The sequence below is a fragment of the Gavia stellata genome, chromosome 26, assembly GCF_030936135.1.
Source record: "Gavia stellata isolate bGavSte3 chromosome 26, bGavSte3.hap2, whole genome shotgun sequence".
Classification (NCBI taxonomy): Eukaryota; Metazoa; Chordata; class Aves; order Gaviiformes; family Gaviidae; genus Gavia; species Gavia stellata.
In genome coordinates, this window is record NC_082619.1 from 6,210,449 (window position 1) to 6,271,020 (window position 60,572).

Below are 60,572 nucleotides of genomic sequence, written 5' to 3' on the forward strand. Positions count from 1 at the left end.
AGTTGCTCAGGAGCGCCCCAATTTGTGATTGCATGTCCCCATTAATATTTATTTCCCTCCTGCTTCTCTCCCACACTCTCACTTTCACCTTTATGGGGGAATAGTGTCATCTATGAGGATCTGTGGACTTTGCTTTCCAAAGGGAAAGGGGTGCTGAGCCCTTTTCGAACCCAGCCCCAAGAGCTAAGCCCTCGAGCATCGTTTCGCCTCTTGTCTGCTTTCCCAACCCTGAGATGGGAGAGGTCTCATCACCAATGGGTATAAATGGTGCTGACATCAACTGGGAATGACGTGCATCTCCCCTCTTCACAATAAAATACATACATCATCTGCCTGCTCCATTCATTTTCCTTTCGCCACTCCCTGTTTTATTTACCCCCTGATTTAAGCGCTGCCAAAAGCCCTCCTTGCGCAGCAGCGGGCTGCAGATCAGGTTTGCTGTCGCCGAAACGAGGCGATGTCGGGCTTGGGGGGAGATGTCAGATTGCCCTGAGTCATAACAAAACCGCATGCATTCATTTTCCTGTCAAATCGGCTTTAAACAAGCCCAATGTGAGTAAACATGGAAGTGCAGATTGCAAAGGCTGTACAAACACTCCCGGCTAACCGCTTTATACTCAGCAGATGTTAATGTTTAGCAGGCGGGGATGTGCCAAGAGGGTAAAGCAAAAGGTTTCCTTCCACGGTGGGCGAGGAGGGAAAGGTGATGTGACTGCCAGAGCTGGCCCTTTTCGGTGGGCCAGACCCACGTGGCAGCGGGCGGTGGGATGCAGGAGGCAGTGGTGCAGCCTGGAGCATCCCCAAAACTCCTCGCACGGGCCTGGTACCTCTTGTTTGGCCACGATTCAGCCCGACACGCAACTCAAATCATCTATGGGATGTGCCAGGATGGCTATCACCTTTCCAGGGCACAGTCCCGGAGTTTAGGAGGGTTTGTTGGTTGGGGCCCTTTAGTATCCATAGGAGCTGAGCTGCAGCACGTGTAGGAAAGCAGCCGTGATCCTGAAATAATGTTATCTTAGCAAATGGTTTTGTTATGGTTGTCGGCTTCCTTGAGGAGCATTTCTTAACCTAGAAAAGCAGCGGTCCCAACGCAGCGGGAAGTTTTTAATTATCGGCTCCGAGGGGTTCGGAGATGAGAGATTAGGGGGAAAGGCACACAAATCCACTGTTGCGGGACAGAAAAATATGGGATCTCGCTTTGGTAAGATGTGAAAATGCCTTGGAAGTACTGGCTGCATCCAAACGTGAACTCAGGTAGCCCAAACCCATGACGGGGGTGACCAAATGTGGGCTATGAGCAGCTGCCGGCGTTGCTTTAGCGAAGAAAATCTAACAGAAAGCAGAGAAAGGAGGAGCCCCGCACCTGTGACAACGCCACTCCTCCCATTTCCTCATTTCGCCACATTCTCTGCATTGTTTTCCACAATATTTTGAGCAAACCCCAAATATTTCTACTTGGAGAAGCACAATATTGGCTCTTTGTATACATAACGTAGGACAAGTGTTTCCAGCGTGCAAACACAGGCACAACCAGGACCTGCAGCCCGGCCGGAGGATGGGGAGAAGATACATTAGGACTGCAGGAGTTTCACAGCATCTTGGGGTGCACCCCCTCAACGTGATATTTTTTTCCACGTGGGAAAAATAGTGTGGGGTTTTTTTTGTATAGCGGGATCGATTTTTTTTTAGGAGGCACCCACAGAAATTGAAGGTGATCCCGGGAAAAGAGGCAAAGCAGCAGACTGAAGGAGTGAAAGGGTAAAGAGAGGAGTCTTATGTATCCCCTGCAGCCAGCTAGACTCTCATCCAGCAAAGCAACGTGGTATCTTGCAAATACCCACTTGCCTAGTGCAAAATGCCTTACATATCTCTTCCTTGCCCTTGGCTCGCGGTCCAAACCTGAGCCCTACCCCGGCTCCGCCGGGTTTGGAGTCCATCCCGCAGGAGCAGCCACGGCTGGAGCACCGATTGAGCCTCTGCAGCCCAGATTTGAGCAAGAGCTCACGATTGCTTCTAGCTTCAGCTGTTGTTTGGCACACCACCCCAGAGCCACAGGAGGAGAGAAGGTATAGAAGTAGGCAAGCCAATTTGGGGGATGAAAAAGCCGTCCGGAGAAGACTAAAAGGTGCATGAAAGCACGGAGGAATGGAAATAGCAGCACGTGGGAAGAAGAACCAGAAGGTCCCATCCCAAGGGACTTTCACCTTAATACGAGCAAACTTCGGCACTGAAATATCTCACTGCTGCTCCGTAAAGGATTTATCCCCGAAGGTTTGCACTCGCTACCCACAATAAGGAGGATTTAGGGCCTTTTCCCAGACGTCTGCGCTTGCGTCTCTCCCACCCAGCAGCATCCGTCAGCAGAGCCCCGCAGCCCCTGTCTGTCTGTCCCACCGTGTTGTTTGGTTTATCGACATTTTCAGCCCGTACGCTCCACGCCACGAGGGATATGTTGTCGGGTTTTTTTGTCTCCTTCCCGCTCCAGTTTTATCAGTTATTTATTTATTTGGGTTTATTGCTTTCCTTGTTCGTTTTGTCGTTTCATTTACTCAATCCCCCAGGCTGCTGAAATGAGGCACCAAAAAAGAAAACACAGGACAAATAATGATTATTTGCATGTACTCTGGAACAAGCCAAGAAAGATTCTCCGGGGAGAGGGTGGGTTTCGCCTCTGTTTGTTTCTTCAGAGGCAATATTAAAAAGGAAAAATGTGAAAAGGCGGGTGGAAGAGTTAACCCTCTGCACCACGGAGGGGGCTGAGAGCTCCCAGCAGCGGGGAGGAGAAAGAAGATGAATCAGAAACAGGTTCCCTGGTGCTTTTGGCTTCCCACCAGCAGAAACAATGCAAAAATAAAATGCAAGAAGAATCCTTGGCAACAGGGAGGGGAAAGCCGTGCGGTCTGGTACCCAGGGCAAAGCGAAGGGCAGGGTTATATTTTTCCCATGTAAACCCCTCCCTGAAAAAAAATATCCCCCTCCCCGGTGGCATTTTTAGGAGTGAATCCCAGCCGGATTTGGTGAATAATTTCCAGGCCTGGGCGTGGAGGCGAGGGGCTCTGATGCGGCACGTGCTGGGGCCGAGCGCCCAGCTGTGTGGGATGCTCAGCATCGCCCCGGGGGCCGAGGAGCCCCTGTGCATCACCCTGGAGCGGCTCAGAAGAAAACATTTGGATGCCCATCGCTTTGTACCAACTCGTTGGCTTCGCAGCAGAGCTAATTTTGTGCCTTTTTGGTTTTTTCTCTGTACTAAAAGGAAACAAAAACATTGACTCCCCCGCACGCGATGCGCTAATTGCAGCAGACTTTTATTTTTCAGGTCCAAATAGGAAATGTCGGCCACGGATGGAAAACCACCTCGGCTGCGCGCTTCCAGCAACCCTTCGGCTGCATCAGAAAATAAAATCCCTAAAGCCTTTCTAATTACATCTGCACTGGGGATGGGAGGAAGGAAGGAAGGAAGGATGGATGCAAGGAATTATGCAGAATCATTTATACTGGCGATGGGCTTTTTTAAATAAAGGGCAGCTTAAATGCTTTAAGATTATGTGCTTCACATTTTCTTTGAGCTCTCAGATCCTTGCTCTTGAGGAGATGGTCCTAAGGACTGGAAGGAGGATACGTGTTGTCTCTTTTCGCTTCCCTTTCTCCTCCTCAAAAGCAGAAAAAAATAAGTTTAAAAGGGAATGAGCCAAAGGTTTCCTTTTCAAAAAGACACACATTTCGAATGGTTTTATACAGCTAAATAAAGCACGCTGTGAACAACATAAAAGTGATTTTCCTTTCGTCCCCATCACCTTTTGGCAGCCCTGTTTTACCTCTCCCCCCGGGGACGGTGTAGCACAGCAGGCACAGACTCACGGCGGGTCTCCGGCTCCTCTGCGATGCTCCGGGGCTGCGGAGAAGCCAAAAAAACCCCGGGATTCAGGTGGGATAACAGCTGCTTTGCATTAGCATCTCCCTCTTGAGGTTTCCCTTGTTTTTCTTCTTTCTCCTTGTTTCCTTTTCTCTCCGCTCACTCCTTTGCCTCCTGCCTTTGGGATAAATAAAAATGCAGCCCAGGTTTTCCCCATCTTTCAGTGCCCGTTTTCCTCCGTGTTTGTTTTTTCCGCCTAATATATCCTCACGTCGAAAGTAAGTGCTGAAGCCGGAGGGGTTAATGGGCAACTTGGGAAAACTATGATCAAGGCCATACCTTGCTGCGGTGATCCTGCACGACCCCAAGTATGACCCCTAAACCCAGATCTCGCCTCCCCCTAAATACTGGAGGTATCTAAAGATGGATGAAGACGTGGCCTTTAGTCTCCCTAATGTCACTTAACATCTAGCATGGGGATATTGGGTTTTTCCCCAAACTCCCTGGGATGTTTTGAGATGCCCAGATAGACCAGGCTTAAGTAGACTCGGTCTACTCCTTACTCGTCATCTTGCTGCACCTTCCCCTCCATCCCTCGTCCAGATGTCCTTCCCCTACCTCTCCCGCCTGTGTTCCTATAGCATATGGGGCTGCTTCTGGACAACATATGTCATCGAGAACACAGAGCGCCTTAATTATCTCTGTCATGATGATATGGTCCCTACAGTGATCATAATTTCAGGAACATGTGTTTCTGCTATCCAGAGCCTGGGCGCTGCACTTTAAAAATATTCCGACCGATAGAGTCGCAGAAAAGGCCGAAGCAGTATATTAGCAAGGAAAAAAAAAAAATACCTCTTCTGTGACGTGGGGAGGGATATATTTAGAATATTTTCTCAGCTCTGTACACCCCAAAGGCTTTGATTCAGCCTCAGCGTAAACTTCCAGCACGTGTGTGAAGTTGCTTTGCTTACAGGCTGGACGGAGCAGGGAGGTGCTGAAGTGCCTGCTTAAAATTAAGAATATGCTTAAGGGCTGCGCAAAATGTGCGGTATTTAAGCATGAATAGTAATTAAGCACTGAAACGTGGCCCTGAGCACCTCGGTGGCTCAGGGACAGAGTGTATTGCTTAACCAGCTCTGGCCGTGCCCGATGCTTCAGCCACCTGAAAGTGTCTCGGATGCTCTGCTGAATCCCTGCGGTCTTTATTTTTTAATTTAGAGCAAAAAGCAGCTGTTGCTGCAAATAATTACCCTTACGCCTGGATTACGTACAGTGTTGTTCCTTCCACGACTCCAAAACATTTTTCCTTGAGGGCTTGTATTTCCAGAGCTGTCAATCCAACACCTCTCACCAGCGCTAAATTCATTTACAAGGGGGGGGGGGGGGGGGAAGAAATGCTTTAAAAAATAAATAATCAAGCCACATTAAATAACCATTTGGGAGACCATCCGCCTCCCAGCCTTGCTTGGTTGAACTTGATATTAATTAGGCTAAATCCAAACGCAACACCTTCCCCAGGAGTTGGCTGGAAAGCTCTCACCGCTCACCCCATGGCTGCAATTTCCAAGGGCTTTACCTAGTTAAGGGTTATAATCTTTAACAGCTGCCTGATTTACTCAGCTCATTCCCTCGGAGATGCTGACGCGGTCCTCGGCCGAGGAACGCCGTCTCTCTGCTTCTGCCATCGTGTCTTCAAGGATTATGCATTTATAGGAGCAAAAGTATGTGTTGGAGACCTCCAAAAAGATAAAATCCTGCTCTTGCCACCGGTCAATAGAGAGGTGGGAGTTTGCTTGCCATAAATCCACCAGCTCTGCTTGCCAGATTGGAGTTGGCCGGGCAAATTTGGCACTAACCACATTGTATAATTAGAAAAAAATATTAAAAAAAAAAAAAGCAGAAATGCTTGTGGGAACGTGTCAGTTTGCTGGCTGGGGAGGACGACGGGGGGAAGTTTAGTCTGCTGCAAGTAGCCAGCAAGGGTCGGCATCGCCGGGGGGTTGGCATCCCTCCCCAGCCAGTCCTGCAGCGGTGCCGGAGCTCATCTCCATCGCCCGGCTGCGGAAAAGCTGCCCGGGCTTTCTGCGAGCGCCTGACCCGGGGTTAGGATCAATGACACATCCTCAGAGCCGCCGGAGTGGGAAAAAGGCCTTTTCTGCTTGGAGAGCTGGTTTTATCCTGCCAGATTCGGAGAGGGCCGGCCGCAGCCAGCACAATCTGTCCTCTGCGATCGGCCCCGCGGCAGCTATCGCAGCCCTCGGCGCCGGGAGAGGCGATGGAGAGAAGCGGGGAGAGGGGCCGGGGTCTCCCTTCCCTGCTCCGCATCAGCATTCCATTTTACATCCCCGACCTCAGGGGAACATCCCCGTTTCCCCCGTGCGGCGCGGGGCACGGCAGAGCGCTGCGCTCCCCTTCGCCGTTTATTCCCTCCCCGCCCCGGGAGAGGTTTTCTGCGGGACATGTGTTATTAATTAGGTCCATTTGTTCAACCTACGTCTGGTTTTGGTTTTGTGTCCTGGCAAACCCCAATAATAATAATAATAATAATAATAACAATAATAGCAATAATAATAGCAAGGCAGCATCCCAACCTCGGAAAGTGGATCCGCAGCCATGTCGAAGCGCCCTGGACCAGAAAGACAGACGAGGCACGAGCACTGCGCTCACCCTCGACGGTTTCTCTCCCTGACATTACACTTCAGGTAACCCCTTTTTTTTTTGCATTTTTTTTCAAGCTGCTCCGGTTTCAGCTTAGGACAAATGAAAACAAGCAGATTTGCAGGCGGTCCCAGGTGCAGGATCGGGTTTTAGTTTCATAAAAGCATTTGGCATGCGCTGCCTGAGCCATCTTCAATCCTCGGGCTCAGCCAGCGGTGGGTTTGGAGCGAAGAACTCGGTGGTTTGGCTGGAGCACGGCAGGACCTTCCTTCTCAGCAAATCCCCTCGCGTATTAAATTATTTAGAGAGTTTAGCACTTGTTATACGCGTTGCCGCAAGAGCTTAAGAGGCTGGAGATCTCAATGTCCCATCGTGAACACCAGCCATGCCTCGTGCTACTATGCCACGGGGGTAGGTTCAGTTTTCATGCTATTTTTACTGCTTAAGAAGTAAGAAAAGGTGTATTGGGTCGGAGCAGAGGTCCGTCTAATCCAGCATCTTTCTCCAAAGGTGGCCAAAAGCAGGTGCCTGGGGAAGTGCAAAGAAAAGGGCAAAGAAAGTGGATGGGAGGCTAAAATAACCCGGAGAACTGAATGCGCTTGTTCTAGGAGAGAACTTGGGTAGGTCCTTCATTTTTTGGTAGGGTTTTTTTTTTGGGTTTTTTTTTTGGTAGGTTTTTTTTTTCCTTTTACACAAAACCCCACAGTGCTCTCCATGTGCCAAAACCAGGGAACAGAATAAAATGCTACCAGAGGGGCATTTCAGAAATACTCCCTGTGCCTCTCCCAGGGTGTAAACCACTCCTGGGAGCCTGTGGCTTTGCCCTTTGCCAGTCGAGACATTTGCTGGGAGCAGGGGAACTCCTGGGCAGGACTCCTTGGCCTAAGGGGATGACTCTCATGCCCATCAGCCTGTCAGACTGTCTGCCACCTTCAATTCCCTGGCTGTTTTTAACCCCATTTTAACCACAGCAAAGCTGAGGTTTCGAAGAGACGGGTTTCCTTCACAATTAGCGGAGCTGGAGGATGCAGGTGAAGATGCATCAGCGTCCCCTGAAGGAAAAAGCAGCCAGCTCAGCCTTTTATCAGACATCAGAGAATCCAAAGAAGACAAATTCACGGTGAAGGGAAGCAAACCACAAAATCTTCCCGTGTCAGAAAACTAGGAAGCCCGAGAGCCATTGGTGACAGCATCTCGTATCGCTGGGAAAAGCTACCCCTTCCCCTTGGACACAGCGTATGATGCTCGGCACCATTTCTCTTTCACCGGGAGCCTATTCCTGCGGCTTCAGGCTTGATGCGGATGCGGGGACATCACCTGTGTCACCTGCCTGGTGCCAGGTGTTGGTATTTGGCTCAGCCCTGTTAAGTCAGCACCAGCTTTCCTGCAGCAAAGTGCCCAGAGCAAACAGATCACGACTTGCCTAAACACCAGCCTTCCCTTTGAGCCGCTGTTTCTGGCATTGGCACTCGGTTTCTTCCTTCCTTACCAGGTAAATATCTGGGGCTTGTGTGGGGCTGTTTTTTTTGTCTCTCTGGGTGATTTTTAAGGGCGGCTGCTTAAAAGTGTGGCTGTCACCTGGTGCTGGAGGAGCAAGGCATTGGTTTTAACTGAGGTTTCAGCTACTCAAGGGGAAAGCTGTGGCATGGGGTATGGCACCGGCTGGAAATCTCCCTCTCTGTTCCTAATAAAGCTGTTTGTAGCTGGAGCCTTTGCAGCGTGGGATATATTTGGGCTGAAATTGAACTTTGTTGTAAGGAGAGGTGCAGGCGATCAATGCTTTATTTCCCTGTAGGACCTGGCAAGGGGGAAGGTGCTCGGTCACGTCTGTCATGTTTCTTTATGGTAATGAACGGCAAAGCAAGCTTGCCCCCGAGTAAAACACATTAAATTCACCAAATCATTACAACATAGCAGGGCAAAAAAAATTGCATTTACTGGGGAGAAATAAAATACCAGGCAATCTGTGAGATCTGGAGGGGGTGACATCAGGCATCCCTGAGCAGACGTGTCCCGTTAAAAAGCAGGGCTTTATCTCACCGTTGGCCCCGATGTAACTGGGAAAGAGGGCTCTGACTCAGGGAGGGTGTGCTGGGAATCGGCAGGAGGAACGTGAGCTGTTTTCCGGGCACCCAACAGCCCCGCAGCTGCGCCGTGTCGGCTCTGCTGTAATGCTAACCTCGCCTTTCCCGGACCATCCGAAGGTGATGTGAAAAGGGGCTGAGACTGAGGGTTTGTCCACATACGGAGCGAATGGCTCCAGAATAGCACGTCGGGAAGGGATGGTCCCGGGCAATGGCATGTGCAGACACGGTTGTTCCAGGATATGAGAGAGCGGTTCCAGTTTACATTAATCCGTTTAACCCTATGTTGCTGTTATCCTGATGAAAGAGCATCCTGATTTCTGGCTAAAGCAAACCAGCCTCGTGTATTTAACCTCCCAGGGCAGGCGAGCCCTGGGGCTAATCCACCACCGGGCTCCTTCAAGCTGGGTTTTTTTACCAATAACAAATCCTTTAGCAGAAGCAAGTCAAAATAAACCTTGTTAGGCTTTCAAAGGCTTTTTTTTTTTTTTACTTCAATTAATGAGTTGAGGCTTCAAAGAGGCCAGGATCGCCATAAAACAAGAAATGCTCTGCAGCCACCAACTAAACAACATGGGCACAAACATTTTCCCCAGGGAACCCGGTGTAACTTTAAATACAGTTTTATTTCAGGTTTGCTATTGACGCACAAACAGCAGAGATCGATGTTTAGTATACATGGTATACACAAAGCAGCCAGTACGATCGGCATCTCCGTCCTTTTGCTGCACATTCGGCAAAAGAACCGCAACACAAGAAATCCCTCCTGCCCCATCCTTCCCCTCCCCACGAACTAGGGTGACGATTTCTCGGTGGCTTGGAAACCATCTCTTGGATGGCAAGACACAAAAGGGCAGCTCCTCAGAGCCGTGCCCCCAAACGAAAGCACGGTGGGCTCGGCTACGCAGGAAAACCCTCCGAAAATGGATGATACCTTCATGGGAATGGAGACCTGGAAGGGATTTCCCAAAACATTAAATCCTGTCCCCTGCTATGCAGAGCAACCACAACATCTGCTCCTGGCTCTATCGAGCAGCGTGGAGACACAAAATATTCTTGTGTTGAAAAAGGCATTACATAAATCCAGGGAGGATGGGTCCAGAAACATTGTCACGAGGAGTTTGCTAAGCTGGTGGAAAGGTCTAGCAAGGAAACCCTTGTGCTGCTGCTGTCCTGTTTCTTGTGATCTTTCTCACCTTGCCCACAGCTGAAGACCTTTCGGAGCAGACCAAAGGGCACGAGGAGTTTCCATGCTATACCTGCATGGGACCGAGCAAGCAAGGTAGGCTCCAAGCCTCTAGCTGCCGAGACAGCATCTTCTGCCTACACGTAATCTGTGTATCATCCCTATAGACCCTTTCTGCTGATCCCAGTAATGGCATAGCGCGACCCAGAGACTCTGGCTTGCTCATGGTCCCAGCTAATTAAGGGGCACCTTCATCAGTGGAAAAGCAAAAAGTGAAATGGTCTCTGATGGTAGGATCTGAGCAAGAGACCTAAATGATGCATTAAAGGGTCGTTGAGAAGAGGGCGGTGTGTGAGGAAAGAGAGCCTCCGACCACAATGGGCACAATGCTATGTAACCATCAGAGGTACCAAATAAACCCTTGCACAAAACCCTGGGGGGGAAGCAGCAAGAGGCTCAACCCCCCCTTTCTCCCCACATGCCTGAACCCCGCTGAGCTCCTTTGCCCCAGGAAAGCCCAAGACCCCAAATTTACCTTCTGCTCCCGCAGCTCAAAAGTGATGCTGGGGAAGTCTCCCCAGCTCTGCCAGAGTTCAGCTCAGGATTATCTCTGGGGGGCTTAACGCAGAGAAAAAAATCACCCAACCCAGCCCAAAGGTTGGAGGGCAGAGGGCGGTGGGATGTCTGGGCATGGCATACTGGTCCCATTAAGCAGCGAGCACCATTTCCAGAGCGGAGTCAAGTACCGGCGACTGGCGGGGCTGCGTCTGCCCCGTATGGCACCGTGCCGCATACTACAGTACAGTTGCTTTTTTTGGAATGACAGCTCAGATCTCAGGTCCATAGTGAACCCCTGTAGCCCTGAAAAACTTCAGGCAGGCGGTTTATAACCTGCCCTGGACGCGGGTGTAAAGGAGCATCCAGCTACCCGCTGGATGCCGGCACAGCCCCATCCCAAAGCACCATAGGAAAGGTGAGAGAGCCCGCTGGGAATAACACCATCCCCGCTACGCAAGGTTTACATCCATCGGGGTGGGAGGAAGGAGGTTAAAAAAATAAAGAGTTAAGCACCATAAAATCTACACTGGTCAGGTCATAAACATGAGGAGAAAACAAAAATAAAGCCACCACCTTCCAGCCTGGCCCAGGGATGCTGCTGGGGCTCTCCAGACCACCCGGGGCTGCAAAGTCATCGCCAGCAAGCCCTGCAGGCATCAGTCCCTATGAGCCCCAGCACGTCGTCGCGCCGGTAGTTGGACAGTATAATTTTGCCGTCGTTGCATTGGTAAAAACCTTTTGGTCCCATTTAGCACGAGTGTTGGGGGAGTCCGGGGAGGGGGGAGGTAGGCTTGGCCCTGGGAAGATGGGGGAGGCTTCAACTGTGCAATTTAGGGGCATCTCCCTGCCTGTCCTTGGATCCATCCCGGGCAGTGATCCCCCTCGTTTCCATCCGTCCCCCCCTGACTCCCAGCCTCCGCCGGTGAGTTTCCGCGTCGTTTGGCGGCTTCGAGGTAGATGTTCGTTCCCGCTCTGTCTGCGAGCGACCTGGTTGGTAAAATCCCCCTCTCCCGGGCACATGGGGTGTGCGTGCTCTGTCCCCACACCCAGGTCCCCTTTTTTCCCATTTTTTCTTTTTTTTTTTTCCCCCTGTTTGATATGTGCTATGGACATCTCCCCCTCTCCCAAGCCCTGGCTGCCACTCGGCCACATCCAGCCAGAGGAACACCATGCCCTTCCTCGCAGACACCCCTTGACCCGCTCAGCACGGCCTCAAGGTGCAAAAATCCAGCTCCTGTGGCTTCCTCCGAAAATTGCAACTCTCCCGGGGCAGCGGGCGCCCGGTTGGGACCGTGCACTTCAGCACCCGTCTCTTGAAACCCCGACCACAGCTCTTGGAGCAGGGAGACCAAGGTCCAGCTTCCCACACCGGGCAGGGCTCCCCACACAGCCGGACATCAGCCGGCCGCTGTGCCGCATCGCACTCTGCAGCCGGTTGGCCGTAGGAGTCGCGACAAGCCACCGAACGCTTCTGCAACCCATCGCCGCAGGTGACGGAGCAAGCTTCCCAGCCGCCCGCCGCCCACTTGTAGGAAGGACGCTTGTAGCTCGGTCTCCCACTGTCCAAGCGGTTGGACAGTCTGAGGACGCTGTTGTTGAGGTCCGGTGGGGTCTTGCCCTCCTTCTTGTAGGAGGACTTGTCCTCCTTGCTCTCCTTGGGGAGGTAGAAGGAGTAGCGTACCCGAGGAGGGGTCATCTTCCCCACGGAGAGCACCTCCAAAGTCAGAGGTTCCTGGATGGGCTTGAAGGCTTGGAGGCTCTCGACGGCGGTGCCGGTGCCGCTGTACCGCAGGACACTGCCCTTCACCATCAGGTCCCTCTCCACGGCTGAGACGATGAAGTGGCCGTTCAGCAGGTACTTGCCCTGCCCATTCTTCAGCGCCAGGTAGTTGTCGTCACTGATCAGCCCTTTGTAGCCCCGCTGCCTGATGTCAATATTGGAGGCGCCCGCGGGGATGACCACCACAAAGTTGTAGCCATGCCTGGAAGAGAAGAGCAGGCAGGGCAGGCCATCAGGAAGGGGAACATCCCACTACGATGTGGCCTCAGCCCAAAGCTCTGCAGCTATAGCCCTGAGATCTTCCCACCACTACAGTTGTCTCCTCCTTCCCATGAAGATCGTTTTGAATCTCCTCCCTACTCTTAGTTTTGTCTAGGCTGAGGTCACCCAGATACGAGAAGATGCTTCAGCTCCTCTGGCTCAACAGTACGGATGTACCGGAGATAATTCCATCAGCAGAAGCTGATAGCACATTAAATTTGTCCTGCTTCTCCTCCAGAGCTAGCCCAGGTCTCCACGCAGTGATGTGCACTAGCACTAGGAGAGTTTGCTCAGAATGGACTTAGCCCCCATCACCATCTCCATCACCTTCCTGCATCCACCCCAAAAAGCAGAGCTGGGAGAGGAGGAAGCTCACACGGTCAGTTAACACTTACATGGGTTTGGTGAACAAGCCTGAGACCTTCTTGCAGCTCTTGTTGTCTCCTCCACAGACGCTGCATTTGTCGAACTTCTTCTTGGAGCCCAGCTTCCCGTCACAGCCTGCTTTGATGCATTTGCCCTGGACGCAGACCGAAGTGGAGTCTGGGGAGCAAGGGGTGCCGTCCACAACCTACATGAGGGTGAGCAAAAGATGCCGCTGCATTTCCCTGTGCCACCCCACAAACACCCCCAGCTGCGGCCATCCAACCTGGGGCTACCCGAATCCATCCAACAGGTCCTGAGGAGATGCTAGCAGGCGCCGTGTCGCCCTTTGCTCATGCTCTGCTTTGCAATTGGGATTTTTAGGGTCTCTGAGAAGAGACGGATGGGACTACATCCCTTTTCTGTGGCATCTACAGAATTTTCTGCCCTTTCTGTTGCATCAGAGCAAAGGGAACAGGCTGCACTGGGGACACAGCTCACCACCCAGCTCAGTCCCGCGTCTGGCCGCCTGCCCTGTCCAGCACGCATATTGCTTCCCTGCTGCTGTAATTATCATCCTTCATTTTAGGACTATGGGCATTTCCCAGGGGCACCTTTACAAACCCAGATGAAGACCCTCCATGGACCAACTCCAGCCCTGAAATAAATAAGCAGACATAGGCTGATTCATACCAGCCCCGTGGATTCCCCTCCTCCATAACCTCATCTAACACCAGCTGCCCACCAGACAAGGAAAACCCATTCATTTCCAGGCACGCTGGAGTCATCCTACAGCCCAGATGCTGACCCCGGCGGTCCCTCACCAACCTTGGGTGCCAGCACGTAGAAGTAGCCGGTGCCGTTAGCCCGGCAGATGAGCTTGCATTTATCCCGGGGCGAGATGCCGGAGTATTTGGGGACCCAGGAGACGGAGGCGGTGAGGCGATTGGTGCTGTGGCTGTAGCCATTGAAAGCCTCACATTGCTCCTCGCGGAAGCTCTTTCCTGGCACTGGAAGAAACAAGGATGTGCATGGGATTGGGGACCAGCCTGGACCTCTGGTGCTGGTTTTATGGGGTTCTTACAGGTCATGCACACAACCATGAGCAAGTTTTGCTCCATCCCCTTACCTGCAGCAGAGCAGGGGTCCAGGTTGCAGGAACGGTACTTGACGCGGACACCCTCGCAGTAGGAGCCCCCGTTGGCAGGCACCGGGTCGGTGCACTCCCGCTTGGCCAGCTGCACCCCACCGCCACACGTCCGCGAGCACTGCCCGTAGGGTGCCCACTTCGCCCAGCCGCCATCCACCTGCAGGGATGCGGCAAGGTGAGATGCTGCATCCCCTTGGCCGCCAGCTCCATCCCGAGCGAGGGCTCTCCGGAGTCCAAGCCATCCCTTCGCAAGCAAAACATCTGCCACCTGCCCCCAAACCTGCCCGGGGCCGGATGGAGCCAAGCAGCAGCATCCCTCCTTGAGAAATACATGATACCCGAGGGACCTCCATCTCTTTTCACATCAGTGTCCCCTGCCGGGTCCCCAGCACCAGGAGGCGAGGGATTGCTCAACCAGCACCCACGCAAAAACTTGGGGCGACCCCACGGGAGGTTTTTGGGGCTCACGGCGCAGGTACTCACCCTGTACTTACTGATGTTATGCCTCTCAACGCAGGCACCCTTCAGGCAGAAGCGCCCCTCGCCGCAGCCGGTGCCGTCCGCCCAGGGGAAGTGACGGGTCTGGCAGACGATCTGCCCGCGCGCCTTGCCTGTGCACCACAGCTTGGCGCAGTACTGCATGTACGGGCAGGGCTTGGAGCCCACGCCGAAGGCCAGCTCGCACTGCTGGTTCAGGCTGTAGCTCGTCCCCGGCAGGTCTTCGGGCAGCGGGATGGGTTTCGCCGGCTGGTCCAGCAAGCAGTCTCCTGCGGGAGTGGGGATGGGGAGGTCTACCGGGTCCTCGGGGGCTTGTAGGGACCAGTGTGGGGAGGGAGAGTGTCGCTGCAGGGAAGGTGAGGGATGGCTGCCGGTAATTTGGCCAAAACTATCTTAGCCTTGTGCCGCCAGCAGGACTGGGTGCTACCCCAAGGATAGCCAAGGTCATCTGCATCCCTGACCCAAGTGACTCCATCTCTTGGCGACGCTGGGTAGAGCCGTGCCAGCGGCCTCAGGGCAGACATCACTGCTGGGGACACCCCGGCACCAAGGAAGCTCGTCCAGTGCAGAAACACCACCAGACTCCCTATTTCCTTCTAACTTTGTTTGCAGAGCAGGGAGAAGAGTTGCTCTACAGCCCATAAGCCTCTCCCAGTAACCAGCCCCAGGGACGGATCCTGCTCCCATGGGGCAGGGACACAGGTAAGAGGGCGAGGGGCGCAGGAGGACTCACCATGGCCGCTGTCGAGGAAGTCGGTGATGATGGCAGCGCTGCAGGCTGACCAGGGGTTGGCGCGGTCGATCTGGATGAGGGTGGGTGACATCATGTGGTTGGTCTTCAGCCGACCGAAGACCTCCTCGCAGGCCTTCACGTTGTCATGGGGCATGTTGAAGACGTGGCCTGGGGGGAGGATAAAGGGGAACAGCATGAATAACCCCACTTGGCACACAGAGTAGGGCACCCACAGCTTCTTGCAATGGGGGAAACTGAGGCACGGAGTGGGGCAGACCCTGGCAAGGATTGCAATGGCTGTGGACAGCCCAGGAGATACCTGGGGAAGGACGATGCTCATGCACGCCCTGGCTCGGACTGAACGCAGGCACCGGGAGCTTGCAGGACCGGCACAGCCGAGCCACCCTGCCGGCAGCATCCCTGAGCCAGCGAGCTTTCCGGCACTCTGTCCCAGCTGTTTGGTGCATGTGGAAAGTGCACGGGAAAGGAAGGACAAGGGAAATTGCAAAGAGAAGGAGACTTCAGCGCTCACCACCCCTCCCTCCTCCCGCGGAGCACCACAAGTGTCTCCGGAGGTAGGTGTGCCCTGCGCCTGTTATTTCAGGACTCCCGAATCCTGGAAACCCAGCCAAGGTAGCAACCACAACAGCAAAACCTTTTGCTTTCTCAGCAGCTCTTTCCCACCCAGCTCAGGGGGGTCTCGTGCCCCGAGGTGGAGTTTCCCCATCACCGCATACCGGTTATTGTCTGATCTTCCGGAGGCTGAAACCAGGGTTATTTTGAACCTCGCCAGCTCCTGGCATTCCTCCCGAGAGGAAGAGGAGAGCAGGGAGCCTTACCCAGCTCGTGGGCGGTGGTGAAAGCCGAGGGCAGCCCGTCGTCCTCGATGACGGAGCAGCTGCGCTTGGGGTCACACATGGTGCCCACGTCCGCCATCCCCAGCGTGTCGCAGGTGGTGGCACCGCACAGGTCCTGCGAGGCACGGAGGCAAGGGGTTAGTCCCAGGGCCAGCACGGGTCTTACGGTTCCCCATCCCCACCCCATCCCCGGTACCCCCTGGGGAGCTGCTGGGGGGAGGCAGCCCAAAGGGATGGGGACCGCACCAGGCTGTGGAGGCAGGAAACCTCACCCTGACCCAGACCAGGCTGCAACGATGTGTTTGCATTTAACCCTGGCACCGGGGATGCTTTTTGTGCATGGCATCCTCTCGTGCCTCCCTCCAGCGACAGCCTTTCCCACCAGAACGGCTCCTCTGGCTAGGGTGGAGCCGGTTTCGGCACGGAGGAGTCAGCCTGGCTCCCTGCTCCAGCGTGAGCTCAAGGACCCGTCCCCAGCGGGTGGACAGGAAGGCACCTGGCCTTGGGCTCACAGCTGAGCTGTTTCTCAACCTCATTTCTCAACCGCTTCCTAGGAACAAGAAGCCCCTGGACTGGGTCCAGAGGTTCCCAAGGCTAAGGGAAGTGCTCCCGTCTCTCTAAGACACTTTGCAGCCATCCCTCGAGGGGCAATCAAGCCCAGCAGAAGAGACTGCTGGACCCCATGTAGATTCAGCCAGGACAGAGGACGGGAAAGGTCCTGTCACAGATGGATCTGCCCTTCTTTGGGATCCAAAGGTGCTCGTGCAAATATAAAGTCCCTGTTTGAAGAGGCACTGCTGCCGCAGCCTGGCAACAGCCTTGTCCTCAGATGCCCCCTTCCCCTGCTGGGGTCTCTCGGTGGCTTGGAAGGGCTGGAGCATCATCTCCATCCCTCGGTGCCGTCCCAGCTGGGCTGGGAGCTGCGGGGAATACTGTGCAGAGGGCAGGGAGCAGCTTTCCACATGAAAAGAAAGCATAAGGGACTCGCCGGGTGCTCCCATGCTATAAATAAGCGTGATTCATGCTCAGCACTTGCCCAGCCAAAGCGCCTGGGTTGCTCGAAAACTCGCATGAACGGCTCTGCCAACATTTCCAGCGACGTTTCCAAGCTGAAGGCATTCCCGCACAGGCAGGTTCAGCCGTGGGTAAATAACAGTCCCAACGACTTCAGAGAGCCCTGGCCAGGGCTGAGATGGCTTTAACAGGAGACCCGTGGCTACGAAGTCAGGAGGCACAGACAAGACTGTGATCTCTGGAGAGGTGAGGCAGAGAAACGCCTGGGTCTGGCTGGCTATCGCGGCTGGTGGAAAACCCTGTTGTACAACCAGGTTCAGCTCTCCGCTCTGCAACAGTTTTCCTTGTCGGCTGGGACCCTGCCGCATCCCTGATCCCAGCACGCATCAATGCTGGCAGGGACAAGCAGGTGGCAACCCCACATCCCCCATGGCAGGGTCACCGCCGGTGAGCGCCGGGTGACTAAATGGGGCTGGCAAACCTGGGCACAGCGTCCCCTGTCCCAAAATGCCACCAAAACCAGTGCCACTGTCACGCTGAGCGAACCCAGGGATGCAGCTCACCCAAGTCCCCCTGCCCGTGCTCTCCCCTGTGGCAGTCCCAGCATCGGGGGTTTGGGGGTGAAGGTGGTGCACGGCGGAGGGGGACACAGAGCATCACGGGGAAGAGGCGGCCGCTCACGTCTCCCCGCACGCTGCTCTTTGATGAGTTGCCGTTTCCTCGCTGGCGCGGCGAGCTTTTGGCTCCCGGCCCAACACCTGCACTGACACACTGACCCGCTTCTTGCTCTGAACCTCGCCTTGCCAGCTACGGGGATACATGAACGAGCGGCTCTTAATGGGGTTTTCCTTACGCCCCCCAGCCACAGCCTGCTAGCGGCAGCCCACTTTGAAAGGCTGGGCAGCATCCCTGGGCTCTAATGAGGGGTCCTGACCCCCCCCAAACACCTCCTCCAGCTTTGCTGGGGGTCCAGCCTGCTCAGGAGGGGAGGCAATGCAAGCGGCGGCACAAGGATGGAGCTGCGGAGGGGAGGAGAGAGAAATGCAAGAGGTTTAAGGTGGGGAAGCGGCATGCAAAGGGCCAGCTCTGCCTTTGCACGGTGTGCTCACTGTCACCGATACCCCCTGCTGCCAGCCCAAATAAAGGGAGGATACCCAGTGCCCCTCGCACCACGCCGAAGGGCTGCAAGCAACCTGCTCGATGCACCATCAGGGCTCTCCTGCCAGCCTGACCTTCATCTGTGGGCACTTCTCCATCCCCTTGTGAACTTCTCGAGATGCTCTGCAGGTCAGCTGGGATGGATCCTTGTGGCTGTTGCATTAATTCGCCTACGCAGAGGCCAGGTCATACGCATTCTCCCAGCCATGGAGGCTTCCCACCTGTGTCCAAAGCATCCCCGAAAATCTGAGCTACAGAGCACGGGTTTCCAAATTCGCCGCAGAATCTGCTGCATGCTAGGCTGCAGCCAGATGTTCCTTGGCGTGATGTCCCTTCAGTTTTACGACAGGCCAAAGATGTTCAGCACACCTTTGCTGGTGGGACGTCAAGGTTCAGGATGGGTGGGAAGCTTGGCTGAGCCCTTTGCCGTGGTGTGCGACGCCGTTTCCAAGAGGCAGGAGTGCGGCTGAAGGCTGGATGCTTTGCAGGACCCTCCAACAAGCACCGGCTCAGGTAGAAAGGTGAAGGTCCCGCCGCCGCGCTTGCTGGCAGATCTGCACCCACCGGCTGAGCGGGATGGAGCTCCCCAAAGGGAAATCTGCAATCCAGCACGACCGACGGTGGGACGAGCAGGACAGGACAGCCCCCTTCATCAGCAACTCGTTGACACCACTGGAAACTGCCTATCAACGGGGCTTGAGATGAAATTTAAGTCGGGGGGCTTATGTAACAGCTTTTTGGCAGGGAGATAAGCTCCAGGGTGTCAGGGGACCACAGATGGATGCACTCAAGGAAGGCAGATGTCTCCTCGATCGTGTGCCTTTGCACCGAGCTTGCCTTGGGATTTCAGGAATGGATGGTTTAGCAATGTGTAAAAAATGCAGCCCGGCCGTGATCCGCAACTTTCGAATCGCTGGGATCGAATCCATCCCACGTGCGGCTCCGGTGACCTCACCGGGTTTCCACCAGAGATGGAGCTGGCTCATCCCCGCAGGGGTGTCGGTAGGCTTCCTCCTCTTTGCAGCCGCCCCGCGCAGGCAGGAGCTGCTCCAGCAGGCTGGGGTTCAACCCTGCCTGTTCTCCGGCAGGATTTACAGCCGTCTGGAGGACACGGCCCCTGCCCGGGGCGGGGGAGACAGGGAGAACGGGCGGGATGAGGTCTCACACGTCCCGCACAGCATCGTTCCTGCTCCGGGCCATCATCAGCCAGCGCTGACCCCAGGCTAGGGGCGGCTGAACCGAGCTGGACGCTATATCCTTCCCACCCACGAGTGCTTGACCTGGAAAAACGTTTTGGGAATGGTGTCCCTGCTGTTGAGGGGAGTTCCCGACCTGTCCCTAATCCAAAGACATCTAGGCAGGGATGAGGGAAGGAGAAAACGCAAGTTGGTAAAACGTGACAGTCCTCTTCAAGCTGGGCTCATCCTTCTCCCCTCCCATTAGCAATTTGGGGGTGCGGGCTGTAACATCCCACAGCCAGGCACCGCACCAATGTCAATGCTGAGACAGGACCACAGGGAAGAGGAGAAGCATTTGGGGGGAGGCTCTGGGAGCAGCATCACCACTTCAGTGTCACCCAGTTTATCGGGGTTGGGAGGATGCAGAACTCATCCTGGCGCAGCCATCACCCCGCCACCCACATAGCCAAAGGCGAGCAAAAGGCAGCTCGGCAAAGCCCCCCTCCCACCGCAGGGATGCGGCCAGCTCACGGCAGTGGTGGGGGAGACTCTGGCCTCCCCCCTCCAAGGGCCGCACGCGCTGGCTGTATCTCTGGTGCTTTTCTTCCAGCCCTGAACTGGATCCACGCGGAGCAGCCAGCGCGCGGAGGAGAGGTCCAGGTTCTCAGGAGGACCATGAGTCAGAGGAAGCAGGGAGAGGTTTTTTCTTGGCAGGTGGCACCGCGAGCTGTTCCCAGCTGGGGAGAGGGAAGCGGGGCCGCACTCCTCCTCTTCTGGGCTCGGACCCCAGGTTTCGGGGTGGCGGCCGCTGTGCACCAGAGCTGCCGGGCACTGGCTGCCAAGGCTCCTGCCAAGCAGGCAGGGGATGGAGCGGCAGGTTTCTGCCCGTGGGGACATCCTGCCCTTGCGCACCTCCTGGCCTCGCTCACCCCCTGGCAGGGCTTTCTCCAGGCTGCTGGCCAAAACCTGCCCAGAGGACAGCAAGGGCTGGCTCAAGCAGGCTTGCTCCACGCCTCTGCTCCCCCCGCCCCGGCATCGGAGGGTGGAGGGTCTCTTGGGAAAGAGGGATCGGCCGCAAACGCAGCCTCCTCCAGCGTGCACCAGAGGTGGGGCGCAGGTGGTAGGAGGCCTTAGCACGGTGCAGGGCTCCTTGAAATTGGGGACAGCCCCTCCGGGTCATCCCCCCTGCACCCACCTGCTTGGTGAAGAGGATGGCGGTGTCCCAGTACTCGGGGTGCTTGTCGCTGACCTTGTTCCACTTCTTCTGCCAGGCGCAGAAGTTGCGGAGGGTGAGGGCGGCGTTGCCGGTGACCTTGGGCCCCTTGTCATCCTGCCCGATGAGGAGGAACTTGACCACGGAGATCTGGATGGGGTTACGGATGCTGGGGTGCTTGTAGAGGCGGGCGGCCGTGGCCATCAGGGTGAGCAGGTAGTGCTGGAGGTCATCCCCGTGGAACTTCACCATCGACTCGTCGGCCACCACCAAGGTCTCCACGTAACGCGGGACCGAGGCGAAGCGCTTGGCCCGACCCCCTTTCCCCCCCCCACGCCCCCGGTACTTGTCCAGCGCCTGCAGCACCCCGGGGGTGAGCCCGGAGCCCACGGCGCAGCGGGATGCTCCGGCCCCGACGGGGCGGCCGGGGCTGCGGCGCTGCAGGCGGTGGGCTCCGCCGGCCGCCCCCCCCGCCAGCGGGCTGATGACATACTCGGCTCCACGGTAGCCGAAAGCCCCCCGGAGCCCCCCGCAAAGGCTGAGGGCGGCGAAAGACTCCCGGTCGGCGTTGACATCCCCCGAATAAAAGCAGTGGCGGAGGCCGGGGAGGGGGCGGGCGGCGCCGGGCGCGCCCCCCAGGTACTGGGCGGCGAAGGCGGGCGCGATGAAGTGGGCGTCGGGGGAGAGGTGGAGGTAGAAATCCTCCCCGAAAGCCGAGAGCTGGAAAACCACCGCTTGCCCTCCCCGGGGGGGCTCGGCGGGCCCCCGCCTGAAGTAAGGCCGCCCGTTGATGTCGGGGTCCAGGCGGAGGGGGGTGACCACCGCGGTGTCGGCCGGGGGCCCCCCCGAGGGCAGGCTCAGCCCCGGGGCGCACAGCAGCAGCAGCGGCAGCAGCGGCAGCATCGTCCCGGCGGGCTCACGCCGGCGGCATCGGGGTTCGGGGGGGGGGGGCGAAGGGGGGGGGGGGGGGAGAAAGCAAGAGCCAGCCCCCCCCTTCCTCCCTCCCTCCTCCCTCCTCCTCCTCTTCCCAAGACTCGGCGGAGGCTGGAGGGGAGCGGAGCGGCCGCGCCAGCCGCCTGCCCCGCCGCTACCTGCCTTGTGGGGCGCATCGGGTCTATATACGGCGGGAGCGGGGCGCGGCTTGGCCCCGCCACAGCCACTCCGGTGCGGGGGGCCGGGAGCGGAGGAGCGGAGCGGGGCCGGCGGAGGAGCGGGGCCGGGAGAACCGCGCTCCGCCCGGGAGCGCCGCCGCCGCCTCCCCGGGGCGGTGCGGGGCGGGGGAAGGAGGGCACCGCGGTGGGGGGGTAGGGGTTGGGGGGGGAACACCCCTCTTCACTTGTGCTCTTGCAGCGGAGAGGGGGAACCTGCAGCCCCCCCGGGGTGCTGCCGTCTGCCGGGCTCCCTCCCGCCGCTCTCCGGTCCCGGCTGGGTCCTGCTCTAAGCCAAGGGGGGGGATGAAGCTCCGTGGCCCCGGGGGGGTAAATCCACAAAGACTTGCCGGGGGGGGGCTGTGGTTGGGGCAGGAGTGTGCAGCGAAGATGAAAGGCCCTCTGCTCCGCGCTGGTGTTTGGGACAGTTCAGCAGAGTGGGGGACCCGCTATTTGGCAGCTGAGGGTTTGGCTCTCGGACTTCTTCGGGAAGGTATAAATCCATTTTTCACAGCCCAGGCAGGTCTAGCACTGCGATCCGGGCTGCGTCCCTCCACGCACCTTCAGACCTGCCACCCCAGCGAAACGCCGCCCCGACAGCCCCACCTTCCCTGCCTCCAGACCAGGGGCACCCCGCTGCTCTTCTCCCCAAGGGACCAGCTTTCGGTGCATCCCTCGCTACCCTACCCCAGCCGCGTTCGGTGGCTCCAACCAAGGGTCAAAGGGGCGATTTCCACGTCTCAGAAAGAGCTCAGCCTCCCTGCATCCCCAGGGCCAGCAAAGGGAGCGCTTGGTAAGTGTTAATACCCATAATGTCCCCTCCTCTGAGACCCCTGGACACACCATATGGAGTATATGGGAATCTCCCCATGCCCACCAAGCACAGTGATCATCAGAACAGTGTTTGGGACCAGGGAGGATGCTGGGGCAGCTGATGCTATTGGGAGGTAGAAAGATCTCATCATGGGGGGGATGTTTTTTGGAGCAGGACAGCTAAAAGGAGAGCGATGCAGAGCCCTCAGTAACCATCTGTGGCTGAGGAATAGATTTATTGACAGCAATAAGCACCCCGACATCGGGATGGGCTGCACAGGGAGGTGCCCAACGGGTCTTTCTCCCCTGCAGCAGCTCTGTTTCCATGCACACTGGTAGGATGGATATTTCAGTAATGCCCAGGCTACCACTAAGCACCCAAATCCTGCACGTCCTCACAGCCCACGCTCCTTTCCAGCACTCTGGGTTGCTTTACCGGTGAAATTAAGGCCTTCTCATAGACAGGCTGGTTTTGATGCAATTTCAAGCCTCAGCAAAGGCTGCAAGCACAGCTTAAGAAATTGTGCATATATGAAATAAAAGCCAAGACTGTTGCTTAAGACGCAGAGCCCACAGCCTGCCGCCTGGCTCATTTCGGTGCCAGCGCTTGCCCACGCTGTGGTTTGCTCAGTCGTGTGCCTTGCAGCTGAACTTGTGACCCAGAATAATCATCTGACTGCACTGGGCTCAGTGAATCAGGGATTTTGTCTGCTGGCCAAAGTGCAATGTGTCCAGGGATGTCGATAGGACCGCAAAGAGAAAACGGGCAGCACGGGGAGTGGAGGTGCAAGGGGAAAAGGACACAGCATCGAGCATCTCAAGGTGCCAGGAGGGAACTTCTTCCCACGGCACTGCCCCGTTCAACAGGATGAGTTTATCCCAGAGACCGTAGCAGCATCCAGGGTGGCACGTGGTCCCAGAGGTGCCACCTCACAGCAACAGCATCCAGCTCGGGGCTGAGCCCGTGGCTCCTGGGGACATTTTGGGAGCGAAGCTTGTTTCTGAAGCTGTGCCAGGTTCCTGAGCGGGACTGGTAGGCTGTTGTGCACCTCCGCTCTGTTTGCTCGTTGTGGCTTCATGTTTAAAGACAGTAAATTCTCGTTCCCTTCACAGGTGATGGGCAGGCAGCAGCGCTTGCACCATTTCAGGTGGTTCTGGTGTTCAGCACCGGGGAAAGACCCCGCAGAAGACCCCATGGGTTGGCCCCTACGCTGAGCCGCAAGGAGCTCAGGGGGTCTCTGCCCTGCAGAGATACCAGCGAGGAGCAGATGGGAAAGGGAGCAGAAAGAAGGTCCCCACGTGCACCGCAAAAGCCTCTTGGCTCCAGGTACCCCAGCCCAGCAGTCATCAAGCCAGGGTTAGTCATTGCTGCCCCAGGAGCTCCAGCCCCTCCATCTGGTAGATCTTCTCCAGCGGCAGAGGATGAGTCAAACCGAACTGGCAGGACTTTACCTCCAGCCTGGAGAACATCTGATTGCCTCCTGATGGGGAAAGGCAGGCAGAAAATGCGAGTGTTTCGGCTCTGCCTGAGCCGAGACCCGCTCCATCCCGTCAGACACTGTCTTTTGGCCGGACTCGCTCCATCCCATGATGTTAACAGTGTTGCCAGCGTCTTTGGGGTTGAAGTGAAGGGATGGATCAGCTCTCTGCCTTCTCATGGCCTCCACTGTCCTCTCTCCCTCTGAACAGGGGGGAATCACCTACCCAAAGACAGAGCTTTGTTTGGAAGCCAAATCATCTGCTGCCTTCATTTTCCTGCCCGTGGTGAGCAGGAGAGCTGCTGGGTACATGGAGCTTATATTGCCCTGAGGGCTCACCCTTTACAGGCAGCTCCAGGGACTACTGGCATGTCTCAGAGCACTCCAGACAAGAAGGGAGGCATATTTTTTATTTTATTTTTCCTCTGACTCAAGGGCATGACGTGATTTTCCCACTCTCTGTCACTAGAGAGGACCCAGACGAAGCCCTTGAGCGGTCCCAGGGTTGTGGCGTCTGCTCGGGGCGCTTCTATCTCCGCGGCACGTCCATCTCAAAGCAGAGTGGGCAGAGAGGATTATCTCTGTTATGTCTCCTGCCAACTCCTGCAGATTACAGCAATCGGCCACAACAGGGGAGGGTCAGGGCGGGGAGGGAGCAGGCAGGTCCCTTCTTTGGGGACCTCCCGGCAGTTGCTTGCACCACACAGCCCTTTACATCTGCACGAAGGAGCTGGCCCAAGATAACACCTTGGTCTCGCTCTGTGTGTTTTTCCAGGTGTTTGGAGCTGAATCTGGCTGCTTTTCACCCCCTGTAAGTTTGCCTGGATTTAATGGAATTGGGCTGTATATAGGTGACCTAAAGGAGAATGCCTGGTAAGCAGGGAACGGAGATGGAAGACGCCTTTGGACCTCACCGAACAGCTACAGATAATAAGGTATATTAAGGTATATAAGGTAACTTCGTCTCCTACTTTGATTTTTGCCTAGAAATCACTTTAAGGTAAAACCTGCCTCATCTGGGCTTAATCCATAGTTCACCCTGATCTTGAAATGTCAGCGTGAGCTGGTCTGCAGTGTGGACCCTCCTTCTCCCACCTTCCTCCCACTTCATCCCAAGCGCCTCCGGGAAGTGACGACGAGTTATTTTCTTTCTTTTTTTTCATCACTGTTGTGATGCCAGGGGTGCGAAGTTAGAAATAAAAGAAGAGGAAAAAAAAAAAACAAACATCACATATCTCCTGGATGTTCCAGTTCACAAAAGAAATAGTTTTAAATAGAGCATCCGAGAGCTCTATGCCAAAGATAGAGTGGAAAGGTTGTGGGCAGGGAAAAGCTGACATTGCAAGCCGTTCACTTGTCTTCGGCCGAAAGGTTGGCAGATCGGAGGCTTGGGCTCTCACCCAAAAGTTCAGGCTGTGCTCTCCCAACTCCCCACCACATGGGCAGGAAGGAGGATCCTCTCCAGGGACCGAAGATGAGTCAAAGCGAGTTGTTAGGCGGCTTTCCAGGAAAGAAAGGCTTGGAGAAAAAATCTGGCTGAGTCTAGATAGGGTCATCGAGGGAGAGATACACAAGAAACCTGAGCACGTGGAGGTCTTTGTAACCTAAAGCCAGCCCCATCCGTGGTCCAGGAAGATGCTGAATTTAATTAGGTTTATTCTGTCTCGGATGATAGCGACTGGAGATGGGCAGGACGCTCTGCCTTGGGCTTCCTATGCAGCCCTTGCAGTTCTTCTATGCAACAGGGATGGCAGCAGCACTTGACCTGCCCGGTGAGAGAAGAGGATCTAGGCTTTAAAAATCTTCAAGCACACGTCTATGCGCAACACAACAAAAATCAAATCAGCCTGCTTCTTCCATGCACAGGCGACACAGGAGAAGGGTGCCTGTGCCCTGTCTCCTTGCTCCTGGAGCACGAGCCTCTCTGCTGCCTTCTCACATGGTCCCGACACATAATGTCACCTCTGGCATCTGGCAGGCCATCAATATGGCAATGCCAAGGTATGTTGAATAAACTGTAAAGCTTGGTTTTGCCTGATTTCCAGCCAGTATTGCAAGGTCGTGGGGTTGCTGATAGTTCATATACCCCAAAAGCATCCAAAATTCCCCTCTGTGTTCACCCCCCTTAGTATTTAAGGCTCTCTCCTGCCTAAAGGAAGATAGAAGCACGTTTTTTCCAGGATGCTCTCAAACAGTAAGCGGAAATTTAGAGGAGATAGATGATGGTCCCACATATCCCCAAAAAGACAGTATCGCATATTTATTATTGTTCATGAACACCTTCAGCCTCAGGATTTATGACCCAGGACTACACGGCTCTGTAGCATACCCACCTGCCTGAGGCAGCGTCCATCCTTGATTAATTAACTTTATGCGATGCTCGTGTTAGAAATACATAAACCAAAGATGCATAAAGACACCAGGCTTTCAAAAGGGCGAAGCTGTGGATCTGGGTAAGCCTGAAAGGTTGTCAAAATGATGCATGTAAACCTGGGGTGATGGAGATTCACGAGCCAGCTGCCGAAGATGCTCGTCACTCAGGCAAACCGTTATGAAGTTCATTCATTTTCATCACCCCTTAAACCACGCGAGAGTGGAACAGGGAGGAGGGGGGACTCATAGGTGGGGTTTTTTTCTAGAGAAGAGTATTTTCATTATAACTTGCCGTATTTATTCAGCGCTGCTTATGGGCAGGTTCATAGGAAAAGCAGCCCTAGGGCAGGCTTGGAGGTCTCTGTCAAATGTGGAGGTTTTAACCCCAGGTCGGACATAGCTTTGCAAGAGGCTTGGGGAAGGACCAGGCGATTCTTGGAGGCTCTTCTCACTGATGAAGGTCTGGGGACACCTTGCAAGCCTCAAAAGCCAGCCGGGAAGCGGAGAAGCAGCTCCCCAGGGAGCGCAAAGCCTGGGAGGAGGCTGCAGTGCTGGAAGTCGGATTTAGCCCTTGATTTTGGAAAGCCATAAACCTGCTTCCCTTGCAGCCACACCTGCATGCAACTGGAGCTCCAAAACCACCCTGAAGCAAGGTTGCCCTCTGGTGACACTCTCTTGCTCTGCAAATCAAGGTATGAAATGCAGTTGAACGCAATGGATTGCATTACAAATCAAAATGCAATTAAAAATAGAGAATAATCATGGAGGTGCCTTAAGATGGTTTAGAAATCAGAGGTAGAATCCTTTCAAACCAAATCAAATCAAATCAAGTCAAATCACAACCGTGGACCTTTGCTCTCGGCGTACCCAGCTTATGCTGCGTCTACGGCACCAAGAATTTTCGGGGAAGGCATCATCGGCTGATAAACCGAGACCCAGCCTGGCTGTCTCTGCCCTTTCCTAAATCCTAAAAATCTGATTTCCCCACCTTTAAGGGACCCAGTAGGAATTACGGTTCTCCCCAGCATCACACTCACAGCCATCGAACCCCCCACGCCGTCGATGCACGGTCCCCAGGGACGGGCTGCTGCACTGGGGGGGGTCAAATATTACACTCAGGGGAAGGCAAAATCAGTTTTTTACGGGGTACTGAGGGTTTTGAGGTACAAAACCCTAAATAACCACCACTTCTAAGGCGGGGGGGCCCTCTCGTGGCCGTGGTCATGTGGCGGGGGTTCAATGCAGCAATTAGGGATTTAAACTAGGAGGGCACATTTTGCTGCTTCATTCACTTGCCGGTTCTCACTCGCCCCAAATCAAGCCCAAACCTCCCTTTCCCATGCAAACCTAAGGCAAGCAACCGTTTCCCTGAATCTCACTTGCCAACCTTTGCGGCTAAGATGGTTTCACCGAAGATAACTTGGCAGGACACAAGGCCAGGGCTCGGATTTAAAGCCCAGCTCCTTTTCTGGGAGAGGTTTCACCCCACCTGCTTACTTTAAAAGGAAAACTAATGGAATTGCTTCTTTTTGACAGCAGGTGGATTTGGGGCTGGCTGCAGGACCCCTTCACTCTCCTCTTGCTGCTGCAGGATCTGCTCCGTGGCAGCGAACGCGCAGGGATGGATTTAGGGTTTCCCACCATGCAGCGTAGGGAGGCACTGACATCTAGTGGTAATATTTTTTGGGGCTGGAGCTGCTTTGTAGATAGCTCAAATAATAATTCTTCCAAATGTTTTCCCCGGGCTAAGGGCAAAGCAAACAGGGGAATACCTACAACACCAGCCTGGCGCTGCAAATTTGGATGCGATCCCATTGACGGAGCAAGGAGGGCACAGCAAAGCATCCCGGAGACCCCCCGAAACGGGGCAATCTCGCTGCCACGGAGCAGGAACAGCAAATGGAACGTGGGCCTCATCCTGGCAAGCCAAAACTCCCCCAGGAGATGGGTGCCGGGTGGCAGGAGCGCAGGGCTTGGCCCTCCGGGAAGGATGCGGGAGGGGAGTGCCCGCTGCCTGGCTTTGCAGAGCTGGGGACACGCAGAGGGGAGCGGGGCAGACGTTTGCAAGCTGTTTGATCAAAAGGGTCTTTAAATCACAGTGACTAGGGAGTTAATGGCTTTCACATGCTCAGACAGCCCCACAGAAATGAGAGCCGCAGCCCCGAGTGGCAGGCAAGGTTTGGTGGCAGCGTGTCCTGCAAGGGGTTAAGAAGAAGGAACCCCAAAAAGGCTTGGGGTGCCTCATCCTCTGCTGGGAGGAGATGCAGAGGGGCAGCCAGGCGAGGTTTTGCTATCTGCCAGTGTGCCTTCGAGCTGGTTCCTAACGAGCCCGGCAAAGCTCGTATCGGCCACAAGAAATTCCAGCTACCGTTTGCAGAGCGAGCCGCTAATGAAAACCAGCGGTGCCTTCAAGCTAAGATGCAAGCATGTCCTCCGAGATCAAAGATGCGGCTCCGAGAACGGAAAGCCAGGAATAAATTACATCCTGTCGGAGAGACGTGCCCTGTGTTGCCTGCAGCCTTACCTGTCCTGGTTCAGAGCGGGGGCACCCCCTCTCCTTGCCTACCCTCCCATGGCAAGGCAAAGCCCAGTGAGATGCACACCCATGCAGGCACCTTCAGCAGGGTTTGGGGTTGGAGGAGGCAGAATCAGGGCTCACTTTCAGCTTCTGGTCCTGCCTCTGCGCTTTCCTTCTGATTTTAAAAGGCAAACTGTATTTTCTCCCCAGCCCAGTGAAGCTGCAGAGGGAGGAAAACCCACCCTGGCCACTACGAAGAAGCCGCTCCGGCTGCAGGCTCAGCTCCCTGCCCGGAGAGGAGGGGGCTGCGGCCGGAGCCGGCTGCCGCAGGAGAGCTGCCAAGGTGCTGGGTGTCGAGGGAGCACATTCGATACGCAACCCTGGAGAGATGTCCCAGACCAAACTACACCGTGCCAGGGGTTGCTTGCTATTTTTTTTTTATTTATTTATTATTTCCTCCTACGGTCGCAAAACCCACACTTTAAAAAGATGAAGTAATCAGAGCCTTGGCCCCAGGGCTGCGCTGCTATTTAGAGCCAGGGTCGTGTTTACTATATAGGTAGGGATGTGGCTTTTAAGTGGAGATAATAATAGCGAGGCAGATGTAAATACATCCTCAAGTAAAGGGAGAGCAGCCTTTAACCCTGCGCCCCATTGCTCATCCATGGCCAGATTCAGCTTTCCCAGGAATCTGGAGGTGCCAAATGCTGCTTTACCCTTTCGGATCTTTTTAGGATTAGGCTAAGGAGGGGAAAAAAAGCCTACAACGTAGAGGAGCTGGTCATTGGGCTTGCATCCGCAGCAAGGTTAAAGGGGCACAAGCCTGGTCCTGAGCATGGGCTGCTCCCTGTAAAAGGTTTAGAAAATCAGGGCAAGGAGCAGGATAGGACCCACCACCCCCAGGCTGAGGCAAGAACATCCCGGGATATCTCAGCACCGCACAAAGGGCGTTCCAGAGGCCAGGAATCTCATGAACTAATGGGGAAGGAGGGCTTAAGAGGAAAGAAGGAGTAATATATAAAGAGTCATTTCCCTTTCTCCATTACAGCTGGTTGTTCCCTGGTGCTGAGCAGGTTCCCAGCCAGGGACAGCGTGTTTCTGCCCATCTCGTGACTTTGCCACCGCTGAGTACATGACAGTAGCTACCTGGTGTTACAGCCTGAGGCTTTAATACTCCTGTAGGCTTTTCACTCACTGCAGGGGAATGCGGATGGGAAGAAAAACTCCATCTGAAAGGGGGAGATCTGGGTTTTAAATGAAGTTGCACAGCATCCCCCCCCAAAAAAAAAAAAAAAAAAAAAAAGCCACAGGAGGAGCTGGCTGCATTGTTTTATTCTCATAGGTATTTTCCACAAGTCTGATTTAGCCCGTTGCCTTATTCCAGCCGGAGGAAATCCCATGTGGACCCAGCTGTTCGCTCAGGGCATGGAAACCTCCTCGTATGTGTCACTGCTGGAGCTTTCCCTGGGGCCCAGAGCCCGCTCTGTCCCTGGCTAAGCCAAGGACATGGGAACCGGGGGGCGAAACCTCCCGAGGCACCTTCTGCCTTGCAGGCTGAGATGAGATGCCCTCCAGCTGGCACAGGCCTGGTGCTTTCCAGCAGCGAAGGGATGCTGGGGGGGAGCGGGAGAGGACTCACCCACCCTGGGGCAAATCCTCCCATGGTGGGGAGGTGGGGGGGGGAATCCGGGTGTCAGACCCCAGCCCATGGGGCAGGACCGCCTCCCCCAGCCCCGCTGCTGCCGGCCTGGGCAGGATCAGGCCCCGGCGGGCGGAGGCTGGGCCGAAGGGGTTAATGCTGGGAGAGTAGCAGGCTGGAGTTGACACTTGGAGGCAGGCGGGGCTCCCGGCGCCTGATTGGCCTCAAATCGCATCCAAAAGTGGGTTGGTTTTTTTTTTTATGTGTGTGTGGGGTGTTTTTTTTTTTTTTTCTCTGCTTCTTCTTCTTTTTTTTTTTTTTCCCTTTTTTTTTTTTTTTCTCTTTCACTTCTCCTCCTCCCCCAGGCTCTGGCTGGCAGGGGAGGGGAGTGGGGAACAGCGAGAGATCAAAAATAAACCTCTTATGTCAAAGCCGGGGGGAGAAAGTATAAATACAGCGGGCTCGGCAGCCGGCGCGGAGGCTGCGGGGGAGCCGCCGAGAGCCCGGCGGGGCGGCAGGGCCGGGCGATGGGGCGGCGGGCGCTGCTGGGGGGCCGGGCTCCGCTCCACCTGCTGCTGCTGTGCCACGCGTGGGCGCTGCCGCCGCCGCCGCGGGAGGCGCAGCCGCTGCTGCCCGCCCGCCTGCCCGCGCCGCCGGGGCAGCTGGCCCTGCGGCTGGCCGCCTTCGGCCGCGCCGTCGTCCTCCGCCTCCGCCCCGACGCCGCTTTCCTGGCCCCCCGCCTCCGCCTCCAGCGCCTGGGGGGCCGGCGGCCGCCGGGCCGGAGCCCGCCGCGCCGGGGCTGCTTCTACGCGGGAGCCGTCGAGGGCAGCCCCGATGCCCCCGCCGTGCTCAGCCGCTGCGGCGGCGGCCTCCGCGCCGCTTTCCTCCTCGACGGGGCGGCGTACGAGCTGCGGCCGCTCGGGCATCCCTCGCCCGGACCGCCCTGGAGACGCCTGCACCGCCTCCAGCGCCGCGCCGCCCCGCCGGGCGCCCACCCCGCTGCCGCTGCCGCCGGCCCCGGGGAGCCGCTGCGCCGGGCCAAGCGCTTCGTCTCCCAGGCGCGGTACGTGGAGACGCTGCTGGTGGCTGATGCCTCCATGGTGCGCTTCTACGGGGAGGACGTGGAGGTAAGGGCTGGCGGCGTCCGCCGCCCCCCCTGCATCCCTCCATCCCTCCGTCCCCCCTCCATCCCTTCATCCTCCGTCCCCGCTGCCCCTCCATCCCTCCATCCCCCTGCATCCCTTCATCCTCCGTCCCCGCTGCCCCTCCATCCCTCCATCCCCCTGCATCCCTTCATCCTCCGTCCCTCTGCCCCTGTTGCCTCTCCGTCCCCCTTCCGTCCCCCCTCCATCCCTCCGTCCCCCCTCCATCCCTCCGTCCCCCCTCCATCCCTTCATCCTCCGTCCCCGCTGCCCCTCCATCCCCCTGCATCCCTTCATCCTTCATCCCTCTGCCTCCGTTGCCCCTCCGTCCCCCCTGCATCCCTCCATCCCTCCGTCCCCCCTGCATCCCTCCATCCCTCCGTCCCCCCTGCCCCTGCATCCCTCTGTCCCCTCCTGTCCCCATCCCCGCTGCCTCTCCACCTCCTCCCATCTCCACCCCCGGGCCCTGCGGCCTCTCCATCCCCTCCTGTCCCGCCCTGTGCCCCCAACCCGCTGGCTCTGCCACCACACCCGGGGTGCCTGTTGCTGCCCCCCCGCCCGGCCCCCGCAGGGACACCAGGGACCACCTTGGGTGAGGTAGTAGAGAGCTGGGGATGGGGTGGGGGACCTTGGCTCTGTCCCCACCTTTCCTTGCTGTCTAGGGGCTGTAAATCCCTGGGGCAAAGGCTGCAGGGTTGATCCATGGGGTTCGGTCGGTGTTTGGGGACCCTTTCCCAGAGCCAGCGTGCATCCCAGGGAGCCTGTGTCTGCGCAGGCTGGACGCCGTGATGTCCCATCGGTCTGGCGTCCCCGAAGATGAGGGACAGAGCGGGTTAAAGCCTTTCTTGCTACAGGGAAAGAGCCGTGCTGCAAAGCAATGGGCTTAACTCCCTTCCGGATAGGAGCTCGGGCCAGATAGTAAATAAACCCGGGGCTGAGTAATGCGCAGTCCCGCTCCTGAGCCACCTGTTAGCAGCTGAGCAGATGCACGAACAACCCTTTCCCCCAGCCACCACCGCCAGAAACTCTCCCCCTCCTTCAACACGCTCCGGCTGCGGAGACCCTGGCTGTGGCCAGGCTTTGCGGAGACCCTGGGAGCGGGGGTCCTGGCCCCCCACATCCGTCTCCAGGGCTGTTGACCAGCTGCTTTCATCGGCACCAAGTTATTTTTCATGCCTCTTGCAAAGCCAGCTCCCCGCTGCCACGCTCGCTGCAAAGTTGGCTTGATCGGGTCCTCGGGTCCAAGTTCAGGTTTGCATGGTCTGAAATGCACGTGGGTCTTTGCGAGGGATAACTGTGCGCTGAAGTTGCTCGTCCTCTGCGGTGGGTTGCTTGGGTAGGGGGCTGTTAGAGGAGTCCTTGAAGCTGGAGCTCAGTGGGGAGCAGCCAGGCAGCTGAAACCAGGGGCTGCGCTTTGGCAGCCTGGCTTTGCCAGTTCTGCCCGCTTTATCCTTCCCCTGGGGGCTTCATCCAGCTTCTCCATCCCAATAAAGCAGCGTTTTAATTCCAGCCCTGCTCAGGTGGGGCTGGACCTTGAGAAATGCTAAACCTTGGAGCTCCAGCTGATTTCAGCTGCTCAGCATCACTCAGGTTTTGCCCCTTGCTTGGTTTTGCTTGCGTGCCACCAAGCCGGGTGGGCAGGAACAGAGAGCAGAGGATCAAGGAGCAATGGATGCTGCACTTGGAGACAACCTCCCCCCAGAGCTCACAGCAGTCAAAACCAGAGTTTGCAAGGGAGTACCCTGAATTTTTAAGCAACAGGCATATAAACGGTGGTGGAAATGACTCTCCCAGTAATGTGAAGCTTCCCCAAGAGGAGAGGAAAAAGAGTTTATTGCATCTTCTGCAGCCAGCCGGGCACCCAATGGTTTTAAAGCAACGCCCAAGGGTCTGCCTCCTGCTACAAATAAGGTGATGTATTTTGGGGAGGGAAAATCCTGATAAAGCCCAGTTTGAGCTGGGGAAAAAGCACCAACCCTCCGGGTAATCTGTGCCATGGCAGCTCAGAAGGCTGCTGAGCCGCACGTAGACCCAACCAAGGGGCTGAAAGGCTGGTACCCTGCCCTGGTTCGGCTGGTGCACTCCTGGGGGTGGGTGATGCTGCCTGGTAGGTCCATGACAGCTCCCTCCTTAGTTACCAGCGACTTTCCAGTCTGCTTGGCTCCCATTTACTATCATCTCCTCTTTATCCCCAAGAGCAGTATCTTTGTGTCACCTCTCGGTATTTCTTGATGGGCAGGAAGACTTTAAAGATCTCGTTTTGGATGAACAGGGCAGTAATGTTTTTAAGTGTTTGGGAGAAAACTTCAACCAGCTCTCCTGTAGCAGTAAAACAAAAAGCCACCCGCTGTGTTTCTGTGTCTTGTTCTCAGCAACAAAAATGTGGGGAGAAGCACGGTTGCTGCTAACTCAGGAGACCAAATAGCCGTCTCGCTTCTCCCTAAATAACCTACATTTTGTGGGCCAAAAAAAGTGGTGGCTTGCTCATGCTGGTGAGATCTTAGAGAGCTGACCAGGAGGTGCCCAGGGAGCAGACATGTTGAGTCAGAAGAAAACTTATTTATATAGTGACTTTTCTTCCTGTAACCACACTTCAATTACCAAATATTTATTAAAGGTCACAAGTATTGTTTGTACTCCCAGTTATTTTCTTGCATAAGCTGTAACAGCTCAAGTAGAAGATAGTCACCATTAGATGCGTTCAAGCATTGCAAGTAATAATCAATGTCATGCTGTTGTAAGGAAAATGCTATTAATGATGTATTTCTAATCAATCTGAGCCATTATAGCTCAGCTGTTAACCTAATTTAGACAACAAGAGTTTAATTCCACCTCCATCAATACTCATGTAAACCAGGAGGAAATGATGAAGTGAGAGCGGAACCAGACATGAAATTTGGGGGTTTAATCATTCTTCTGGCTTGATGAGTGCAGGAGATGGGGTATTTGGGGGGGCATTAGCAGCAGGACAGTGCTGAGCAATAACACCTGTGAAGAGCCAGCAGGTCGTGGAGGACTTGGCAGGATGAGATCTGCAGTGATTAGGAAGAGCCCCCTTATATACGGATGGGCGTGACGTCCCAGGCTGGACACAAAAGTTATCCTTTGCATTTTTCCTGCAGAGGAGCTGAAATGCTTGGGAGGGGGAAACGACAGTGAGCATCCCTAACAGAATTAAATGGGGGTTTTGAGTAGGGGAAACTGAGGCAGGAGACAGCGTAGGGGCTAAGCCCTCTGACGTGCAGAAGAAAGGGCATTTGGACTGAGCACCTGCAGCGCAGGCTGCACTTGCAGAGATGCTCTGCAAGGCTCAGTTGATGTTTGCTGAGACACCTACAGCAACAGGCGGTTACAAAAACCGGCCGCAGCATCCCCAGCCAGTTGGCAGCGGAATTGGATTCCTGTGGTGGGATTTCTCCAGTCTCTTGGGCGCAGATGAGATGCGTTTCCAAGCTTTCCTCTGCAAACATGATGGCTACGATCCCCTTTTCTTTCCCCCTTGCTCTTGCAAGGGAGGAATCTGCGATCTCTGACTCCAAGAGCTGGTAATGACCAAGGACCACGGCAAAATCAAATCACTGATTAAGCTGGGATTCGTCGCCTGACTTCTGTGGTTTTTCCAGGCAGGTTTATGAGGTTTTAGGAGTGCTGTTGCAATCCCTTCCCTCTAAGACCAGATGGGTGCTGGAGTGTGCGGCACGGGGCACTGTTGGGGTCCTGCTGCCAGCTCTCTCACACCGGGATCCACCACCAAAGTGACGTTGGAGGTAAAGCCTGGAGCCTCAGGTCCCCTCGTGTCCAGCTCCTAGGCTCACTTTAGGATATTTTGCAGCTTGAGCTGGCCACTTTGCTTAATCCCTTGACAAAAGGAGCCGTCCCCTCCCGAGCCCATCCCAAAGGCAACCGGGGTGGGATTAAAAGGGGTCTTTGCAAAGCAAAGGGGGACCTGCGCTGATGCTGTCATCCACCAGCATTGCTGGTGCTTTTCCTCTGGGATTTGTCCACCCGGGTGTGACACACACACCCCCCCTCCAGCCTGCATCTGCTTTGGCGCGAGGGGTCGGAGGACCTGGGCAGCCTCCCTAAATATTCCCCTGGCCGATGCACTCGCTTCCTCGCGTTGCCCTGTGATGTTAAACAGCTGGCGTGGTGACTGCTGATTCTTAAGGGCTTCGGTATGAAAGGCGCAGCGTGAAGGGAGCCGGCTCCCACCGAAGCTGCCCAGGAGCAATTGCAAACTGCAGCGCTCCTGCCCCGGGATGCTCTTGGGACGGGGTTTTGCTTTGTGTTCATCCATGCCTGCAAAGAGGTGGTGGGAGTCCTGTGTGTGCCTCAGTTTCCCCTGCTCTGAAAAGGAGTAATTGCTGCTTTGGCGGGTCAGCCCCAAATATCCAGCAAAGAAGGAAAGAGAAGGGGGAAAAAATCATGTGGCAAACAGAAAAGGGATGGCGCAGAGAGCTGGGAAGGCAGGAGGGCAGGCAGGCGCACCGGCAGGCTGGCAAGGTGCCCCCTTGCCCCCCATTTCCCTTGGCTGCCCACAGTTTTGCAAGGAAATTCTTGGCCTGGGCTTCAAGCCACAGGAGGAGGTGGCCGCTGGCCGCTGAGGGTATCCGAGCCGGGGGGCCAGCACGCAGAGGTCGCTTTGGGGGAGAGAAAGACAGGCTGGGATATGTTTTTACCAGTTGTTTTTTAAAAGCTGGGCAGCCCTCACATCTGACCCTGTGTTTTCTTCCTTCCATCTGTCTGCACTCCAGAAATCTCAGCGTTTCTTTCCCCCCCCCACAGAAATGCTGGCTTCTAGGGAGAAAGGAGGAAAAAAAAAACCAAAACCAAACCCAACAACCCTATGAATGAACAAACAAACCTACAGCCCCAGGTCAGGTTGAGCATTAATCTCCATGAGCTGGGGAGCGTGTCAGTCGTGCCGGGGTGTTGCACGGGTGCTCCCTGCCATCCTTCTGCACTGGGTGGGTCTGGCGATATTGGATCATTATGTGCATACCACAGTAATAGTTAGTGTCTGTGTAAGAGCAGTTTCTTCCCCCCAAAATAATAATAATTAAAAAAAAACAAAACAAAGCAGTTTGGGGATCTCTGCAGACTTCAGCTTCTGAGTGGTTCCCAGGAAGGAGAATGTCAGCAGAGATTTTGCAAGAGCCTGTGTCAGAAAGCGAAACCCTTCAACGTTATCAGGTTAAAACCAACCACTTCGGTTCCCCATGCTCTGATTTGTATTTATTTTTTCCATTGCTAACCCTCTGCACGTGCTGTTTGCTGCCGGCAGTCTCGCATCGGGCAATGCTGGTGGTACCTGTGGGTGCTTCTGTCTCTCCCAGAAGCAACGATGCTGTGGCAGGAGGGATATCGGAGCTGCTGTAATGCAGGTGTGTTGGACAAAAGGCACCTCCCCTCATTTTGGGGGGGGGGATGTGTGGAATTTGATCTTCTTGAGACCAGAGGGAGCCAAGGATTGCAGCCGGGGAAAAAAGAGGTAGGAGGTTTTGGGGGGCATCACTGGGCAGTAGGAACCCCTGCCGCTGCCTCTGCAGCGGGGTGGCTCAGCTGCGGTGCTCGCGTCTGGCCGTGCAAGCCCTGCCTGGGCAGAGGAGGGATGCTCTCGTGATCCTTTCAGGCTTGGGCTGGTGTCGTCTCCCCCCTGGAGCAGGTCAGGGGCTGATTTTCCATCTGTATTTACCAGTTCAGCAGAACTCCTGCCAAGATCTCCCAGGATGTTGGTTGGAAATGGCAGGGAAGCGCCCTGTGCCCATTGTGCTGCGGCACCTTGCAGGAAGGAGGCAGACACCAGCTCGCGAGTCTGTTTGCACCTCTGGGCTCCCCAAACCTGACCCCGTGGCTGCCCCACATCTGATCCCGATACCCACGTCCTCAGCCTCAATGCTGGGAAAGAAACCCCGGAGAAGGCGGCATTCCCTCTTGGGTGGCTTGTCAAGCCAAAGCCTGTTTGCAAAGGCACGAGGAGGACGGAACAAGCACAATTCAACTCGACCACAGCCGGCTGTGGGCCGAAAGCACTCAGTCAGCCTCTCCTGAGCCCTGGGGATCTCATACTTTGCTTTTGGCCCCGGGTCCAAACCCTTGGCCAAGCCAAGGCAGTGCAGGTGTATTGCTGCTCTCCCCAGAGCAGTCAGGGTCCATCCGAAACGCAACCAACTCCCGCACGGTGCAGGGATGGGTATAAATAGATAACAGATGGTGGAACAAGTGAATTTGACCTTTTAATCTGCACTAAATAGCTGTTTGTTTGGTTTGCTTTCTGTCTTCACTTTCCAGACGAAAGGAAGGCAGACGGATGTTTTCCGAGTCCTTCCATTCCTGCTGTTGAAAGAGTTTCTTGGCTGGATGTAACCCTGAGGATGTGAGGGTTGGTGTCCCGGGGGATTTGCGGTAGGGACCGAGAGCTCCCAGGTAACGACTACCAGGATGGAGAGAAACCTGTAATGGTTTAGAAAAGGGTGGGACAGGACTTTCTCCCTTGGACATGAGGGATGACCCCATGATGCGCAGCTCCAGCGCAGAGCATCCTTCTCGATCTTCACACACGTCATTTTAGGAAGGCTTTGTGATATTTTTAGGATGGTTCCCAATGGACTTTCCCCATGGGGTAAACAATTCCCCCAGTCCCCTGGAGCAACCACTCGTGGGGATCTCGCGTGGGTTTCTTGCCTCGGCGGTGACTTCTCCGTGACATTTGTTGCATGCTTCGGGCTGGGATGTGAGTCATGTCGCGGAGATCTGGCCAGTCTAAATAAACCAGTCTATTCAGTGCTCCCATCATCCTTGCCGGGGCCTGCCCTTGGATAATGAGCCGGGGAGGACTTGGGATACATCTTGCTGAAGTGAAACATCTGTTTACATGGAGCTGCCAGCGACGGGAGAAAATGTGGCAGAATAATTTAAAATAGCCACAATCGCCCCAGGCGAGCGGCTCTGCCCCATGAGCTGCTCTTGGTGCAGCAAATATGCCATTGCTGTTAGGGAAAGGGGGTCTCTCCCTAAACATCTCCCTCATTTGCTAAGAAAACACATGTTGTGTATATCACACATGATGATGAGCGTGCAGAGCCAGCTCCACTCAGGAAACATGGATTTTGGGTGAAACTCAGCCATAGGAAAGGGCTTCCACCGAGTCCTTCCAGTTTAATTAGATAGTGGCACTGAAGCAAGACTGCGGGGTGTAATTCGTCTGGGGAGGAGAGAAGCCACTTTCTCTTTCCCAATACTATATTGTGTAATAGCTACATTTTTTTCTCCTGACTCCGGGGCCGTGAACGGGTGCCAAGCAGAAGAGGAATTTCGATGCTCCGATAAGATGTTTACATCAGCCTAAACGTTGCTGGCACGTTTGACATATTAAGTAATCTCTGGTCATCCCAGTCGCCTGAGCAGGGGATGCTGCTGGGCGAAGACTCGAACGTCAAAGTGCTTTGGTCCCAGTTTGTCGCCAAGGACGTTGGGTTCAAACCCTGCCGACCAGTGCAGACAGGAATTTTACAGCTGCGCGAGGGTGGTTTTGCACCCACGGGACTTTGTGCACGAGGCAGTTCTTGCCTTGGGGCGGTGAGGGCAGAGTTAATGCTTTAGGAATATGCAAGAGCACTTGCCGGGACACATGAGGTTTTCCTGAAGGGTTTCTGGGTGCAAAGGGTTCATGGCAGGTGGAGAAGGGGATGCAGGGGCAGGCTTGTCCTGCCCGTCCTTCCCACCAGCACAAGGTGTAAAGCATCACGTGCGGAAAAGGCAGCACTTACTCCATCAACCCAGGTGGCTGCCTGAGTCGGTCTGGATGTGGTAGGCATCATAAATGAGGTTGATTTCTCCTTTCCTAACCACAAAAAAAAAGACCCCTGAGGCGAATGTTTCACCCAGGCTTTGCCTGCCCCTCTCTCCCCCTGCAGAACCACGTCCTGACCCTGATGTCCATGGCGGCTCGCATCTACAAGCACCCCAGCCTGAAGAACTCCATCAACCTGGTGGTGGTGAAGATGCTGGTGGTGGACGAGGCGGCAGCGGGGCCGGAGGTGTCCGACAACGGCGGGCTCACCCTGCGCAACTTCTGTAGCTGGCAGCAAAGGTTCAACCCCCCGAGTGACCGGCACCCAGAGCACTACGACACTGCCATCCTGCTGACGAGACAGGTCTGAAGGGTCCCTTGGGGATGCTTTGAGGGGGAGAGGAAAGGGGTCGAGGTGTCCCTGGAGAGAGAGGAGGGATCCCCCCCACCATGCAAAGGATGGAGCTTGTAGCAAAGCAATGGGGGGGTTGCATTTAGGGTGCGGAGCCCCACTGGGTTGCCCAGCTCTGCTCAGCGATGTTGGGGCTGCGGAATGTGGGACCCCTTCACCCTGCCTTACCCGCCTCGCTGCTGCTCGCAAACAGGACTTCTGCGGACACCAAAGCTGCGACACGCTGGGAGTGGCGGATATCGGCACCATGTGCGACCGCAACAAAAGCTGCTCGGTGATTGAGGACGAGGGCCTGCAGGCAGCCTACACCCTGGCTCACGAACTGGGTAATACATCCCTTGAACTGGGTAATGCATCCCTTCCCAGGGGTGGGGGTGTGTTCTGCTTTTTCAGCCCGGCGTGGCCAACCCGGCTGCTGGGAGGGGATGTAGCACATCCCAGCGCCAGCATCTCCCGGGTGGGTACCAGCACAGCCTTGGGCAGCGCTGAGGAGCTTCTGGCACCGGCAGAAGCTGGTTTGCACCAGCCAAGGCACTTAGAAGTCCCCGAGTTGGTGTAAATTGGTGCATTTGCCTGATGTGATGAGCTAAGGTGTGGGACTAAGCACTTCTCCCGCTTGGTTTGCTACTTCTCGAGATGCGCTCGCTAACTTGGGCTGCGTTGCCCTGCATACAGCAGGCTGTACCTTTGAGATAGAGCAAGCATGCACCGTTTTGTTTATTGCTTCTGATTTACCGAAGCAAATAGCTTTTGCAGCAACAGGAACTGCTTGATAACTTCTAGATGCTCCCAGCTGCCCATGCATCAGCAGCAGAAGAGCAGGGCTGGGGGGCTGTGGCTCACCGATGCTCTCTGCTCCCCAGGCCACGTGCTCAGCATGCCCCACGATGACTCCAAGACCTGCGAGCGGCTCTTCGGGCCCCTCGGCAAGCACCACATGATGGCTCCTCTTTTCATCCACTTGAACAAAACCCAGCCATGGTCCCCTTGCAGCGCCATGTACCTCACCGAGTTCCTGGACGGAGGGCACGGTAAGGAGCCTCATCATTCAAGAAAGCCTTTTCCTTAATTGCTCAGGCTCTTTGCAATGCCTTGAGGGGTGTGTGGGTTGAAGGGGGTTCAAAACTGACCACAGACAGAGGTTTGGGGTGCCCTGCTTTTGTGCAACCCATGGCATCAAGCCTTGATACATCTCTGCCTTGTCCAGGCGACTGCTTGCTCGATGCTCCGGCCGACCCCCTCTCCCTGCCTGCCGAGCTGCCGGGCCGAGGATCCCTGTACAGCCTGGACCAGCAATGCCAGCAGATCTTCGGCAAGGACTTCCAGCACTGCCCCAACACCACAGAGGAGGACATCTGCGCCCAGCTCTGGTGCAGGACCGGCAGCGGGGAGCCCCTTTGCCACACCAAGAACGGCAGCTTGCCGTGGGCCGACGGCACCCCCTGCAAAGCCGGCGGGCTGTGCTGGGATGGCCGCTGCGTGCCGCAGGATGCCCTGAAGCCCCAGGTAACGGGGGATCGGGGACCAATGGGCTGGGGCTTGATCCTTGGGGATTCCCAAACCTCTGGCCCCCTGGTCCTGCCATCTCCTGGACTAGCTTTGGATTCTGGATATCTCTCCTTCAACAGCACCTTTCATTAATCTTTGTTACTGGCAAGCCCAGCTCGTAGATAAATGCTGCCGTGCCTTTCACCGAGGCTCAGGCTGGTCTGAACCAGAGCGAGCAGATGCGCTTCTGCAATTAAATCATCACTTTTTGCCCTGCCAGGGGGATTAGCGGTGATTTCTGAGTCGGTCAGCAAAGTACTTAAACCCAAGCTTAACTTTAAGCACATGAACAGACTGGTGGAAGTCAGTAATAACTCGATGTGAAGTACGTGCTTAAGTGCTTTGCTGGATCAGGGCCCCGGCTGGCGATGCGGGGAGAGAAGCTGGGGGGAGCTTTTAGCTCTGCTTCAGACCTTTGCTTGCCTTGGGAGCGAGCAGCCGGGCTCGGGGACAGATCTAGCAGATTCTCGTGGCCTCTTGCAGCCAGCGGTGGACGGCGGCTGGGGCCCGTGGAGCCCCTGGGGCTCCTGCTCCCGGACCTGCGGCGGCGGCGTGCAGTTCTCCTACCGCCACTGCGACAGCCCCAAGCCCCAGCACGGCGGCAGGTACTGCGAGGGCCAGCGCGCCAAGTACCAGTCCTGCCGCACCGACGAGTGCCCGCCGGATGGTAAGCCCAGCTCTGCGAAGCCACCCGTCCGCACAGCAAAAGGATGCGATTCCCAAATGCACGCTCACCTCCCACCTCCCTTTCTCCAGGACCCGTTGCCGGGGATTGCTCCGCTCTCCCTTGAATATTCATATTTTTGGGGGGCAACAGCCTTCTGCTGGGGGTTGTGATCCCCTCTGGCTGGGTGGGAGGCGTGTGGCATCCCTCCTCTGCTTGCACGCTCGCCGCGCGCTCCCGCTATCCTCGGCTCGCTCCCTCATCTCCCGATGGCCAAGGAGGACGGCAGTTCCTGCCGGCTTCCTTGAGGTTTTTGGGTCACGTTTTGCCTTTCCTTTCAGGAAAAAGCTTTCGGGAGCAGCAGTGTGAGAAGTACAACAGCTACAACTTCACGGATCTGGAAGGGAATCGCCTGGAGTGGGTCCCCAAGTACGCTGGAGTGTCACCCCGAGACCGATGCAAGCTCTTTTGCCGAGCCAGAGGGAGGAGCGAATTTAAAGTCTTTGAGGCCAAAGTAAGATACCTGGTGATGATAATCACCCCTCATTACCCCCTTCCAGATCAAATGCCCTAATTGCTCCTCTGCATCCCCGTTTTCCTAGGTGATCGATGGGACGCTGTGCGGACCGGAGACCCTCTCCATCTGCGTCCACGGCCAGTGCATCAAGGCTGGCTGCGATCACGTAGTTGGGTCCTCCAAGAAGCTGGACAAGTGCGGCGTGTGCGGTGGCAACGGCTCGACTTGCAGGAAAATATCCGGCTCACTCAACCGATCCAAGTAAGGCGTCAGGAAGAAGGGGTCGGCAGAGATGGGCTGGGGGGAGAAAAACCAGCTTCCCCTCTCATTCTCCTTTCTTTTTTTTATTGCAAAAGTGCTAGGCTAGGAATATTGGGACTCCTCCTAGGTCATGTAAAGCCAGTTTGTTTTCCACACCCAAAGCATTGGACCTAGCTGCAGACCTCATTTGCAGGAGCCGGACTCAACGGCGTGGAGGGGAAGCCAAGTACTCCTCAAGCGGGGTTTGCAGCCGTGCAAACACCCTCAGCCGGGTAGCCTTGCAACAGCCTGGTCTCCTCCCCAGACTCCGGGGCTTACGCTGAGTTTATTTTGGGGCAGCATTGTGCAAGCCAAGCAGAGTTTATTTCCTAAAATAATAGCTGGTGCTGACACTGGCGATGGGCTCAGTATGCCACTGCGAATAAATCTGCTGCCCCTCGGAGTTTACAACATTCATCTCGCCCCAACACAGCGAGCCGGGCATGTATTTTGAGGGCTGATGTGGGATATAAATAGCTCAATAACTTCTCCCTGGGCTTGGGGGTGAATTTCAGTGCTGGGACACGGGCATCGAGGCAGCCGCTTCCCTCGCCCAAGATCTCCGTTGCTTTGCCAAAGAGCTGAATTTAAGGCTTTTGTTGAAAAGATCATAACAAAAGCCCAACGCGTCCAATTCCATGCGGCGAGGTGACTCACGCAGTCAAATTAGATTTCCTAAATGGTTTCCTTCCAGGGAGCCAGCTGAAATGGGGCTTCCACTCTCCTATGAATTGTTTGTGGTTGACTAAAGAGAGATTAGCTTGGTAGCTACAGCCAAGAAGAGATCCCATTAAGATCAGGGTTAGGGAGGCCAGGGTGACTGAGAGCAGAGTTTGACCCGAAGGCTTTGTTCCAAAATACTCTAAACCTAATTACTGACCACAGCACCAACCGTGGGGATGCGTGGAAAACGATCCTGCCGGCCCCACAGCATAAGTCACGCCAGGGTGGCATTTTATTATAGTAGCAAGTAATTACTATAGCACTGGGTGCCGAGGGCTTGAGTACCGAAGTCATCCCGGTGCCATCCCGGGAGCCGTGGTGCTCCGGCAATGGACTTTGGATGGCTTTGCAGGGAAATCCTCCCCCAGCATGGGAATGCGCTCTGTGCCCTCCCACGGGAGCTCTTCTGCATCGTGGTGGTGGCTGCAAAACCCTTCCAAAGATGAGCCCGGGGTGCAGAGGCACCCACCCATGGATAGGGATGGTTTTACTGCTGTAGCACTTGCCTAGGAAAGGCATTCGAGTTAATATCAAGTCATCTACAATATGAGATGTCTGCTGGGTTAACTGTTTAACTACTGACCTGGTTTTGGCAGCAACATCTGGCCAATGTACATATCCTCTGGGCGTAGAAGGCCAGCAGTGCCCCAACTCTCTCCTATTCTGCTGTTCTGTATCTATATCTATCTATAGCTGATGTTGCCCTTCAGTACCACCGGTGACAGCATCACTCGGCAGAGCCAGGCTTTTAGTCCCAAACACTTCACCCGTTTCAAAAGAAAGGGAGTAAGGGGAATTTCCCACCAAGGCTGGTAACTGTGGAGCGGTTCGTTTGATTGCATCGCTCATTTTTGCATGTAATTCAGCAAAATCTTTCAGCCTAGCACACAACTGCAATATTTCCAGCTCTTGAGCGCTCTGGGTTACAGAGGAACGGCTTCAGAGCCACGATCCCCCTCACCAAGTGCTATCTGGTGCATGGGTCTCCTCTTAGTAAGTCCAGGAAAATAACCGTGTCCCTTTGCCCTGTGCAGATACGGCTACAATGACATTGTCACCATCCCCGCCGGGGCAACCAACATCGACATCAAACAGCGCAGCCACCGAGGGGTCCGTCACGACGGGAATTACCTGGCCCTGAGGACCCTCGAGGGCAAGTACCTGCTGAACGGAGACTTTGCCATTTCAGCCATGGAACAGGACATCCTCATTAATGGGACCATCCTGAAATACAGCGGCTCCATGACCACCCTGGAGAGGCTGCAGAGCTTTCGGCAGCTCCCGGAGCCCCTGACCGTCCAGCTGCTGACCATTGCCAGTGAGGTCTTCCCACCAAAAGTCAAGTACACCTTCTTCATCCCCAAGGATGTCCCTTTCAGCAAGCAAAAGGGCAAAGAGAAGAAGTCAGCCAACGTCATCCGCCCGATGCTGACTTCCCAGTGGGTCCTGGGCGACTGGTCTGAGTGCTCCAAGACGTGCGGCTCCGGCTGGCAGAGGCGGACCGTGGATTGCCGGGACGTGGAGGGTCAAACCTCCTCCACCTGCGACAGAGCCCTCAAGCCCGAGGACATCAAGCCCTGCGGAGACGTCCCCTGCCCGCTCTGGCGCTTGGGTCCCTGGTCCCCCTGCTCCCAAACTTGCGGCGAGGGTGTGCGGACGCGCAACGCCTCTTGCATCGATTATGCCGGTAAAATCACCACCCCGGAGAAATGCAGCTCGCCGGGGCCGCCGCCAGCCACTGCCGCCTGCGTGCTGCGGCAGTGCTGAGCCAGGACGGGCTCAGCGGCAACGCACCGCGCCGGCAGCGCCGGGGCAGGACGGCGAGGATGCCGTGGGTTTGCTCGCCGGACGAATAACCACTCTCCAGCGGTTCATCCCCACCCCATCGACGTCTACCTCAGAGGAGGGAATAACGGTGGCAAAACGGGGAGGAATCACTTCTTTTTCTTTCTTTCTTCCTTTCTTTCTGGCTGGCTGCTCGCAGGCAAGTTGTAATTGAAGGGGAAAAATAAGCGTATGTGTAGGGTGTTTCCAAAGAGCTGTTGTTAAACATGGTCGCAGACTGTTTGTAAGGTTCGCTGGGGTTTGTTGCTGGAAAAAATGCAGAGCCTGGCTTTGCCATTGCCCCGTCCCAGCTGCAGGTCGAGGAGGTCCAGGGTGGGCAGCTTTGCCTATAAAATCGGGATCCCTTTGGAAAAGGCTTGCATCGGGTTGCCATCCCCTCCCGGCAGCGGCGTGGGTGTCCTTGAGCATGAGGAGCGTTTTATCGGCTGTGGCTTGGGAGATAACTCGCTCGTTTGGCTGGGAGTGGGAATGAGCCAAGGGCCGGATCCTGGCACGAGTTAGGCAGGAGGACAGGCGAGATGGTCGCAGAGGTTTCTGCTGGATTTATAATCTATAAGGCGACAAACCTCTGCCTCCAAACACCCCCAGCATCTGCAGAGTTATTCCTAGAGCTGCAACCCCATGCCTCAATTTCCCCAGCTATAAAACCAAGGCTTAATTACACCTGATCTGGCTTGCAGGGCTGCCGTAAGGATTAATTAATTACTAATTCTGCAGTGCTTTGACTGTGAAATCCCTGTTGTGGTACCCCGTTCCCCCTCTGGAGCGGACACTTGGATGTGCCAGCCTTTCCTCTCCCATCTGCTTTCAGTTCCCCGCATGCTCATTTTCTCAGCTCTGCTTCAATTTAGGAGATAATTTGGCTTGCAGCAGGGCTGAGCCCAGGATCTGCAGATGCTGAGCCTCTCCCCAGCCCGCCGCAGTGACTGGCGCCGCTTTCACCTCTGCTTTCCGGGGATACGTGAAGATGCTCGGATCTGGCACCGGGCTCCAGCCTTGCTTGAGCAATTCTCAGTCTAAAACCGAGCCTGGCAAGGCTGGAGCCCTTCCCTCCTGGCGGGGAACAGCCAGGCTCCCTCTCCCCAGCCCGGACGCTGTCTGGCCCCAGCACAGATGGCTGCTTAGTCCCTGAACTTTCCCCCTTTCGAAGCGATCGCCATCCGTGTGCTGGCAGCGGCCGGTGCCTGGGGAGCAGGGATGGAATTTGGGACGGTTTTGCCGTCGCTGGACGAGCGATTTGGTATCTGCAGGCTCCTCTCTCGATGCCCCTCGCCGCTTCCCTATGGATGCTCGTACCCTGCCTTGGCTCTCCTTTTCGCAGCAAAATGTTGAATTTCCAGTGGGAACCGCCTTTTTCTCATCGGAAGGGGAGAAGGGCTGGAGGAGGAGGAGGACTTGAATTTGCGAAGGCTGAGCTTCTCCGTTTGCAATTGCAGAGCGAATCCTTGTTCTTGTCTCTTTTGCCAAAGCTAAGCTCCCATGAGACCCTTTTCTCACTGGCCTGGCAGATTTGGGATGGGACTGTGGGATGAGCCGCTCGCCCGAAGCTGTGCCAGAAACCTTAACATTTATTTGAAAACCTGAGATATTCAGCTTTTATCTCCCGTAGGTGATTCCTATGGAAACCAAAGGGGCTACAGCCAAGGACTTAGAGTACCAAGGGCTCGGCTCCTTTTTTTTTTTAGGAAAGGAAAAAAAAAAATAAAGGCCAGCTGCAGAGTTTGGATGCAGAGCTGTTTGGGCTGTCGTTCAGACCTACCTTCAGGCAATGTTCTGCGTCTGCTAATTAATCTCCAGGAATTTAAGCCCTCTCTCTCTTGCTCTAACAAATAGCTGGATGCTAAAGTCATGTAGCCTTGCAGGGTTATTTTCTTTCTCCCCTTTGAGTCTGCGAGGGTTTTAACTCAAAGGCCAGCGTGTATTTCCTCTCCAGCGTCGTAACCATTTAGGATGGGTCAGAAATTTCAGCCCGAGACAGCGCCAAGGAAAATGTCTGTATTTATCACACAGGAGTCGTGCACGCCAAGGGTCTCTTCCAGTTTTTTTTTATATTCACTGCGCGGTTGCTTAGCCGGAGCTTCCTAGATGCAAAAACTCCCTGCCGCGGGCAAATCCTGCTGCTTTTCTAGCAAGGAGGAGGATGGGGACCTCGCTGGGAGAGGGGGGACCGCAGGCGGCGATGCTCGGTTGAGGTGTGGGATCTGGGTGATGTTAAGTGGGATTCCTGCCCTAGCCTTCCCCGTAGAAACACGTAGCCCTTACGCTGATTTAAGTCAAAGAGGTTATATATTAGGATATATATATGTATATATATGTTTCCCTTCAGTGAAGGATTGTAGCAATGTACTGAGCCTCTTGTGTTAGGTATTTATTATAAATTTCTGTCTGGTTTTGTACAGTAGCTGTCTGGAAAGGAGAGAAAAACAAAAAGAAAAAGAAAAGAAAAAAAGACTGTCTGTGTTTTAACATGCTGCTCCCACATCCCAACTCTGAAACCTGCAGCGGGGGTCGGAGAGGGCTCGTCTCCGCTCATCGTTTAACCACTTCGGTATATGACTGGTGTCTCCTTCCTCCCTGGTGCACCCAAATCAGGGTGCGATTGCCAACCGAGCTGTGTAAGCATAACAAACCCAACCCAAATTAAGCTTTGGACTTTTCATTTTAAAAGGGGAAAAAATATAATTTTCTGGTTTTTAGCCTTTTGTTCGTATTTGTTTTTAACTTTGAAAACAGTCTGTTTGTGACTCTGCCTTTACCCCTTCAATAAAGGATTTCCTGCCTCTTACTTCTTTGCATTTGTCTCTATTTGCACTTTTCTCAGGATCTATTTTTAATCTCCATCCCAAAAGCAATACTTTAAATCTCCCTTTTCCATAGCGTATTCAGCTATAAATAAACGGTTAATTCAGTTTTGAGGTGCTAAACCAAAACATTACATGACAAAGTAGACAAAACCCAGGGAGCAAAAGTTACTCCCCAGCAATTTTGAATAATCTGTTTTGCAGACTGCTTATGAGCACCTACCTCCTTTCTATATGTACATGCATATAGATAATTCTGCTGCTTACTAGGATGAAATACAGGCTAAACAGGGCTAAACCAGAAGGGATGCTGACTCCTGCACCTAGCTGTGTAATAACCACAGATAGCGGGAAGTCAGTGCTGTCTCTCTAGGTGTGGTGCCGTCCTCTGAAACACAGGATCGCTGAAATTTGGGATATGGCAACGCAGATTTTGGAGCTATCTCGTTGGAATAAGCAGGGGCTCATTACAAGGTAATATGGATATCTTTGCTTGGGTCCAACAGGCTCTGCTGCCAGATGTCCTAGGTGAAAGCACAGCCTGATGTTGAATAGCAGCTGTGATTTATTTGCTCTAAGTTGGTGATTTCCATCCGCTGATGGGGCTAGAAAATGATGCTGGCGGGGCTGGGCAGAGGCTGCCGACATTTAGCCTCACGGGAGCACAAGGGAAAGGGTTAACCCATTGCCGTGGGACGTGTCACTACGTTAATGGGCACAGCGACGCATGCCACCCTATTTATAACCAGGTGTGACATTCATTTTAGATGACTTCCCCTGGCACCCATACAGCCGGGTCCCGGGTTTCGCCTCATTAAGGCGACAGCCTGCCCTGGCTTTTCCCCCACCTATCTTTTTTGTCATTTTGTTGCCATTGCTGGGTTTGAATTGAATAATTGGAATTTCAAACAATGCCAAAGGCTTCGGGATATTACTGCGTAGGAAAAAGCCCTTGATTAATCATAGCAGCATAACCATCATAATTTAACTTTTAAAAAGGAATAGTGGGGTAAGAAAATAATCCTTTATGGGAGCGTCTCTGTCACTGTATCCGCGATGGTATCCCAGAGACAACGGGGACCAGCGGGCAGAGAGATGCATTTGTATAGTCCCATCAGGGGGAAATTATTAGGGTCAACCCACGGCTGGACCCCCCACCCCATGCTGCAAATAGTGCTGCTCCCCAACCAGGGGTGATTATATTTTATTGGCATTTTGTCTTATAAGGCACTTTCAGCGGCTGTAGGGTGCCACAGGCTGCTCCCCCGTGCATGAACATCACCAGGTACGTGTTGAAATGGTGGTTTGCTCCTTCGTTCCCAAACCTCCTCCCCCCAAGGGCTGGGGTCTCCTGATCTCCAACCCAAGTTACTCCTGGGTAGTTGCTCCCCCTTGTCCTTGTGCTAATGCTGTTCTTTAACAGCCTTCCTCTCTCCTTGGTTTATACCTCCCCTCCCATATGTTTGCAGACAGGAGTTGTACCCTCTTTCAGCCTCATCTTGCTAAATTTTGCAAGCCAAGCTCCGTAGGCTCAGCTCATAAAACACCCTTCTCAGCTGTGGGCTGAATTTATTATCCCCAGACAGAAGCGACCACAGTGTCCCAGCAAGGTCACACCAGCCCCTGGTGCTCCAGCCACAAATCCTTCTTTATTCCTGATGGAAACATCCTTCCTGACATGTCCTAGGACCATAACGTCCCTTTTCAGCTGATATCCTCTGCTCAGCTCATCCACCCTGGTCTTACGACCCCTCTGCTCTTCTAGATCTCTCTTTCTCTGTACAGATACCTGTTAAATCCATCCTCAGTCGCCCAAGGAAGCGGTCTGATTCGCAGAGCTCCCGGACGATGGCATTTCGGAGGGACTGTTGCAATTCAGAGTATCCAGAAAACAGGCTCCTCTCCTAAACTGCCTGCTTCAGCCTCCTCTCCCGCCAACCAGGATGCTTTAACCCCCGGGACTGCGCTCGCTGAGGACCAGACAAAGCGTTCCTAGGTCTGGAGAGGACATAAATCCAAAATTCTCCTGATGCCCAGAGAAAATCAGGGGTTGCCAAAGAGAGAAGTCAGCAGGCTTGAGCTAAAGCAAATTAACCGAGCCCTGGAGACCGCAACAGGCAGGAGGATGGAGAAGAGGCGGCTCCTGCACACCGGTGGTAAATTAAGGAGTAGGCAGCGAGTTCTCGAGGGTGGGAGCAAAGAGGTTTTCCCTCTGGAGGTGCCGAGGTTGGGGAGGGGAGAGGAAGGCTGTGCAGGGAAGGTGTCGTTTGCTTTCAGTGTTAATGGATGCATCCTGCCAGGAGCGGGAAAGCAGCCTCCTAGCAGCATGGGACCTGCTCCAAGAACCACTGAAGCGAAGGGAAACATATCCCACAGGCTGCAAAAAGAGGGTAAACCAGCCTCCAGCCGGGAATTGCACGTTCTGTTTGCTCGAATGGAGTGAGCAAGGGAGAGATTCAAGGATTAAAGCGAGGGCCCAGACCCCAGGGGCGGACGGGAGACGTAGCTGGGTGTCTTCTGGGTGGATGGGAAACCACGATGTCCCTGTAGATGGACAAAGGGGTCTTTATGGGGATGGCACAGCCTCCTGCCACGTCCTTTGTGCTGCAGACAGGACCCCCTTCCTCGCAGCGGCCGCTGGCAGCAAGCCCCGAAAGCGATGCAGGAGCCCTCTGCTAAGCATCCCCAGCTCCAGCAGTCTGCATCCCATTTAAAAGCCGAAGGTGGAGGCTACAAGTCCCCCTCAATGTTTTTTCCTCATTTTCCCACTGGTGTTTTATACCCATCAAATTCCAGCCGGTTCAGCCAAGGGACTCCTGGGGTCCCTATATGTCCCTATAAATGAGCAGTAGATGCACAGACCAGATTTACCACTGAATTACTCAGGGTTTACATCAGCGTTGCTCCATCTGTGTCCATAAATCGAGCCCACAATGTTGTAAAATGTGCGTAAGAGCAAATCCCCTTACCAGGAAAATACCGGGAGTCAGTATTTTGGCAATTTATTGCGACGTCTCTCGCTGAGGAACTCCCAACTCCACAGCGAAAGGAAACAGCAATAAAGGACGACCTGGTAGCTTAGGAAACCCGAGCAGGCGTAAATCAATACGGCTCCCTCCCTGATTTACTCCGGCAACCGACGTGGCTCCGGGAATCGCTGGAGAACCTCTTCAGGTATCGAGGGCTAATAAATCATTATTAATAAAAAACAGCCTTTTCTGCTGGAGCAGGAGGAAATTCATACCAGAGTCAGGCTGGGGAGGCTGATGTGCTCCTCTGCGTGATGTGCAGAGCGCTCTGCATCCCAAACCTACCGGCTTCCCTCACCGAAATGCCCGGCTGTTAATTGGAAACCTAACGAGCCACGCGGAGATGGCGGCCGGGAGCCAGGTGTGCCATTGCGGGAGGTTGTAAGGAAAAGGGAGAAAGAGGAAGAAATTAAATAAAGGGCTTTTTCTATTTTTTTTTTTTTTTTTGCAGGGATGGGTTTGAATCGCCGAAGACACGGTGATTTTTTGGGGGGAAACCAATGTGCGTGCGCGGGCCAGCTCCCCGCCTTGCAAACACCACCGTCTGCAAGGCAGCTTGCTTTCCCAAGGGGGAAACACCGGCAATTCGGAGGCAAATCCAGTCTCCGTATGCTGATTTGCACCAGCCGAGCATCCCGTGCTCAGCTCTGCTCCAGGGGAAGCCCGGGCATCCCAACCGGGTACCCGCAGCCCTCTCGCTTGCCTGATGCTGGGGCCGTGCTTTGTTCTTGGGGTGTTTATGTGTAATGAATCAATTCCTTAAAAAGCAAGTCAAGGGGGTGTTTAATTGTGGGGTTTTTACGGCTTATTTCCAGGCCGCACGTAGCAGGTTTAAAGGCTGTTGGTTTAAGTGCTGGAGCACGGCGAGGACATAGACCACACTGAATTTTACTGTCTTCCAGACGTGAATTTGGGTAGTTTGGACCCTATTTCCCTCCCGTGCAAAGCCCGTGACCTGCTCGGAGTGAGTCTCAAGCAGGATACAGCTGTTGGTTGACTAAAATCCCTCGCTCTACAACAGTTTCACCATCAAACCCCCCAGCTCGACACTTTTTGGAGCAGCATTTTGAAGGTGAGGGATGGCAGCCTGAGTTTCTTTATTAATCCTTTTGTGATTCAGGAGTTACCATGGATAGCCAGGAGCAGATTCTTCCTTGCCTTGCAGATTACGTCTTATTAAAGCAGGAGCAAGCTGTGCACATGTGCAGCCTCCCGAAATCGGTGTGATTTTGCTCCTGCGTTGCGCAGGAGTAGATCGCAACGGGAGGCAGCCGTGCAGCAGGGTTGCAATACAGCTCCTCGTGAATAGAAAGCCAAGATAAGAGGACGTGAAAGGAGAATTAATCACAGAATCACAGAATCACTAAGGTTGGAAAAGACCTGTAAGATCATCGAGTCCAACCATCAACCCAACACCACCATGCCCACTAAACCATGTCCCACAGTGCCACGTCCACACGTTCCTTGAACACCTCCAGTGATGGTGACTCCACCACCTCCCTGGGCAGCCTCTGCCAGTGCTTCACCACTCTCTCAGGAAAGACATTTTTCCTAATATCTAGCCTGAACCTCCCCTGGCGCAGCTTGAGGCCATTTCCTCTTGTCCTGTCCCTTGTCACTTGGGAGAAGAGACCAACACCCACCTCACCACAACCCCCTTTCAGGCAGTTGTAGAGAGCGATGAGGTCTCCCCTCAGCCTCCTCTTCTCCAGACTGAACACCCCCAGCTCCCTCAGCCGCTCCTCACAAGACTTGTGCTCCAGACCCCTCACCAGCTCCGTCGCCCTTCTCTGGACACGCTCCAGCACCTCAATGTCCTTCTTGGAGTGAGGGGCCCAAAACTGAACACAGTATTCAAGGTGCGGCCTCACCAGTGCCGAGTACAGGGGCACGATCCCTCCCTACTCCGCTGGCCACACTGTTTCTGATAGAGGCCAGGATGGCGTTGGCCTTCTTGGCCACCTGGGCACACTGCTGGCTCATATTCAGCCGACTGTCAACCAGCACCCCCAGGTCCTTTTCCGCCGGGCAGCTTTCCAGCCACTCTTCCCCAAGCCTGGAGCATTGCATGGGGTTGCCGTGACCCAAGTGCAGGACCCGGCACTTGGCCTTGTTGAACCTCATACAATTGGCCTTGGCCCATCCATCCAGCCTGTCCAGATCCCTCTGCAGAGCCTTCCGACCCTCCAGCAGATCAACACTCCCGCCCAACTTGGTGTTGTCTGCAAACTTGCTGAGGGAGCACTCCATCCCCTCATCCAGATCATCGATAAATGTATTAAACAAGACCGGTCCCAAAACCGAGCCCTGGGGACCCCGCTTGTGACCGGCCGCCAGCTGGATTCCGTTCTATTCCCACGACTCTCTGGGCTCAGCCGCCCAGCCAGTTTTTTACCCAGCGAAGACTGCGCCTGCCTAAGCAGCAGAAAGCCCAACCCCGGAGATTGCCGGGGCTCTGGTTCTCGCCCGAATTTTGCAAGGAATCATCGAAAACGATTTTTACTACAGCGTGGGGAGTTTGGCTTCTTTTTTCCTTTTCGCCGATGGAGCAGTGTGGCGTTTTCCAGGACCCGGTTTTAAATTTTTTACCGCTGATGAACATTTTTGGACCCTTTCAATCTGTCTCCTGCTTCAATTTACTGGGCGCTTATTGCAAAAAAACCACCCCAACCCAACAACAAAAAGAAATACCCCCACCGTAAAACAAGCCATGGAGGAAACAGTTGCGCTGAGCACGTTCAGTTAAGCTCTGCTTACCCTGAGTTGGTGCAGATTTGGGCCAATTATAGGGGTGGATTAATTTGAGGCTCATTAACTCTTAAATTTGATCGGGATGGGTGGAAACTGGAGGGCAGTTTGCACGGTCTTGGGCCCGGGGGGTGCATGCACGGAGCACCCTGTGCTTAGGAGAGAGGGGGTGCACGGTGTGCACGGTCCTGGGGCCCGGGGGTGCATGCACTGGAGCACCCCATGTTCGGTGAAAGGGGTGCATGGTGTGCATGGGCCTGGGCCCAGGGGGGTGCATGCACCGGAGCACCCCGTGTTCGGTGAAAGGGGTGCATGGTGTGCACGGGCCTGGGCCCAGGGGAGTGCATGCACCGGAGCACCCCGTGTTCGGTGAAAGAGGTGCATGGTGTGCTCTGGCCTGGGCCCAGGGGGGTGCATGCATGGGAGCACCCGTGCTTGGGGCGGGGAGGATGCATGGGGTGCATGTTCCTGGGTCCCGGGGGTGCGTGCACCAGGTCACCCCGTGCTTACGGGTGGCTGGGGTGGGTAACACACAGTCCGGGGCCTGGGGGGTGCACGCACCAGAGCACCCCGTGTTTTGGGGGGGGCGTGTAGGATGCGTGCTGTGCACTGCCCTGGGCCAAGGGGTGCATGCGATGTGCTCGGTGGGGGGCTGTGCACACTATGCACGGTCCGGGCCCAGGGGGGTGCATGCACCGGAGCACCCCGTGTTCGGTGAAAGGGGTGCACGGTGTGCACGGGCCTGGGCCCAGGGGGGTGCATGCACCGGAGCACCCGTGCTTGGGGCGGGGAGGATGCATGGGGTGCAGGGTCCTGGCCCCGGGGCTGCATGCATGGGAGCACCGGGGGGGGGTGGTTGGGATGCACGGGGTGCACGGTCCTGGCCCCGGGGGTGCATGCACCGGAGCACCCCGTGTTCGGTGAAAGGGGTGCACGGTGTGCACGGGCCTGGGCCCGGGGGGGGGGGGCATGCACCGGAGCACCCGTGCTTGGGTGGAGGGATGCAAGGACCTGAGCATCCCGGTCCCCGGGGGATGCACGCACCGGAGCATCGCGGTCCCTGGGGACCTATGGGCCGGGAAGGGGTGTGGGACCGCGCACACACCGGAACGCCCCGTCCCCGCCGCTGCCCGCCGCGGGGTGCCCGTCCCGGCCGGTCCCGCCGCTCCGCACTGCGCATGCGCTTCCCCCCCACCACCGCGCCGCCGCCGCGGCCCCGCCCCCGCCGCGGTGCACTGTGGGACACAAACAAAGTGCCCGGCCGGGCGGCGCGGCGCGCGGGAGCTCGGACCGCCGGGAACCCCCCCCGCGCCCCCCCCTCCTCGGCCCCTCCCCGCCCCTCGAGCCGGCCAGCGCGCGCCCCGCCGCGTGCACGCCCCCCCCCCCCCCCCCCCCGCACTCCTCTTGCGGGGGGGTTCGCGCGCGGCCCCCCCCCCTCCGCGCGCCGCCTGAGGGGGAGGCGGCGGCGGCCTCTTCCTCCTCCTCCTCCTCCGCCGCCTCCCGGTCCGCCGTCATGGCCCAGGCAGGGCCCCGGCGCGGCCTCAGATAGGGGGCTCGGCCTCCCGCGCACGCCGGGCCCAGCCGGCCCCACCGACCGCAGGTAACCGGGGAGCGCGGCCGGGCTGAGGCGGCGGGAGGGGGGGCGTTGGAGGCGGGGAGGGGGGGGTGTGGGGTGACGCGGCGGCCGTCGGGGCCGTTGGTTCCCCTCAGGGGCGGGGGACGGCGCCCCTGCGCGCGCAGGCGGGCGCCCACCCGGGGGAGGGCTTTGACTGCTGCACCCCGCGGGTCCGTCCCCCTTTCTCCCCCACCCCGCCACCGCCGCTCCGTGCACGCGTGTTTCCCGTGGCGGGGGGGCAGGTCTGGCGTGACCGGTGTCTCCGGGGCTGCCCGGCTGCGGCTCGCCCCCCGGGGGGGGAGGGCACTGCGCGGTGCACGCCGCGCGTGCACGTGTGTCCCCTTCCTACGAGGGGCCGTGTCACTCCCGCGCCTCCCGGGCGGGTTCCCGGGGGGGGTGTGTGGTGTTTTATCCCCCTCCGGGCAGCCCCGGGGGGGGTCGTGCTGCCCGTTGTGCGCGGTGTTTAGGCGCATCCCGAGGGAGCCGCGTTGCCTGTTGAAGCCCGTGGGTGCACTCGGCTGCCTGGGCACACGCAAACATGTAGTTTTGGGAAGGGGGGGGGGAGAGTTGTGTTGTCTCCTGTATCCCAGCGGGATACCTGCTGCCTCCCTTTTCCACTGCAGGCTGATGGGAGGAAAAGAGGGATTCCCACTAGCTGTTAGGCAAAGCTTGCTGTCCCTTTGTTGTTGTTTTTTTCCCTACAACACCCCCTTCTGCATATTCTTCGCTGCCCATCTGCCGGGATCTACTGTGCTGCCTCTGCTTGCACCCATGTCCACGCACGTAGTGCTCATCTGCCAAGATCTGTTGCATGGTTCTCTGCTCTCCTTCCGTGTAGTCGGGGTTATTTTCCTATGTACAAAGATAAACATTGGGAGACGCTGGGGCAGGTATAGTCTGCTTCTTGTTTGCCAAGAACCTATTGCGTCCTTTCATACACACAGGGCAAGGGTACCACTGCCTTCCAAAATCTGCTGTACTTCTTTCCACACACAGGTGTGCTGGGGAGTGCCTCCGTGCTTGACCACCACAGCTTGTTAAATACGCACACCCCAGGAGGCTTCTTCCTGTCTACGAAAAGCTGCTAGGTTTTTTTACCACCCAATTAGATGTGCAGGTATCTTCCACCAAAGCCTAAGGGATGGCTTCTCCAGCCCATCTCCTGTTTGCGCGGTGGAGCTTGTTCTGCCCAATGAAGAGGGAGGGGTCTGTCTCCTCCTACATATATATACACACGCAAGGGTTATCCCACTGACTGCCTACCAAACACTGGTGCACCCCGCATGGTGTGTGTTCGCATACATCAGGAAAGGTGCAGGCAGCATTTCAGCGGTAGCCTTGGGGAGGCAGGCAGGCATTTCTTCTACACGCTTCCAGGGAGAAGGTTTCCACTGTTTGTCCTTTCATGTCTTGCGTGTTCCCGCAGACGCCCAGCGGCAGCTGTTTCGGTGCCTGCCCCCAGACCGTAGTACTTCCTCGCTACACGTGCCAGAGAGGTCACCCGTTCTTACCCATTTCTTATCTCTTCTTGGCTGTGCTTCATGGCTGCCTGTTACATCTTTCATGACTGAGACTTTCAACCCGTTTTCTTCATGTGCCCTGCTGATACTGCAGTGCAATACAGTCAGGTATTAAGCCTACCTTGTTTTTTTGCCTCGACTTCTGGTTTTTCTTTGCTGAGCAGTCTGCCAGAGTAAAATGAAGAAGTCTCTGTCCTTCCTAGGTATCTGCAGATCCCGAGTTGGAAACTACGGGTCTAAAATATATTCAGTTTCACTTTTCCCATCATAGACATAATTTGTCCAGCCCAGGATCTATTCTGCATGTTTCTAGAAGTCTCCTGCTTTCATAATTTTCCTCACGTGAGGTCCTTGGTTTGCCATACCCATGTGGGGAACTTCTCAGGTTTCCCACTTACGTGTTTGCTCCTGCTTTCTCTCTGTGCTTCTGCCTGATGTGAGGCTTTTTCTTTTCCCCTTCTTTAATTTTTATTTTATTTATCCTTGGGGTGTCTAGTACGCTTAGCTTTTACTTAGGTGGAGGTCACCCAGTTCACCTCCTGAGTTGATCCCCGGCTTCTAGCTGCATGTTTTCGTAGACTAGGTGACGTGTTGTTTATCATGTGCGGGGCACGCCTGCAGCACTGCTCTGCAGACCCTGCAAGGTGACACTGAGTGCCAGTGGCTTTAGTGGAGGCGGGTCACAGGCTAGCGTCCAGGAGCCTTTTAGGGTGTTTCGAGTGCGATGTGCTTTTCTTCTGCCATCGCGGTCTCTTACTGCAGCTTGATTTCTACATGTAACGCGGATCCAAGGTGTGATGCACCTGGAGACCTTGCCTGTGTTTAAGTGCATCTCTTTAAGGAGATAGAGCTGAAGGAGCGTTAACCTGCTAGCTTAGACACAGCCCTACCAGTATAAATGCCTGCACTGATGTAAAACTGTTTACACCAGAAACCAGTTACAATGCTCTAAGTGTCTCTCCCTAGGGACTACTTCTATTTAAACAGCTGTTTTTAATCCAAAACTTTAATTGGTGCAAACACTCCAAGCAGTCCCTTTCCAGGGGAAGGGAATTTCCAGCCCTATTTTAGTCTCCCCAGGTGGATGTTACATGGATGCTGACTTGTCAGGAGGGAGGATGGTGCTCGCTTTCCCACACAGAAGGTTTCGCACTGGTTTTGTTTACAGGGTGAGAGAATTCCTCTTTTTGTGAATGTGAGGTTTGGACGGGGGAGGAGCGTCCTTATGTATTTCTTCTGCAATACGTAAGAGAAGTAGTCGGCAAGTGAAACTGAACCCTTGCCATGTTTGTTGCAACAGGAAGTTAATCATAAACTCTGGCAACTTTTAAAAGGGGTGGTTTCGTTCTCTGGTGTCTGTAGCAAATGTGTGCTGTTAGGAGGGTCTGGTCAGCTGTTTGCTAAGAGGATCAAAAGCAAACACAGCTTCCCCCCTGTGTGAAGTTGAATGAGCATCTGAACATTATTTTTGGTTGTATCCCGTGACTTGCTTGAAGGAGGCTTTTTATTTTTATGTCCTTCTTGTGAATGGATGCGTGATGCCCGTGCTATGACGTGAACACTGTTTGTGTGACTTGTCACTGACAAGGAGAACGTCTTGGGTACTTTGCGCCTGTATTGGTTGCTTCACATCTAGCATTTCGCTGGCATTGTCTGTTACATCTGGCAAACTTCTTTTTCAATGGGCTTGGAGAACGTTTGATTATATTTCGATGAGAAGAACTGACGACACGTGTAACTTCACTCCTTTTAGGCATTGTAGTCCACTAGCTTGAACGAGAAGGAAGTCAACCTGTGACAAAGCAGTGATGCTTTTGCTGGCACGTGACGAGGAAGGAGATGTCCCTTGACGTAGAAAGGATTGTCTGTTGACATTCTTCTATCTCGCCCGGTTATAAGTAGGTTATCCCTGCTCAAATTATGCAACTGTGCAGACAGCCAGACTTCAGGAATTCCAAATACTTCAGTGTGTCAAGTGCTGACTTCTAAATTAAATGCTACGGTTGCAGAGCGCGTTCACAGTCTGTCGCTTGAAATATGACATCAATCTTGGAATCGCGTGTGGCTGAAAAGGGGCAGCAACTTAATTGCTTGTTTCTTTGAAAAAGCGTTGTGTAAGATCGCAGGAGCAACACTGGGTGGGAGGTGTGCCTCTACCTGCAGTAGCGTTTCGATATGGAAGTAGGTGGTTAGCATTTCAGTGGTTAGAAGTAGAGAAAAAAATTACTGAAAGCATTGATCTATGTAAGAAGTTGAAACGCCTCACTCTCTTCGTGGCTGCTGCTGTTGCCTCGAAAGATGCGGTTTATAGCATATAGATGTAATTAAGTGGTTGTGTACTTATTGCTAAGTAAACATAGGAGTCCATTACTCTTAACTTGCCTTGGAGATCAAATTGATTCTTCTAATGGTTTCACTGAATTAAAACAAATGTCTAGCACTGCTTTGTAAAAGGTGCCTAAATGAAATGGTGGTGGTAGGAAACAAGCCGGAAACCTGATAAAATGGCATTCGCGCATACGGATGGGAAGAGAGGAATTGTAAACGCTCGGCATTTCATTTAATTCTTACATTCCATTTAATCAAGTTCAGGAAGTGACTTAAACTGTGCGTTATTTGTAGACAGCGTGTTTTTAATATATTCCAATTTAGAGCAGGGGAAATGATTATTTCACGTGAACAGGTTTATCAGAGTAGTTGAATGATGGGATAATAAGGACTGCAAAATGCTTGTTGAGTTGAGCTCATCGTGTGGTCTGTGACAGTGGCCAGAAGCAAATCATTAGGGGGAAGGTGGAAGAGCATACATAGACAGCACAGTAATCATTCCTCGGTGCATCTACCAGCGGTGAAGGGTTTGGAGGTGGCCCGAGCTAGAGGCTATGTGCTGACAGTCATGCTTAATAGTGCCCGTTGGACCTGTCGTCTATGGATTTGCCTAGGCCTTTTGAACAGCTTATACCGTTAGCTTCTACAGTATACCGTGTGATGAATCCCACAATTTGTGCAAAAATAATTTCTGGGTTTGAGGGTGGGTTTTTTTGTTTTAAACCTGATGAATGGTAATCTCACTGAATGCCTCCTAGTTCTTATAGTATGAGAAAGAATAAAGAATGTTTTTCCAGTCACCACCTCATTTGCAATTTTATAGATCTCTGTGTTCTCAGTTTTCTCTCTTTGTTTTTGGTTTTTTGTTTTTTTTTTTTTTCTTTTCCAAGCTGTATTGTCCCAGTCTGGTACATCTGTCTGTGGAGGCTGTTCTACATCACTTTTTCTTTTTCTTTGAACTCTGCTGTATTGTTTTGAGGTGATTTGACCACAACATTTGTTTGCTTGCTTTATCCAAGAAGACTGAATAAAGGCAGTTTTTTCAGAGCATTAAGAGATGCTTTCTAAT

General features: G+C 55.0%; 2 protein-coding genes across 2 annotated transcripts; one reads left to right on the forward strand and one right to left on the reverse strand.

The window, feature by feature from the left end:
• Positions 1 to 9,208: 9,208 nt before the first annotated feature.
• On the reverse strand, positions 9,209 to 21,453 carry ADAMTS15 (ADAM metallopeptidase with thrombospondin type 1 motif 15). The gene is made up of 8 exons (XM_059829633.1): positions 20,533 to 21,453; positions 15,970 to 16,102; positions 15,131 to 15,298; positions 14,383 to 14,666; positions 13,879 to 14,056; positions 13,578 to 13,759; positions 12,782 to 12,957; positions 9,209 to 12,327 (listed from the first exon to the last, which is right to left on the reverse strand). Exons 1-8 carry the CDS (start codon positions 21,451 to 21,453, stop codon positions 11,547 to 11,549), a joined length of 2,823 nt encoding a protein of 940 aa, XP_059685616.1. The 3' UTR covers positions 9,209 to 11,546.
• Positions 21,454 to 31,046: 9,593 nt separating this feature from the next.
• ADAMTS8 (ADAM metallopeptidase with thrombospondin type 1 motif 8) lies at positions 31,047 to 45,384 on the forward strand. Its single transcript, XM_059829684.1, has 9 exons — positions 31,047 to 31,646; positions 39,578 to 39,817; positions 40,059 to 40,191; positions 40,729 to 40,896; positions 41,073 to 41,371; positions 41,897 to 42,080; positions 42,419 to 42,591; positions 42,680 to 42,855; positions 44,652 to 45,384. Exons 1-9 carry the CDS (start codon positions 31,047 to 31,049, stop codon positions 45,382 to 45,384), a joined length of 2,706 nt encoding a protein of 901 aa, XP_059685667.1.
• Positions 45,385 to 60,572: the final 15,188 nt, after the last annotated feature.

Bases quoted from the DNA above. Each gene is read 5' to 3' on its own strand.
- ADAMTS15 (XM_059829633.1), bottom strand. From the start codon at position 21,453: ATGCTGCCGCTGCTGCCGCTGCTGCTGCTGTGCGCCCCGGGGCTGAGC. The intron at 16,103-20,532 runs GTGGGTGCAGGG...CGTGCCTCGCAG, and splicing joins CCATCCTCTTCACCAAGCAG to GACCTGTGCGGTGCCACCAC. The intron at 15,299-15,969 runs GTAAGGCTCCCT...TCCTCCCCCCAG, and splicing joins CACCACCGCCCACGAGCTGG to GCCACGTCTTCAACATGCCC.
- ADAMTS8 (XM_059829684.1), top strand. From the start codon at position 31,047: ATGGGGCGGCGGGCGCTGCTGGGGGGCCGGGCTCCGCTCCACCTGCTG. The intron at 41,372-41,896 runs GTAACGGGGGAT...GGCCTCTTGCAG, and splicing joins AGGATGCCCTGAAGCCCCAG to CCAGCGGTGGACGGCGGCTG. The intron at 42,081-42,418 runs GTAAGCCCAGCT...CTTTCCTTTCAG, and splicing joins CGACGAGTGCCCGCCGGATG to GAAAAAGCTTTCGGGAGCAG.